Raw genomic sequence first — 72,089 nt, 5'->3', positions numbered from 1 at the left:
GTGTGTCATGTGAATTTGTGTCAAAAATGAGTGGCATATTATGAGTTTAACTTGACTTAGCAACTTGCTCAGTGTGTCATTGTTTGGAAAAGGTTGAAATTAACTGTCTTATGAACATAGATGCTGTTTATGCTGAATATATCACTATTTTATTTAGCAGCTTTAAATTGTGTTTATTTTGTTTTATCAGCAAAAAAAAAACCTTACCTAATTGCTGGGAGGTAAACTGTGAGAAAAATAATTTGTGGCTCTCCGTTCAAAGTAATTTTAATAGTAAGGCACTCTAACAAAAAAGTTTGAATGTCCCTGGTCTAAATGGATTGCTTCGGGTTCTCTCTAATTGGAGCAGTTATTGCTTGTGTCTGGTATTCCCTAGAGTGTGCTGTAATCATTGTCATATGTCCTTACTTTTATCCAATTAGATCTCCCAGACTAAATTTTTAACTGATCTCTCATAAGTTTTGGTCAAAATGGTCCAGTTGCATTATTTACTAGTACCTACTGCTATTACATTTATTTTTGTTACATTTTATTCTTTAAGGACATTGCTTAATTTTTCTCTATATTTTTGTGAATTCTATTTTTTTTCTTTTGTAAATAACATTTACTGTTTGTCAACTGTTTGTCTGTTGTTCACTGATTACCTTTATCTTTTAGATACAAATATATTATTGACTTGGTGTTTCCCTTTTTGCATATTTTATTTGTAGCTCTGTAATATATTGTTTTATATGACACTTCCTGGCTATTTAGACTGTTTATGTTACAAAATAACAAACTATTAGGTTACACAACTAAATTATTTATATTATCTATGCTTGCAGCTACTTATCATGGTGTGGTGATGATCACTACTCTCAGAAGTCTTTTATCAGTTGTACAATATCTGTAATGCAAGCCTCACCACATGTGACAGGAAGGGTAGTAGAGGTAAGGAACACCAATTGCAGATAAAGTATTTCAAGAGGTAGTGCAATGTTAGAGCTTAAAAGAATTCTCCAGGCATGTTCTAAGTAATGTAATATACACATATGCCAGTTGTAATAAAAAGAAAATTTACATTCAGTGCATTGTTTTCCAATAAAAATCAATAAATAATAATAAAAAAAAAATATTAAGGTAGCATGTCCCTCACCCCAAATTCTCAACCAACCCCAATGCAAGACAACCTGAGCTGGTTACACATGGGCAAGACTCAGCTTCCCCCTTTACACACACGACCTCCACATGTTTGTTTTTAAAAGGTATATTGTAGCCCACAGTGGCCAAATTAATCATATTAAAAAAAAAAAATTTGTTCACTACTAAAAACTTATTTAATCGATGTCATTATTTTTATGAAATTAACACTTTCTTTCCCAAAACTTTTCTTTTTTTCATTTGTTTGCATTTAAAAGTAGCATAAGTATTTAACTAAGAAGGATTTAGGGCCCTATTTATTACAATATGCATTTTAGTACAGATGTGATCAATTTTTCAACTTGAAAATTTATATTTTTATGCAAATTTAGTAACAATCTCTTGCCAGTACACAGGCTCCCATAAGAGCCCATCCTGGTGAAGAGCTGGAAGCAGAGTGATAACGTAACATATTCCCTCTGCTTCCTGGTTCAAGTCTTCCACGGCTTATGCGCATGTGTAGCCATCGGAGGAATCCGGAGTATCCCATCAATGGCTCTACCCTCAACCTAATACTAGCATAGCTAGCTTAGCTGTCATGGCGTCAGTGATCCACTGTGCAACTGAGTGACAGCTGCCATACTTGCTTCCTCTAGCAAAAGATTGTTTAACAGTCAATTTATTTATTTTTAAACTACCACTAGTAGTATTATTGGTCCCCTTCTGGGATGAAGATCCACCTGCAGCAGCAGGCCTAATGCTAAGGATTCTTCTGAGGATTCATGGTTGGGGAAGAGTCAGTTAGCTTTATTAAAATGAATGTAGGACTACTTCTGATCATTATTGAGAATAGTGATGATGAAGGTGTTGGTGGTGGAGATTGCAGGTGCTTGGATCTAGCAGAGAGAAGGGAGCTAGCTGACGCTGGACTGCTTGTTGTTACTTTTTTAGCATAAGTTTCTGATTTTGACAAAAACTTTTCATGACTGGTAGAAGGAGGCTTCTCTACAAGTGTAGTATCAGAAAGGTCAGGCTCACACATAGCACTCACGGACACACTTAGACTCTCCTCAGGGATTTGTAACATTTCTGAACACACAGTTTGTTCTACTGTCTTAGTTGGGGTTTTATTTTCAGCACTGATATTATGGTTTTAATTTTTTTGACACCTCTTCTAGACTCAGAGCTAGAAGGTCTTGCATCATCATGTGATGCAGAAGAAGATGCCTGACTGACAGCGGTTGCAGAACCACCACTCAGAAATAAAGAACAAGGGCCTAAGCCTTTCCTTGCCACTGCATGTGGTGTATGGCATTTTGCCAATTTTATGTTTTTCCCCTTTATTAGAGGTGTTTTTTTTCTTTAGCAATGTAAATGTAATTCGGAAAGTACCGTCCTTAGAGGATGGTACTGTGGCCCTCATTCAGACCCGCTCGCATGTGCTATGCGCTCACAAGTGGGTTGATGGTTGTGCATTGCGCACACGCGGCGTGCGCAATGCACATGCGCAAGCCCCGTAGCAATTGAGAAATTCACTCGCTCCAGGGCTTGCTACAAACGGGGTGGCTGTCGATGTTGATCGGGGTGGGGGGGTGGCTGGACAAACGGAGGCGTTCCTGGAGTAACGCCTGCCATTTGTGGGCGGCCCTACTGACATCACCAGTGATGTCACCAGTGATGTCAGTAGTGAGCTTCCGGCTCTATTAGACCCGGAAGCTCACTGGGGCTTGCGGCAGACAAGACCCTACCACAAGGGTCTCATCGCAAGCCCAATGGTTGCGACCATCGCGACCATCACCAGGCCGCTCACAAAAGCTTAGCAAGCGGCCAGGAGGCCAGTTTTAAAAAAGAAAGCGTCCTCCCTCATTCAGATCGAGCGCTCGCTTTTTGCGAGCGGCTCTGAATGATGTCCTGTGTTCGATGGTCCATGTTTTTTAGTTTTTTTGTTTCGCCAAGACCCGGGATGCCTACATGGAATGAAGAGGACGTGTTCCACGCATAGGAAGAGGGGAGTATGGTATTTTTTTTTACAGTTATCGGTGGATTACTACTTGGAGAAGTGGATGTGCATGGCTTCAGGGATACTAGGTGAGTGTGAGTGATTGTGAGTGTGCATGTATGTTTTAATAAACTTGTACTTTCACAGTGGGTGGGCCTGATTCACTACGGAATGCAACTGTGAATGCAGTAGCAATTATGCACGCAGTTCAACTGATATAGTATGCTAATCCATTGTGATCGCAATGCCCTCGCATCACTACACAAGGACGCCCACTTTACTTAGCACCCATCCATAATGTTTAGCAAGACTGCAAAACCATTGGTACAATCTAGTACCATCGCAGCCTCGTGCACACTTGCACAAGCCCTGACCTTACTCAGAGATTGCTAACTTCCACGCACGCTATCAGGCCTCAGGCTGCGTAGGCCATTGCAGTGAATAATTTATGCACGCCCCTGAAACGGCATTGAAATGCACTGGCATGACTGCGTTTGTCCAACCACTCCTTCACACCACCAACAAACAGCACTTCCTTTCAATCACTCTGCGATGGGTTTGCATAGTAACTACAATTGCATTCCCGATCGCAGTGGCCGGTTCACGCACATGCACTGTGATATTTTTGCAGTGGAACTACAGGTACCAGCGGGGTAATGCCCCACATGCTGGAACTTGTGGTTCTCAAAGTACCAGCATGCGTGGGAGGCTTGCTGGAACCTGTAGTTCTACTGCAAAAGACAATATTATCTCATCTATTTTTCACACCACACTACACAATCAACCTGGCACCTCCCGCTCCAGGGGTGCCGGGGATAACCCCGGGCTATCAGCCTAGGCCTGGAGAGGGGGACCCCTTTATTGGGGGGTCCCCAGCTCCCCAGGGATCCCCGGCCTGGGCTGACTAGCGGTCAGGGGTAATACTTTGGCTGGGGGACCCTGACTGTGGCATTATCCCCCCACTAGAAAGAGTCTGTTGCTGGTTATGGATAATACAGGAGACAAATACGTTTTTTGTTTCCTGTATTTCCAAAAGCAGGACCGGCTCGACTGAGCCCAGTGTTGGTTGTTCTAAATACACGGGACCCATACGTCTTTTGTCCCTTGTATTTTGACAACCAGGACTGCCTCTGAAAAGCCAGGTGCTGGTTGTGCTAAATACAGGGAATCCCTAAGTCATTTGTCCCCTGTATTTAAACAACCAGGACCGGCTGTGAAATGCCTGGGGCTGGTTGTGCTTTTGGGGGGGCACGCCATTCTTTTATTTTTTTTACAGTTTATTTTTTTTTACACAGATGCATGGACGGATCTCACTGATCCATCAATGCATCTGTGTCTTGATGATTGCATCACGGGTCTCCCTGATCCATGCATGCAAGAGCTGGCGGCATCATACGCGGGTCCAAACGACATATCGTTCGGGCATAAACATTGAACGATATTCCGTACGAGATTGACAGATCTTACCTGCAGCAGTGGACACTCATGATTTGCACATATTATGCATGATCTGTCGTTCCGATGCGTAGAAAACGGTCAGATCGTACATAATATCGAACCATGTGTGGGCACCTTTAGATTTAAAAAAAAAAAGTTAAACAGTATTGTGGCCTGAATTTTTGAACACTATAGTATTATATTTTTAAAAATAACAAATAAACTGCTCACCGACTGCGATGCACTGCGTAGATAATATTAAGGTGGAAGCTAGTGACCTACTTGACCGTTATTGTAAGACTTTAAAAAAAAGAAAAAGTGAAACACATTATCAAGGTTTTAAGTTTGTAGAACACTATATTATTTTTTTTAAAAATAACAGACAAAATGCCAACTGACTGTGATGCACTGTGCAGATAATATTAAGGCGATGGCCCTTGACCTACTAACCGTTAGACTTATCCACTACACTTATACACCACGCATATCCACTACACGATTTGCTCCATGAGCGATATCGTGTAGTGTGTCCCTGGCAGTGGTGTGCTCAATGTCCTTATCAACAATGAGCACACACACTGAACGATATATTGTTCAGCGCCGGCACCTTCCCTCATCCGCAAACCTGCACAACCTGACAATATCGTCAGCAGGTTGGGGCGGTGAGCGACGTAGTCAACGACCAGCGGAGTGCGCATCGCTGGTCATTGACGGCATATCCACTGGATGATATAATGAACAATTGAATGATAAGATATTGTTATCGTTCAGTCATTCATTATATCGTCTATTGGATACGCTGCATTAGACAGTATCATGGCCTGACGTTTTTTAAACAAAAACAGTGTTTTTTTTTTAAACCACACACAAGTAATTAGTAATATAATAGGATAATGTTCCTGCACTATAAAAAAAACACACAATGTTTTGCTTGCTGCCTATCTAAAAAAACAGCTTGGCCAATATTACTCTAAGGGAGATGTAGGTGCCACTGCCCATCAAAGTCAAACAGCGTCACTGAACTTGAACTGTGCAGCTCCAATGTCTCTCCTAATCACCCCCACCCACCCCTGCTGGTCCTGTGACAAATGATGCCCGACTCACCATGGGACAGACTTAAGCTGGCCATACACCTGCACGATTTCGGGCCGATTGCCCGATTTTTGATGAGTCATAAAATGGATCTTGTGAGAATCGTGTATTATTTTAGTAAGATAAGATCCAATGCACGCTCCCGCAGCTCCTATAATCGGATCTTATGATCAGATGTGCAGCACATCTTCTCCATCGTATCGTGTGTAGATTGTGCCGTTTATTTTGTTCATGCGATCCATCGTGTAGCAATTCAAGTCATTTCAATGACTGTTTCCCCAATGAGCCTGTGAGACACAGGATCGATCTTACGACAGATCCTGTGCTAAGAAAAACACCAAACATGCTGCCGGGACTGCCAGGGAGCTCCGGGGAATCGTAGGGAATTCGTATGATGAATCTGATCTTATGCTGGTCGTGTAGGATCCAAAACACACGAAATCCGACACCGGGAAGATGATATTTAGCCCTGTTTTGTAACCCGAAATTGGCGGGTAGATCCGAGCCGGAGCTACTTCTGGTGGAGGAAATATAATTGCACAAGCTAAGAAACACTACATGCAGCTGGAATAGACAAAACTAAATACAGTGATGCACTATGTGAAGCAGGGTTATCTGGTAACCCACCCTGAATATAGGGGCTGATTCAGAGTTGTACACAAACCTGATGGTCTGTACTGTGCATGTGCAGATTTCCTTCTTTGATCTCGCTCGCATTGCCCTGACGCTGCAGGCTGCGGCATCAGGCAGTGTCTCAGAAAACGGGCATGTCAGCCCCATTTTGTTCTCGGATGCAGCTTTGGATCACAGAAGCCGGCAGCAGCCATCTATTTACACAAGACGCCTCCTGCGGCATTAGCATATGTTAGCATCGCTGCTGCGTCCAAAGACACAGCAAACATACTAATAGCGTAGAACTCTGAATCAGGCCCATAGTTAGTCAGTACTGATAATCTGTAAATCTTCTCCCAATTGTGTGACCATCTGCCTGGACTCACTTGTTTACACTTTCTGAATGGGCCACAGACAGTAGCTGTCCTGTGGTCTGTTATGCCTAATGCTATAGGTGTGCTGAATGATTGAATTGCTGAAGTGTGTATCCCATAGTAGCAGCAGCACATATAAGACCAGACAGGACAGGGGATGGTACTGGAAGTGTATCTGTCTGAAACAAAACACGCTGTCAGTTCCAGTCTGCCCCACAACTTGTCCTGTATAAGCAACAGCAGCAGAGCTCGGCTTCCTCCTGACACTACACTACATCTCCCAGTATTCTCTCTCCTGAAAGCTGATGGGCGGAGGAGCCCTGTGTCCTATAGTTACCTCTGTGTAAGGTGTGTGGCCCCAGAACCCGCACCCTGCTATCATAGCTGGGGAGGGAGGGGAATGGGCACTGCCTTTAAATTTAACCCTATAGCCACATCTGTTCATTTTGCATATAGTATGTATATGTTCATACATATCAGGTTAGTCTGGAACTTCTTACATATTCACTTGAAGTTTGTGATTAGCAGGGAAGACTCAAACAGTGCTAGAATTATACTGATCTATAATTCACCTTATATGGACATATCTTCTAGAGGGACACTTAGCAATACAATTATTATACCCATGTATTTATACTATAATCTCCCTTTTCTCATTGAAGATGTAACATCCCAAATTACCATAAAGCCAATACAAAGTAATAGTATCACTAACTCCCACAATTAATGTAAACGTAATAACTGCGCCTGTTCATTTGAATAGCTAAAAAAAATTAAAATAAAACCCCTAAATTGAAACTAATGGTGACCAACACCAAAACAAATAAAATAAATGAATTTGGTATTGTCTGCTTGCAGCATATAAGGAAGTGGTTCCACCCCAGCCAGCCAATGAAATGGTGTTTCCTGCAGTGGCATCAGGTGCCCACCACTTGGTGAATGCAAAAATGTCAGAAGGTCCTTGAATGCAGCTTGTGGTTCTTGTGTAAACTTTCAGCACAGTTTCAAAAATGAAAATGTAATTACTCAGTCACACAGGATATGATGTTCAATTATAAGGAAAGGCCCCCTTTGTACTATAATGCAGTGATCAAAAGAGGGGGAGTGCTACCTCAAATATAATATCAGTTTCAATAAGGCTTAACCAAAGGGCAGACACACTGTTGCTTGTTGGTGTGGCATATTTTGCATATTTCTGCACTGCACATACCCAGAAAGTAAACAATTGCGCAGTTGCAGAGTGTAATGCATTATGGACACATCAAGCTGTAGTACCAGAGAGGTGGGAAGGGGTTTCTCGCTTAGGCAAAGTTCAGCAATGTTGTGTACAATCAAAATATTATTATTATCCTTTATTTATGTGGCGCCTCAAGTGTTTTGTAGTCACTTACATACTGTACATAAGCAGGAACTTTATAGTAGCCCAGTCTAGATATGATTAGTGAGTGGATGAGGGCAGGGCCGTAACTAGGGTAGTGTGACCTGTGCCATGGCAGGGGGCGCTGTTTTGCCTGTCAATTGATGTTTCAAGATCTGCGCATGCTCAGGGTCTGTACTGTACATGTGCAGATCTCCTTCTGTGATCTTGTCCCAGAAAACGGGCATGTCAGACCCATTTTGTTCTCGGATGCAGCCTTGGCAATGCTCTCTCTGGCACAGGGCACCAAAAAGGCTAGTTATAGCTCTGGACGGGGGTCTTCATTGTCTCTGGGGTGTGAAAGGGATTTATCTCAAAATATCTCCCAGCTCAACCCCTCCGCTTTGCACAAGATCAACATCTGTCATCAACACACAGCTTGAGTGCAGGACTCTCTTACCTCCAAAGGGTGCAAGCAGAAATACCAGTAAACTGCTGGCTTGGGGCTGCTCGCTGGTTGATTGTGGGTCTGCAATCATAATGCTCGAGGCCAGGGCCGTAGCTAGGGTAGCGCAGCCGGTGCCATCGCAAAGGGCACCACAGGTCACGGGACGCTGTTTGATCAGGGGGCCTGTAAAATTTCTGTTTATTATCATTCTTGCTTGTAGCTTCCTCTTATTTCATCCCCAGCATCTCCTGGCCTCTCCTATGTCTTCCCTGGCCCTTCCCCATGAAGCCATGGCCCTTTTTTGGGTGCATTATGTCCCTTTGAAATATGAGGGGGGTGCCAATGCTCTTTCTGGCACAGGGCACCAAAAAGTCTAGTTACGGCTCTGCTCGAGGCAGTGGCAGATCCAGGGGGGGACGATAAGGGCGATCACCCCCCGTACACACAGCCGCAATCCCGAAAGGGGCTTTAGTAAAGGGACAGTAGTGTTAGCTAGTCAGCTCAGCTGGTGCTGCCTGTCATCAGTGCAGCCGCGCGGTGCAAAACCACCGCGATTTGAGTGACAGACTGTTGCCAGCCCCCATGTCCTCCTTCCGGTCGCTCGCTGAGGATTTGTTACAAGCGGGTCTCTCCCCGCCGTGGCAGCCGAAGACCGAGGCTGGATGAGCTCCGGCATCCGGCTACAGCAGAGTGCAGTATGGGAGAGACATCATGACATCTCTCCCATAGTGCAGAGGAGCAGCCGAGTGGGCCGGACGGCAGCAGACGCGGGAGCGGGGCTTAAGATAAGAATTAGGTTTTTGTTTTTTTTTGTGCAAGCATCTGGGGACATTACTCGGGGGGGCACTACTACTGGGGGCATTACTTAGGGGGGCACTTCTACTGGGGGCATTGCTTAGGAGGCAGTGCTACTGGGGACATTACTCAGGGGGCACTACTACTGGGGGCACTACTACTGGGGGCATTGCTTAGGAGGCATTACTCATGGGGCACTACTTAGGAGGCACTACTACTGGAAGCATTACTCAGTGGGCACTACTACTGGGGGCATTAATACTGTGGCACTACTACAGAGGGAGCATTACTACTGGCTGCATTAATACAGGGACATTACTACTGGGGCACTACCACAGGGGGCACTACTTGGGGCATTACTACTGAGGCACTACTACAGGAAGCATTACTATTGGGGGCACTACCACAGGGGACACTACCACAGGGGGCATTACTACTGGGGGCATGACTACTTGGGGCACTACTAATGGGGGCATGGCATGGGGGGAACTGCATAAGGGGCACCACTGCTGGGGGCACTACTACTGGGTGCTCTGCATAAAGGGCACAACTACTGTGGGCTCTGCATAAGGGACACCACAACTGGGGACACCACCACTATTAAGGGCACCACTGCTGGGGGCATTGCATAAGGGGCACTACTATGGGCATTATGTGTATTATGGGCACTACTACTATGGTTATTGTTATAAGGGGCACTAAAAGTGGGCATTGTGTAAAAGGGGCACTACTGTGTGTTATAACATGAATAAGGGACACTACTATGTGGTGTAATGTGAATCAGGGGCACTAGGTGTGGTATAATGTGGATAAGATTGTGCATCTGGTGAGTAATATTTCATGTGGGTGCCTATATGTGTGTTTTTTTTCCTGTGTATTTTTTCAGTATTTGTTGAAAATAGGAGGGGCAGAACTCTAAGTGGGAGGAGTAAATGAGTAGAAAGGGGGAGGAGTCCAAACTAATTCTTAAACCGCCCCCCCTAAAAGTAAAGTCTAGATCCGCCACTGGCTCAAGGCAATTTAACCGAAGGAACAGACCATGCAACTCAACCCATGGCTATCTGCCCCTAAAGATTTTATTTCTCTGTCTTATAATAACATGACCTTCGCAACCGACGTTGCATAAATTTAAACTTCCGATTCAAACAATATTAATAAACACTACACTCAATATATATTATTTAAATAATCTGGTAAAATGTTAATTGATTTAGGTAAGATTGACAGAGTGATTTCTTTTGTCCAGGTCGTCAGATGTAAAATGAAAATGCTGTATATTGAAGTGAGACCATATGTAACAATGGGCTTCATTACCCAAGTAGAACATTTGAAAAAGAGATCAAAGTATTTGTCAGTATTTGACATTTGAACTCTCTTGCATATAGCGAGCTTAATACAAAATGCTTGTCGGATACCAGGCTTCAAAAGTGTGTGTCAAATTATTTCATGAAGCCTATATATCTCCAGCAGAAAGATGATATTTAGTAGAGGTATCTGAGTCGATACTGTATATCTTAAATGAACACGGTTAAGGTCAGATCTGAGACACTGCTTCTGGCATTTTCTTTTTAATAAGTAATCTATTTTATAACTATAATTTTTCATATACCCATACAAGAAATATGCTAGCTAGCAAGAAGACTTTGTTTCAAAACCATTTTAAACGTCACAAAGCATTATTTTCTGAAGCTGTGGCTGTAAAATAAACCTTTAGACTACACAGTTAATAAATACTGTAACTATATTCTATTCAAAGAACAGCTACTTTTTATGTAGTATATATATATTGATAGATGGGCATTCTCATTCACCCCCACCCCCCAAAAAAAAACACAGAAAAAAGCAGCAAATCGCTTCATTAAAATATTGGCAGTTGTGCACGGCATTGCCTCTGTGTATTCTTCCTACACATGTTCGCTTTCTCTCTCACAGTCTCGCTTGTTTTGGGCACCGTTCTCCTCGGACTGTGTTGTTCCTCAGCTCCTTCGACTTTGTCTTTGGTGCTTCGGACTTTTCAGTAGTCTCCTTTTGAGCCCTTGGGCTCTCCTTACATTCGTTGGCTTTCAGGGGCGTGTTGTCCTGTCCCTCCCTTTTTTTTCACTAGGATAGGGCTGTTCTTTTAATTTTATTAGGCTTCCTTTCTACGGTAGTCCCTTGGTTTCTATCACTTCTCTGCCTTTTGGCTAAGATCAAGTGTAGTATATGTTCTTCTCGGTTTAATATCTGATTGCCCCCTATCTGGGGGCCATATATTGAATAGATTTTTAGAACAGGGAGATGGCAGTAGAGTTTGCTCTCTCCACTCCATGTATTGACCTGGTATTGCAGTACTTCCAGGACCAGGTGCCGGGCCGCCAGATCTTTGTGGTTAGGACTTTGGTTCTTCGTGGGACAGACCCCCTTTTTGTACTCTACGAATTTCGTAAATGGGACTGGCCAGATTCCACACGGGACTTAGCCAGTTGGCTCTCTTTCATTTATCCGTCAGTGATGGTGGTCCTTTGTGTTCCGTCTTTGCAGTCAGATTTTTTCACCGGATTGTACTTCTTGGGTGGCTCACCAGAGGTACTTTGTTTGGAGGCAATATGGTCCTCCGCCCATACTTTATTCTGGTTCTGTTCATTTGACACCATCGCTGCTGCAGAAGCGGCTTTTGGCTAAAGGGGTTTTCAGTGCAGCACCGGCGTGTCCCTTCCCATAATGAGGTGAGCTTTGGGAAGTCCCATGGTCTAAGCCTGTGTCCCCTATGGAAGTGTGAAGAAGAAAAGGAGACATGTCTTACCTGTTAAGACTTTTTCTTTGAACAGGCCACCCACCCTGATGCAACAGGCTGGCAGGTTTTTTTACTCTGCTTCCAGTCCTCCTTTCGCGTTTCGGGGTGTTGGACCAGTATGTGCAGGTCAGTTTTCCTTCTCCTCTTCCTCGCTCCTGCTTTGAACTTGCTAACTTAACTGGCCTGCCTAAGGCTGGGGACGGGGTATAGGGGGTAGGAGTTGGGGCTGCTGGGAGAAGAAGTTTAACTAGTTGGTGCCCGGACTCCTCCTGCTCCACCCTATACCTACCCTATGTTTTAGGCCACACTGGTTTCTTTATTTAAAACTGTAATGGACAAATGTGGTCAAAACATCCAGTAAATATGAGGTAGCTTACATATAAATAAGGTTTATATCTCTCACCATCATCAGGATGTCCCAGAGATTACTACCAGTACATTCAGATGGCAAAGCGTGGGCATTCCACCACTGGCTAGCATTTCACTTCCAGCATCTGTCCACTGCGGCATGATGAGCCACCTACATCTGTGTACCATGGAAGATGGTCAGACATTGCGCTACAGCTCCACATCGGCAGCCATGTGCTTTATACGTTAGCTCCATGTGCTGCCATGGTGATATATTTTTTGCCTTCCTAGAGAAATATTATACAGATTAGACCAAATTCATAAAGTAAATTTGATTCAGAACTGTGTGGCCCTCTGTAGACGGTTTCTAGGGCTGGGTTAGGAAGCAAAGTCTTTTATATTATCTTACTATAAACCTCAGTGTATTAGATGTTACTTTGCAATTCCCTATGAATTGTGATGATTGATTTCATTTTAATATTTACAGTATTATGATCTTTTTCTCAGGATTGTGTTTTGGCTTACATGTATGTATTTGTGAACAATGTTCTGAGCTACAATTTAAAATGTAAAGTTTTAAATGAACTTCCTTCAGCTGCCTCGTGTTTCCTTTTATTTTAAATCTGTATATATTGAAGAAACGTTTACGTACAGTACAACAATAAACAAATTTTAACAACTAATGCTGCCCATCCACTAGGCGATTATACCTAGCGATGGAGCGATAACGACGGTCGTTATCGCTCTATCGCTTGGTAATCGCCCGCAAATCGGGCAGTAAAAGGTTAAAAATGACCAGCGATGTGCGCGCCCACTGGTCGTTTTTAACATCAATCAACGTCCGAACATGACGGTCAGCCTGACGACCGCCGTCAGGTTGCCATGTTCGGGGATGATTGATCTGCATACACTGAACGTTCAGTGTATGTAGTTCACCCTGCGGGAGATGACGGCGTCGTAATCGTGCCATTGTCCCCCGCATCGTTAAATGGACGGGCAGCATTAGAGTATTGTTTCTTCTGTGTTTTTTTTAAGTGTGCTGCAAAGCAAAATGTAAGAGTCTATCCGGACAATAATATTCAGAAAGTAATCACAATGGCCAAATGTAAATATGAGTCAGTTTACATATAAATAAGGTTTATATCTCACACCATCATCAGGATGTCCCAGAGATGACTGCCAGCACATTCAGATGGCAAAGTGTGGGCATATGACTCAAGGACAGTGGCGTCCCTCCCCACGGTGACACCCGGTGCGGGGAGGGACGCCATGCGCTCGGCACCTGCCGAAATGGGGGCGTGGCCTTCGGGAGGGGGTGTGTTGGAGGCGTGGCGTCGCATGGCGGGCCTTCGGGAGGGGCGTGGCCTCGCGGCGCGAACCCGGCCCGTGGCCGTGGTTAACAAAATGATACATTAGGTATCAATGGGGTGATGCCCGGCGGGGGGTGCAGGAGGTGCGGGCATGGGCAGTGCCGGCTCCCTCACTGACAGGAGCCGAGTGCTGCACTTAATGCTATAGTGCAGCACCCGGCTCCTGTCACTGAGGGGGATCCTGCACCTTAGTGTCACCCCTCGGCAGGTGAAACCCGGGTGCGGGCCGCACCCCCCGCACCCGCCTTGTGACGCCACTGCTCAAGGAGTAAGCAATCTTGGTAGGCACTGTCCAGGACTACTTTTACTGAAATACCAGGGGGGCCAAAGAGCATCTTACTTAGGTTGTTGTCATGCAGGGTATATGTGATGTTTTCCATGCATATGATATTCAAGACTAAGGTTTTGAAGGCAGTGATGGAGGGTGATTCCTGATGCTTCAAACTTTTGGATATTTCAGTTTTTGGATCAGTAAGGATGTGGGATATTCGTTTCTTTAGTTTGGGTACCTTGATCCTGAGGTGGCCCAAGAGAGTAAAAGTGTTCTTAAAGCTGGCCACACGCATAGCGATTTTTCACCCAATTTGGCCGATTTTGACGAATCGCGCAGATGAATCGTGTAAAAAAAGGCCAAATCGTGCATTTCTACTCATAATCACGATGCCGATGCGCATCCCAGCTCGTCGTACCTCGCATCTTTGCCAATCCAGGACACGATGGGTGCGGATCGTGAGGGGTTTTTTCGCTCACGATGAATTGTACAATTCATCGTACAACGCGAAATTTGACAGACAGGAGCCTGGACACGCCACTCCGCCATCTTGTGCAGCATCGTGGAGAGAAGGAGAAGGAAGCATAATGGGGAGCCTGCACACTGAAGTGTGTTTTGAAGAATTTTGGTGAGTATTTGTACTGTATTAAATGCAATCACACTGACCACCAATGTGTGCCACCCACCTAGCCACCAAAGTATGCCACCCACCTATAAATGCTTGACCCAGCCACCGCCCGCCGGAATGAGGCGGGTGGTGGCTGGGTCATGCATTAAACTCCCACTGCCCAGCAATGTGTGCCACCCATCTATAAATCCGCCGGAATGAGGCAGGCGGTGGCTGGGTCATGCATTAAGCTCCCACTGCCCACCAATGTGTGCCACCCACCTACCCACTAACTGGCCTCCAATGTCAAGGGCCACCTAATAATTAATTAGAAAACACTTCACATTTTTTAAAAGTTCATAAACAAATATATTACAAGAAGATAAACTAATACATTACAACATAAACAATCATATTTAAACAACATAAAATATTTGCAAAGACATGTAAAAAATTACAGTAAATACACTACAGATAAAAAAAACCCATACATTTCAAGTAAAAAAAATACAAAAAAACCATGTCATTACTGTAAAAAAACCAGTACATTTAAAAACACATCATTCCTGTAAAACAAGGGTCTTCAACCTTTTGGCCCTCCAGCTGTTGTGGAACTACACATCCTAGCATGCCCTGCCACAGTTTGGAAATAACAGCCCTGCCACCGTTTGGAAATAACAGCATGCTAAAACTGTTGCAGGGCATCCTGGGATCTGTAGTTCCACAACAGCTGGAGGGCCAAAGGTTGAAGACCCATGCTGTAAAAGAAAGAAAAACATTAAAATCGCCAAAAATAGAAACGTCATTCCTGTAAGAGAAAACACGATTACAATACCATAACAAACATTAAAAACCTGTAAAACAACAATATAAAAACAATAAAAATTTTAAACATAACAACAGAAAATATAACAAAACTATATACACTAATATTTATATGGCCGTTTTTTTTATTCTTCCTAGAAATGTCCATGGATAGTGAGCGTGAGTTCGTGATTGGATTCATAGAAATCCTGCAGTCTAAAGAGTGTCTGTGGTTGATAAGCTGTCAACAATATCATAATAAGTTGCACAAATTGGCAGCTTTACAGCTGTTGTTAGACTACACGAAAAGGTTCATTGCCGATGCTGACCTCAAAATTGTCAGGCATAAAATTCAGAACCTGCGTACAGTGTACATTAAAGAGAAGAAGAAAGTCGATGACTCCAAAAGATCCGGCGCAGGCACCGATGATGTGTATCAACCTTCGCCGTGGTACTACAACCAGATGTCCTTCATAAGCGAGCAGGAGCCACAATGGTAGTCTCTAGTGTTGATGGCTGAGCGAGAGGGAGCAGAGGAGGTTGCAGGTGACTCGACCGTCTGCTGAAGTTTTGGTTAGTAGTGACACAGTACCAAAACCTTTTATTGTTTTTGTAGTTCAATCCCAATTGTCCAATATAGTCAGTTAGTTCACAGATATTCCTCCTGCCATGGCACCGCACCTGGTCCATTGAAATAGGCCATGTACTCCTCCCTCACTTCTTTGGCACGTGCGGTCGATGTTCTAGAAATTGGTGGTGCAGACACAGATGTAAACTGGGCAATGCCCTCCGGAGGTCCTACATCTTCTGGTCTAGCTGGGACTGGTCCTCGTTGAGTAGATTTTATTCGCAGAAAGTTGTGTAGCACACAGCATGCCATCACGACCCAGTCTATCTTCTCCACACGTAGGTTGATGGTGGTGTGGAAAATGCGGAAGCGTTTGCTCAGTATTCCAAACACATTTTCCACAATGCGCCGTGCCCGGGATAGACGGTAGTTGTAGATCCTCTTCTCTCTGGTCAGACCCCTTAGTGCAAATGGCTTCATCACATGTTCATGTAATGCAAAAGCCTCATCTGCACCAAAAACGTAATTTAGGCCGTGCTTTGTCTGGTCCAGTGAGGGCAAGTTAATGTAGCCATATTGATATATGTCTAGAGTTTGTTATACAGGGAGTATAGGGATATTGTGACAGATCTCTGAGATATGATATATCACAATTTATTAGGGAAAGTTGTTTTAGCGTATAAGATTAAATATAGAGATGAATCTTTGTAAAATGTTATGTTTTGATTGTAAAACGGCGGGACTGGCAGGGGTTAATGTGGGAACAGAAGCATGCAGAGCAGGGGCGGAGTAATATAGGTGGGAGTGATTTGGTTTCAGTCAGGAAATGAGGATCCGTTTGCAGAGTGGTAGTTAAGAACTGTTAGCAGCAGCTGACAGTCGGGAGTTCCCCTCACCAGAGGCTGCCACTCATCACTCCACCGGCGCTGTGTGTAGGGAGAGCCTAGCAGCGTCCGGGAGTGTGAGTTTGTGCAGGGCCAAAGTGAGGCTGGATGGGTAGTGACTTGGTCAGAGGTGACCACAGTTCCCAGCGGCTGTTCCAGTAGAAGGCGGCCGGAGGTGAAGAGTACAGTCGCGTCAGAGCCGGGGCCGGTCAGTAAGGGAGACTGCCCATATTGAGATAGCTGACAGCCGTGCCTGAGTCCCAGCTACCGATACCAAGGCAAAGAGAGCCTACATTATACAGGCAGCTGACAGCTAGTCTGGTAGTGAGTAAAGCTAACTAGTGGCAGTGGGAACAGCAGCAGCGCTGTACCTACAGTGACTACTATTACACCAGTAACACACTGGATCTCTTATACAGCATTAATTATTGACCCTAAACGTAAACAGCACAGATAGGAGTTATTCTACCCCAGAAGTCACCTTGAGACTTATACTAACATTATTATTTGGAATCCTAGTCAAACATATAGCAAAATAGGAGGATAAGTACTAGGGAGATAATCCTGAGGAGAGAAGAGCACCTGGAGTACTGATTTATCCTGAGGTTTTGGGCAAGCAGCGACCTTCAAATTATCTACAGTATAAGTACTGATTGATCTCATTAATAATTGGGGACATAGCTCTGGCCTAGGTACAAAGAAAAAGGATTATATTACATCAATAACATCCCCACTTTTGGAGACTTATATATGACATTGTGGCTTAATTGGGGTACTGCTACAAATTCTTTTCATAAAACTCCTTCATTGACTCCTGTCTCGCCCGCCCTTATTGTGCTATTTATGTTACAGAGAAGTGATAAATAGCTAGAGATACATAAACCTCTTTCATTGACTCCTGTTTCGCCCGCCCTTATTGTGGTATTTATGTTAGTTAGAAACTATTGGTAATACAAGAAGTCAGGTTTGAATGTTTCAAAGACATTGAAAACTGACCAATACATGGTGGAAATTGACAAGGATGTCTATATACACAATTGAAAGAGGACTTCATCAATTTGTATGTTCATCAAAGAGACAGTAGTGTTAGAGGAAAGTGTAACTTTGTTATTCGTGAACACAGTAATGTATATTGGTATATATTAGGGGTGTGCACCGGCCACTTTTCGTGTTTTGGTTTTGGATCTGGATCTTTCTTCGTGTTTTGGATCTGGATTGGTTTTGCCAAAACCACCCTTCCGTGTTTTGGGTTCTGGGTTTTGTGTTTTGGATCTGTATTTTTTTTTTAAAAAGCATAAAAACAGCTAAAATCACAGAATTTCTGTGTTTTTCTGCTCCTATGCTATTATTAACCTCAATAACCTTAATTTCCACTCATTTCCAGTCTATTCTGAACACCTCACACCTCACAATAGTGTTTTTATATCCAAAAGGTTGCACCGAGGTAGCTGGATGACTATGCTAAGAGATACGAGTGGGCGGCACAAACACGTGGTCCATCTAGGAGTGACACTGCAGTGGCAGACAGGATGGCAGTTTGAAAAACTAGGCCCCAAACAGTACATAATTCAAAGAAAAAAAAGAGGTGCAAGATGGAATTGTCCTCCCACCCACCCTTATGTTGTATAAACAGGACATGCACACTTTAACAAACCAAACATTTCAGCGCCAGGGTCTGCCACACGACTGTGGCTGAAATGATTGGTTCGTTTGGGCCCCCACAAAACAAGCTGGCAATTAATCTGTCCCTGCACAAACTGGCTCTACGGAGGCAAGATGTCGTCCTCATCCTCCGATTCCTCACCCTCTTCAGTGTTGTGTACATCCTCATCCTCACAGAGTATTAATTCGTCCCCGCTGGAATCCACAACCACAGGTCCCTCTGTACGTTCTGGAGGCTGGTCTCCCTGGAAGAGTTGATAATTCATTTTATGAACATCATCTTCTCCACATTTTGTGGAAGCAACCTCCTACGCCTTTTGCTGACAAGGTTCCCGGCTGCACTAAACACTCTTTCGGAGTACACACTGGAGGGGGGGCAACTCAGGTAAAATAGAGCCAGTTTGTACAGGGACCTCCAAATTGCTTCTTTTTCCGGCCAGTACAGGTACGGACTGTCTGACATGCCTACTTGGATGCTGTCACCGATGTAATCCTTTAACAGACAGACGCACGCTTGTCGCTGCTGCTTTAAGGATGCAGGTGCGGATACAGCCCACACATTTCACAAAGACAGAAAAAAAAAGAAGAATATTTTTATTGTTTGTGGAGCGCACTTTGAGGGTGTCACCACCCTTTAACAGACAGATGCACGCTTGTCGCTGCTGCTTTAAGGATACAGGTGCGGCTACAGCCCACACATTTCACAAAGACAGAAAAAAAAATAAGAATTTTTTTATTGTTTGTGGAGCGCACTTTGAGGGTTACACCACCCTTTAACAGACAGACGCACGCTCGTCGCTGCTGCTTTAAGGATGCAGGTGCGGCTACAGCCCACACATTTCACAAAGACAGAAAAAAAAATAAGAATTTTTTTATTGTTTGTGGAGTGCACTTTGAGGGTTACACCACCCTTTAACAGACAGACGCATGCTTGTCGCTGCTGCTTTGAGGATGCAGGTGGAATCTAGACGGGATTTGGAACCGGGGACACACTACCTCCATCAATTGTCTAAATCCCACTGCACTAATGGCGGATACCGGATCCACGTCTAACACCAACATAGAAGTCAAGGCCTCAGTTATACGTTTTGCTTCAGGATGACTGCTGTCGTACTTCATCCTCATCGCTAGGGACTGTTGGAGGGTCAATTGTTTAGTAAAAGTGGTGGTGTTCCTACTTCCTCTCTGGGATGATGAACAACTCCCAGCAGCAGCAACAGCACTAGGAGGAAGTGGTTCTTGATCTTTGCCTATTTTATTTTTATCAGAGAAAGTTTGGTCCTCCATTTATGTTATATTGATATATACGTGCGGCTAAAGTGCACACAAACACAGAAAATATTTTTTTATTTTTGCTGGAGAGTAGTGCACTTTGTGGGTTACAGCACCCTTTAAGAAATGAGCCAGCCGGCTCTTTACTTATGGGACACAGGCGCACGCTTGGCGCTGCTCCTTTGTTGATGCACGTGCAGCCACAGTGCACACAAGTCACAAACACAGAAAATATATATTTTTTTTGGTTTGGACTGGAGTGTACTTTGGGGGTTACAGCACCCTTTAACGGTCAAGCCAGCCGGCCCTTTACTTATGACACAGGCGCACGCTTGGCACTACTTTGTTGATGCACGTGCGGCTACTGCGCACACAATTCACAAACACAGAAAATATTTTTTTGGGGGGTTTGGACTGGAGTGTACTTTGGGGGTTACAGCACCCTTTAACGGTCAAGCCAGCCGGCCCTTTACTTATGACACAGGCGCACGCTTGGCACTACTTTGTTGATGCACGTGCGGCTACTGCGCACACAATTCACAAACACAGAAAAAATATTATTTTTTTAGCACTTGGGGGGAGCACCCCTGATGGACAGAGCACCCCCTGGACAACACTACAGCACCCCTTTAGGACTGGGACACTGAACAGAACTTTGGAGTGGACACAGCCCCTATGGAGAACTGACTGCACAACACAGTCCACCCAGCCCCTATGGACTTTGAAGTAGTTTACACAGCCCCTATTAACAACAGCAGCACAGCACAACACAGCCAGCCCCTATGGACTTTGAAGTAGTGGACAACAGCAGCACAGCACAGCACAACACAACACAACACAACACTACTCTGCACTACACTACACTACACAGCCCAGCCAGCCCTAACTCCCACCCTCCCTCTTCACTGTCCACAGCCGAGTGAGAAAATGGCGCCGACGCGGGTACCTTATATAGGATCCAAAACCCGCGAGACCCGGAAGGCGGGATGATGACGTTTTGCCTCGATTTCAGATCCGAGTCAGGCGGGAAAAGTCGAGCCTGACTCGGATCGGCCTCAGATCGGGGGGGCTCGGGGGGGTTCAGATTTCAGAAATCCGAACCCGCTCACCCCTAGTATATATGCATGTTCCCTAAATGTATGATGAAAACTATGATGTGTTGTTAATGTGTTTGCTCTCATTCTTTCACATCTGTTAACATAAAATAACAAAAATCTATAATAATAACGTGTGTTTACTTACCTGGAAGAGCATTAAGAAGGTCCCATTTCATCTGTACCTACAGGATTCAAAAGGGAGAAAGAAGTAGGTGTTTTATTGTGATAATTATTGTGTGCACCACATTGCAAAATACACTTAAGTTTAATCAGGCTTACCCAAGCGAGCCTAGGTATTATACACGCATATAATTAAGCTTGGGTGGAGGCACATTTTATTGACCAAGTAAGAAAAGGGGTTACATTAAGGGTTTTGTTGGTGAGTCTCTGGTAGAAAGTCGTCTATTTAAAGGACCCACCATCCGAAGCACAAAAATTCGTAGTTGGTAATCACCACTGCCATGAGAACGATGCTGAAGAAGCCTTTGTAGTTGTAGTAATATGATCCAGTGTTGGCAGGTGGGTTGATGCGGATGTGTTTTCCATCGATGGCTCCTCCACAGTTAGGGAAATTCCAACATTGTTCAAACTCTTCAGCGATGCTCTTTCACTGCTCCATGGTGTTAGGAAACTGTAAAAATAGTAAAAAATGGGTTAAAACATGACTATAATATATTTTTTAATTTGTTTCCTATATAGATTCCCACCCAAGACCCTGATTTGGCCTCCACACCGGACCTTAGTCTACTCAGGAAGAGCGATGTGGATAATACCACCAACTGGCAACACCCATTGTACCCGGACCCACATCCTCTTCCATACCACCCCAAAAAAAAAAAAAACAGGGGAGAAAGGAGAATCACACTGAATGGGACGACATATTTCTCTATCATGCAGAACGCCTCCTTCAAAAACCACCAGATGCTATTGACAACTTTACTACACATATAAATGGCAATATGAGGAAAATGGACGAGGGTACTCAGAAAATTACCTCAGGCTCAATTATGACCTTTTGAGTAGGTCTATGAGCAAAAACCTACACAACTCCACTTATATAGCTGACACAATGCTTTATTCCCCTGCCCCAAACACCTATGTCAGGCCCCCCCAGCCCAGTTGGAGATTACTCCCCCACCCAGCACCCCAAGCTCAAGCACTACCATGTTTAGTGCTCTGCTTGATGCAGCAGATGAATTGCCCCATTATTCACATCTTTAATTTATTTCCTTTTTTTTTCTTGCTTGTACTATAACCAAATTTTATGACTTCGAATAGGTGCTGGCTGTATGGTATAGGGTGGTGATGACGCTGTTTAGACAAGGTAACTACACACATGGCACAAGTACAGATTGTTGGAAGCCGGGGCCACAATCTATAGTTTTGCCATGTGTGTATTGGCCTGTTCAAAATGGCGTCTGACCCACCCTATAACATACAGCAGGCTACCTATTGGGATTGATAAAATTTGGGGATAATGCTGTTTTGTCAAATTTATATTGCAGTCTATATAGCAGACAGTTCAATGCACAGTTTGGTTTGCCTACAGGTCAGCGCACAGTTTGGTTAATGTAGCCTATTATTGGCTGTCTATTAATAAAAAAAGTTTACTAAAAAAACAAAAAACAGCAAAATTGGGAGGAACTAGTGTGCAAGTGTTTTTTTTTGCAACAGTTGCTGCGTATTGTTGTAATGTTTAAAAAAAACCTTTACTACTTTACTATAACATACAGCAGGCTACCTATTGGGATTGATAAAATTTGGGGATAATGCTGTTTTGTCAAATTTATATTGCAGTCTATATAGCAGACAGTTCAATGCACAGTTTGGTTTGCCTACAGGTCAGCGCACAGTTTGGTTAATGTAGCCTATTATTGGCTGTCTATTAATAAAAAAAGTTTACTAAAAAAAAAAAACAGCAAAATTGGGAGGAACTAGTGTGCAAGTGTTTTTTTTTGCAACAGTTGCTGCGTATTGTTGTAATGTTTAAAAAAACCTTTACTACTAGTGTTGTTGACACAAGATGGCTGCTATGCAGCACAGTTTGCTGCCTTATTGGCACAGTTAAAGAGTTAAATTTAAAACAATATATGAAAAAAATAAAAACATGTGTGGTGTGTTTTTCTTCTTACCTTGCAATACTGGTACTTTAACGATAGCTTTGCAGGTCTCCGGAAAGATGACGCCCAAGGACTGAGGTGAGATGAGTGTCCCAAACTTCAGGTCTTCAAATGACCTTCCTGTAGCCAGATACCTCAGGTTAGCCACCAGTCTCTCTTCAGCAGGGATTGCCCTCTGCCACCTTGTGTCCTGTCTCTGGATGTGGGGGGTCACCAGATGCAGCAATTCCAGGAAGGTGGCGTCATCCATGCGCAGGTAGTTGCGATATTCCTCCGGGTTGTTCTCCTTGATCTCCATCAGCAGGGACATGTGAGAGTGGGTATCCCTTTGTGCAGCCACTCCTTAGTCCAACATGCTCTCGTCCTTCTTTGCTGGGCCCTCTTCCTAATCTCCCGGACCCCAGCTTCAGCCAGGGCCGCAACTAGGGGGGGGCTGGAGGTGCACGTGCACCGGGTGAGCCGCTGTACCTGGTGCCAGTGACCTCCAGCCCGGCGCTGCAGAGAGGCTCCAAGCCGGACGTCAGCTGGTAATATTTATTACCTGCGGGCGCCCGGCTCCTTCTCTGCAGCGACGCGGTGGAGCCGGAGCCGGAGGCTGGAGTTCTCTCCCGAACTCCAGCTTCCGGCTCTCCCCACGGGCACTATGGGGGAGACGTCATGACATCTCCCCCATAGTTCCAAGGAGCAGCCGGCGGACCGGACGCGACGCTGGATGCAGGAGCGGGGTTCAAGGTAAGTATTTTTTTTTTTAATAAGCTGCACTACAGGGGCATTATTATGGGGGCAGGGGCATTACCACAGGGGCATTACTATGGGGGCATAGGCAATAAGGGGCATTACTAATAGGGCATGAGCACTACAGGGGCATTACCACAGGGGCATTACTGTGGGGGCATGAGCACTACAGGGCATTACTGTAAGGGCACTACAGGGATATTACTATGGGGGCATGGGCAATACAGGGGCATTACTATGAGAGCATGGGCAATACAGGGGCATTACTATGAGAGCATGGGCACTTCAGGGGCATTACTATGAAAGCATGGGCACTACAGGGGCATTAATATGGGAGCATGGGCACTACAGGGGCATTACTGTATGGTGGGCACTACAGGGGCATTACTATGGGGGTATTAACATATGGGCATTACTATGGGGGCATTACAATATGGGCACTACTGCAGGGGAATTACATGGGGGGCGCCAAATTACTGTCTTGCCCCTGGTGACAAAAATCCTAGTTTCGGCCCTGCTTCAGAGACCAACACTTTATACTGATAGGGATGCATCAGTACAAAATTCAGGAACAGGATAGAATGCAGGTAGGTAGCACACATTTGCAGGCAGAATAAGACAAGCCAAATACAAAGAGCACAGTAGCAATGTACAGGATTCAGCAGGAATACACCTAGCCTCACTAGTAGCAGAGCAGAATGTGCACAGAGTTTAAAGGGCGCCTGCTTTTTATACCCCTTAGTTAGCCCCTCCCATGGTTATGGCTATTTAACGTTCCCACCAATCGTGAAGAGCCTTTGTGTATTTTTTTGCTAAACTCACGATTCATCGTGCCCAATCTCACGATGCGTATGATCTGATAGATCGTGAGATTGTGAAACAGATTGGGTGGTATTTTTCCAAAATCGTGATCACGACGGCCAGGGAGCTCCCGGGAGAGTTCATGTGGAAATTGTACAAGAAATCGGATCGTGAGCACATCGCTATGTGTGTGGGCACCTTTAGGTTCTGGATGATCAGATAATGAGTTAATAGATTGTACTTTTTCCAGAATGTATAATGTGAGGAGAAGCCCACCATAGGTGGGTGAAATTGCCCCTGTAGCCACACTTTCACCAACAACTCTGCTGTTTTTTGTTGTAATTAACGGAATTTCTGCTTTGTGAATCCTGTTTGGCACTTGTCTCTTCTTTCATGATCATTGTAGAGATCCACATTGGAGGACTACGTCTCCACCAAAGGGGAAAAAAGTTTTGATCTCCAACAACGGGAAAGAAAGACCCACCAGATGTGCCTGCCTTACAGCTGAGAACCTGATTCAGACCCGGTCGCTATGAAATATTCGCTCGTAGCTACAAATGGTTCGCATTGTGCGTATGCGTATACAGCGCAGTACGCAAACCACAGTGAAAGATCGGGAAGCATTTGCTTGCCTATCTTTCGGGAAAACGGGTGTTTTTGTGGATTTTGATAACAAGAATCACATTTGCAAAGCGGCCTGTAGCCTGCTCTGCGTTTTTTTAATTGTTAACTGGAACAGACTTCTAGTGTGAAATGGCTCCCTTCATTATTGGTATGCCCTGATCACTTTGCAAAAGCAAGCAATGATAAATGGGCCCCTAATTCTGCAGAAGGTGTATGAAAACATCGGCTGCATTTACAAAGGCAGCACTGTCACATAGCTTGCAGTGCTGGTTTTATCATAGCAACCATGGGTGGGTGATGGTTTCAACTTTTACAATTGCATTTGAAAAATGTAAATATTAAATCTATTTCTATTGTATACATTTCAGATGTGCCACAGGAAAGTTTGGCCAGTGTGCTCCGGAGGGAGCTTGATGTGCTCAGCACATGCGTGCAGATGATGGGCAAAGCAATAAGCCGAATCAGGAGTGCTTTAATGTTTTTTTCTGATTTATTTCATTTTGTTTCTCTAAGTTTGTTAAACAATTTAAAAAAAAGAGTTAGATTCAAAACATGTGTTGTGTTTTTATTATATGTTAGCATATTAGAAATTGGGAAAAAAAAAAAAAACATTGATACATACACTGTAAAAAGAACCAACAACAACACATACATTAGAATACATGGATGGAGGGAGCCTTCCAAACAATCTGCTCCTACCTGTCATTTTAAAAAACACAGCCTATAGTGGCAATCAGGAGCCATATATCATATATATATATATATATATATATATATATAATGTTTATGTAGCAAAGAAAATGGGTGGCACTCTCAGTATACAAATAAACTTAAGAAGAGGGTCCCAGTCCCCCTACTGCATGAACACTGCGTGGGACCCTCTTCTTAAGTTTATCTGTATACTGAGAGTGCCACCCGTTTTCTTTGCTACATTTACAAGTTTCCTATTTGGGAAAACCCAGGAATTTTATAATTTTTTTCTATTGCCGGAGTGCCGAGCAGCGTATAGAGGATATATATGTTTATATATGTATATAAATATATGTATGTTTATTAAATATGTATTCATTTTTTATCAAAAAAGGAATAAAAAACAAAACAAAATTAATTAAGAAGATCAAAGCTGCAATTTACAAATCATTGCATACACATAACAGACAATCAGGAAAAAGAACATTGCTCAGATGAGAACACATGACTTTAGTAAATGACTAGCATATGGTATCGATGGTTCGCGAGCTGACCGATGTGTCCGCTGACTTCCGATGATGACGTGCATTAGTGGGTGTCTTAATACAGGCTGGTGGGCATCTGCATACACAAAGTGATCGCACGCAATGACATAGTGGGCGTGCATATGCCTTGCCGTGCGATCGCCTGCCGTGACGTCGCTTAGTCTAATTTGCATTTGCTGGGGGCGAGCGAACGCATTTAGTGAGCGTGTCTGAATGAGCTCCTGAGTGTATTCAGAAGGGGGTATCCCCTGTCATACTATATCTATGGTTAAGGTGATATTATCTGGAGAAAGATCTATCTGATACGCCCGTTTATCCACCCATAATGTGTGAGTGGAATGTTTAGGGAGCATCCCCACTAAATCTTCACTTACAAACCTTACGTGGTGTCATTTCATTGCTTCCCTATTTTTTAAAACTGTATTACACTAGGATATGTTTTGTTTTTTTCTCTCTTTTATGTGAACTTCACAATTGAGACTGAAGAGGAAGAAACTCTCCCTTAAAGAATTGAAGGGAAGTGTGGTTAATGTATTGAGCGCTATTTTGTGAGCTATTGAATATTATGTATTTGTAGAGGTGAAGAAGTATCTAACTTGGAAAAACTCAAAAACAGAGAAATAACGTATCAACGAAACAGCTCCGAACTGCCATGTCATGAAAAATGACAGGAGCTGATTGGCTGGTACTTTATCTTTGTCCATTTTATCTCCATCCAAGGCTTAGTAAATAGATCCCTAAAAGAGGAATATTTCTTGTGGAATTCATCTAAAGATGCCCAATTAGGTTTTATGCTTGAGGTCTTACGCAACTTTCATCCAGTCTGAACCCAATGTTTAAAAGGAAAAGTAATTTTAGAGGAAATCTGGATTATTCCATAATGGAGTAATGGGAGATTGCTGTGTAGAGTTTAAATTGGGCTTTGGCTATGTCCTATATAGCTAAGCAAAATTTAAGGGAGGGGATATAGGGCCTGATTCAGACCCACTCGCGAGCGGCTGTCCGCTCGCAAGTGGGTCGATGTTCTGCACTGAGCATGCACACGACGGAGGGAGCTCCGTCGTGCGCATGCGCCAGACGCGACGAGCGAAGGACTTTCCTTCGCTCGTTGTGTCTGATCAAAGGGGGCGTGCTGTCGATGTTGATTGACAGCACGCCCCCTTTGGTGGGCGTGCCGGGGGCGTGCCTCCCTGATGGGGGCGTTCCCAAGGGAACGCCTCCCGTCAGAAGCCGGCCCACTGACATCACTAGTGATGTCAGTGGGAGTGATTTTGGCTCTGATAGAGCCAAAATCAATCCGGGCCTTGCGGTTGAAAACCTCAACCGCAGGCTCCGGCTCGCAGTTTCGATGGCCGCGATGGTCACGACCATCGCGGCCATCAAACTGCACGCTCGTATAGGCTGTGGGTGGTGACCCACAGCTATACGAGCGTCCAGGAGGACGCTCCATAGTTATGGAGGACGGCCCTCATTCAGAGCGTGCTCTCTGCTCAGAGCGTACGGCTCTGAATGAGGGCCATAGTTAATATGAGATGGCCTGTGTCTTTTAGATAGACCACAATGGGAGGTGAGTTCAATTTAACAAACTTAGGGCCTGATTCAGACCCGGACGCTATGCTTTTCTCGCTCGCATTGAGCGATTTTTTGCAATCTGCGTATGAGTTGCAATGTGCGTGCGCGAACCAGTCATTGCGATGGGAAAGTGCTCGCCCGTAGCCCGCAGTCGGGCCGCTATTTTGAGTGACAGATAGTGCCGTTTGTGGGTGGTAACAGGGGAAGGTGCTTGAAAACAGGGGTGTGGATGTGCGAACGCAGGTGTGCCCGACCGTCAGAATGGCGTTTAATGGGTGTGCATAATTAGCAAAGTAGCGTCATTACACATGTGACTGGGTTGTATTTTAGCCAGAACTGCTCGCAATGTTGTGGTGGGAAAAGGCTACCACAAGCACTGCGAGCAGTTCTGATGGCTCTCAATGTTCCCGATTAATCCTACAACTGCCGGAGATGACGTGTGTTGCGAGTGGCAAAGGGGCGTCTTTATACAGGTGCAAGCGCATAGTGCGGCCGCTCGCTATTATTTAGTGGGCGGCTTTACACGACGCAGTGCGAGCACATGATTTAAATAGCCGTCCCCTTTTAGCCAGCGAGCAGATGCAAATAGCACCCGGGTCTGAATCAGGCCCTTAGTTTTGATAGCCACCTATGCAATAGTGCTGAGTTGGGTAACTTATGCTGCTATTTGGCTCAGATAGGAGGCCAAATAATGTAACATGATATCTGGGAAACTTCTGTTACTTCTGTTCCTGAGCTCTTTGAGCAGTAGACATAGCAGTTCTAGGGGGTTTAAAAATCCAAATGAATTTACAAAAAGCAGATACAGTAGTAGATCCTTAAAATCTGCATTAGGGAATTGCCTGGTAGAGTCTGAAAAAGCTATTTGGGATCAGAGTAAGTTTTATTTTGTTGATCCTCTCCCCAACCATAAATTTAAATATTTCCTATACATATGGAGGTCATATCTTATTTTAGCAATTAGTGAAGGAAAGTGCTCTTTGTATAGATAATCATAGGAAGAGGTAATAAACTCTCCAAACTGCCAATAATTACAAGTTTACAATTTGGTTGTAACATTGGCTGGGATCCACTCTGTAATGTGTGGCGGGGTGTGAAGCAGCATGGCCTCCGATTTACAAATATTGATTTTATAACCAGATACACTACCATAGATTAGGGATGTGCAGGCTCGGATAGGTTCGAGTTTGCACGTGGAGTTCGGATTTTTCCCTCCAAAAAAACGGAACTCAGAACGAGGCAAAACGTCATCTTACATGGACGAACATCATCATTCCTGGACAAAAGACCAGGAATGATGATGTTCGTCCATGTAAGATGACGTTTTGCCTCGTTCTGAGTTCCGTTTTTTTGGAGGGAAAAATCCGAACTCCACGTGCAAACTCGAACCTATCCGAGCCTGCACATCCCTACCATAGATATCTATTAAATTGTATAATCCAGGTAGAGTGTGGAGGTAGGAGGGGGACAACAGCTTTTCATATGCAAACAATACAATTTTATATTGCTGGTCCTCAATCTCCACTCAACATATAGGTTCTGAGCTTCTAACCAATGTTGCCAGAGTTTCTATTGTCAGGGAAAAGACCAGAGGTAATAAGAGGAAAATGTACCTAGTCCCATTGTAAAATAGGACAGTATCAGATATGGAGCCACTGACCATGCAATAGCCATAGAAGAGCAGTAAGTTTGGTTTGCTCATTATTCTACAGGTTTCCTTTTATTAGGCACAATTTTGGTGCCTGCAACACACTATATGCAGCTACAAAGACTGCAAAGGACTAAACACATAATGGTGACTGTAGCTTGGACTAACTAATCAAGCTCAGCTTAGATTTTCTGCGCTTTCTCTGATAGTTTATGATATCTGATGATGGCATTAGCATAGCAATCCTATGTAAACAGCTTTGCTGGACAGAGATCTTAGTAGACTTGATGGGATGTATGCCCTGACTGATGGTCACTTGCACACAAAGACAGTGGGTCAGAACCCAGAAAATCCCTTTTTTGCCTCTGCGATAAGGAAGCAGTGGAAAAACTCTAAATGGGCAACAGCCATTTCTGTGTCAGCCTCTTATCAGATGTACTGTCCCAGCACGCCTTTCACAATAATTTGGACTTTTACTTCATCTTATTATTGGTAAGAGGATGGTTAAAAGTGAAAAAAATGTGTCCATTCATAAATCCAAATACAGTGTTTGTTTTGGTCATTATATCTGCACACTCAGCACCCAGATCACATACAGTCAGGTGCATAAATATTGGGACATTGACAGAATTTTAATATTTTGGCCTCTATTCACCACCACAATAGCTTTGAAATTAAACAAACAAGATGTGCTTTAACTGCAGACTTTCAGATTTAATTTGAGTGTAATTACATCCAAATCAGGTGAACGGTGTAGCAATTACAACGGTTTCTATATGTGCCTCCCACTTTTTAAGGGGCCAATAGTAATGGGACTATCAAATCAAAAGCTATTTCATGGATAGGTGTGGGCTATTCCCTCGTTATTTCATTATCAATTAAGCAGGTAAAAGGTCTGGAGTTGATTCTAGGTGTGACATTTGCATTTGGAATCAGTTGCTGTCAGCTCTCAATATGAGATCCAAAGAGCTGTCACTATTAGTGAAGCAAGCCATCATTAGGCTGAAAAATCAAAACATACCCATCAGAGAGATAGCAAAAACATTAGGTGTGGCCAAATCAATTGTTTGGAACATTCTTAAAAAGAAAGAACGCACCGGAGAGCTCAGCAACACCAAAAGACCCGGAAGACCACGGAAAACAACTGTGGTGGATGACAGAAGAATTATTTCCCTGGTGAAGACAAACCCCTTCACAACAGTTGGCCAAATGAAGAACACTCTTCAGGAGGTAGGTGTATATGTGTCAGTCAACAATCAAGAGAAGACTTCACAAGAGTGAATATAGAGGGTTCACCACGAGATGTAAACCATTGGTGAGCCAGAAAAACAGGAAGACCAGATTAGAGTTTGTCAAACAACATCTAAAAAAGCCATTACAGTTCTGGAACAACATCCTATGGACAGATGAGACAAAGATCAACTTGTACCAGAGTGATGGGAAGAGAAGAGTATGGAGATGGAAAGAAACTGCTCATGATCCAAAACATACCACCTCATCAGTGAAGCATGGTGGTGGTAGTGTCATGGCGTGGGCATGTATGGCTGCCAATGGAACTGGTTCCCTTGTATTTATTGATGATGTGACTGCTGACAAAAGCAGCAGAATGAATTCTGAAGTGTTTCGGGCAATATTATATGCTCCTATTCAGTCAAATGCTTCAGAACTCATTGGATGGCGCTTCACAGTGCAGATGGACAATGACCCGAAGCATACTGCAAAAGCAACCAAAGAGTTTTTCAAGGCTAAAAAGTGGAATGTTATGCAATGGCCAAGTCAATCCCCTGACCTGAATCCGATTGAGCATGAATTTCACTTGATGAAGACAAAACTGAAGGGAAAATGCCCCAAGAACAAGCATCAACTGAAGACATTTGCAGTAGAGGCCTGGCAGAGCATCACCAGGGATGAAACCCAGCGTCTGGTGATGTCTATGTGTTCCAGACTTCAGGCTGTAATTGCCTGCAAAGGATTTGCAACAAAGTATTAAAAAGTGAAAGTTAGATTTAGGATTGTTTAGTTTGTCCCATTACTTTTGGCCCCTTAAAAAGTGGGAGGCACATATAGAAACCGTTATAATTCCTACACCGTTCACCTGATTTGGATGTAATTAGCGTCATATTAAATCTGAAAGTCTGCAGTTAAAGCACATCTTGTTTGTTTCATTTCAAAGCCATTGTGGTGGTGAATAGAGGCCAAAATATGAAAATTCTGTCAATGTCCCAATATTTATGCACCTGACTGTACATTTTTTAGCACTCATGCAACTGAAAAAAAGTTAAAACTGCAATGTTTCTGACCTATGTAGACCAAACCTGTGTAAGTTTACAATACATTTCAGGTTTCATATAATGTTTTCAACATGTGCTTAAATAAGTTCCAGTTTAAACAATTATATCTGTTTGATAAACAATGCTGGGTTTCTTTATAATATATTTGTATATTATACCTTCTGTATATTTCTAATCAGAACAGGTTCTGAGAGTACTGGGTTTCTATATAAAACAATTGTAGAGTGTAAGTTGAAGCCTATTGGTGAAGCCTTCTCCTCGCCTATTGGCTGACTATAATTATGGGGGAGATGTATCAATCAGTGAAAAAAGTGGACAAGTAGAGAAGTTGCCCACTTTTAAGGCACATCAGTTCCCCCACATACTCCCATCTGTTTGTCCTATTTTGTACCCCCCCCTAATCTGTAAGTCCAATATTCTGTTCCCAATTTGTGTATTTTGTATTGTGCTCTCCCGACCTCACCTATATGATCTGTATTATGTTCTATGTCTCCCCCCGAAAAAAATCTGTATATCTTCTATTGTGCAAGTGCCCTTCCTTTTCCTTCACCTGTTTGTCCTGTAGAGTACACTAACCATTTCTGTTTTTGTATCATGTTCTCATGTTCTCACACCCCATCTGTATGTCCTGTACCGAGCTCAATGTTTTGTATTGTCCATTCTCCTCCACTCAAGTCTGTTTTGTACTGTGCTCTTAGCAGCCTACACACATACATACACACACACATACACACACACGTCGAATCACCTCATGCAGTCCTGTCACCCTCTGCTCAGTGGCTCCCTCCGATCCTCTGCAGTGCTGAAGCAACGTTGTGACATCTTTACTATCATGTCAGAGCAGGGCTGGCGCTTCCATTAGGCAGCTTTATGCAGCTGCCTAAGGGCGCCAGCACCTGAGGAGGCTGCCCACTGAGGCTGCCTTGGAGAAGACTGAAGGATGATCTCTGAAAGATACCTCCTTCTTCTAGAACCTGTGGCATTAGGATCTATTTCGGGTGGTGCCCGGTGAAGGTAGAAACGAATCTCTGAGATCCATTCCATTCCTTCATTAGGTATCTGAAACGACAGTCTGCAGTCTGAAATGACAAGTGCACCCACTCCTCTCACCTACAATTTCCCGGAGGGGACATCTGACTAGACAGCATGCAGAGGTCAGGTGGTCCCGATGTGCTCCACCCCAGGCTCCTTCGGTCCTGCTTCGGGGACAGATACTTCTACTGGGACCGCCACACAGTTCCAAACAGCAGTCACTGGGCTACTCCATCCCTGCAGCTTCTCAGGCAGTGTCAGCACGAGAACCGCAACAGCAGCGGTCTATGCCATATGGTCTCGGGTAAGTGTGACAGCGCCAGTGATGCCAAGCACTTCCTCCCCGGCAGCTGGAGCCTGGCCTCATGGGTGCACTGTTGAGGCTGTGCAATCACTTTGGGGTGCTGTTTGTGGGTATACCTGGTGAGAGTCCTGCTATCACTACTGGTGTCCTGCACTGCACTCTGCTGCTGCCTTATATCCCCCTCACACACCATGACTCTCTCCTCTCATGCCTGCGTCCTCCATCATCTAACTTTCCAATGCATTATTATATATCTATCCCAGGTATAACTGATATCACATCTGTCATAATTATCAGCTGCTCATATGTGTGTGTGTGATGGGGGAGAGTAGGCTGAGGTTTTGCCTAGGGTGCCAACAAACCTTGCACCGGCCCTGCGTCTATGACACTGCCAGGAACTTGTGATCCGGATGCTTGTGGGAATGGCATAGGTGCCAATTAGGCACTGGTCTTCAGCTGGGGTCACTCGCCTTGCACCCTCCTGACTATGCCCCTGGTGTACAACACCCATGCCTAGGATACCTACAGAGGATGAGTGACATGAAGATTAACCAATACTTGTCTACTTCTGGTACACTCCCGAATTTTAGATACCTCTTTCAGGATACGTGGAGGGAGAGCCCACAAAATCACCAACTATTGATTGGCCTTGTGATGAAGGTCAGGGTAGCTGCTGAGGAGGACATTGTACAGTTAAGGAGGCAGAGTGAGAATAGTGTGTAGAAATTGTAAATCACTGTCAAGTATCTTTGCCTGAATTTGCTGGAGACTCCTGAATTTGGGGCTCATGGGAGAGTATAGTAGATGGAAATGTGATGACACAATTCATTATGAAATGCATCATTGTGGCCCAGCGCCCTAATGCCGTGAATCATGGCAATACAGAGCAGCGATTAATGGATCATAGCTTCCAACAGATGGGGAAGATTGGAAAAATGCTGGAAAGATATCCCAAAGCCAGTAAGGAGCATCTCAGACCGGTAAAAAGGCAGATCCTATAAATAGAGCAAGTAAAGTACAATGGAAACACCAAAAAAAAACAAAGATAGACAAGTGGTTAGAACATGAGGTCTGACAGTCCATGAGCTATGGGAGAGTGGGAAGGGGGTTATAGAAGTGCTACCACATACCCCAAACCTGTAGAAGTTTATGGGATGTACTATTAAGATAGGCGCTAATTTTTTTAATACCTGCCAGATCCCAAATGTTATCAATCACTAAACGAAGAGAAAGGGGCCTCAGGACCCTAGACATAGAAAAAAAAAAAACTAGACATAGAAAAAAAATATCATGGCCCCCCTAGATCCCCACCTCACTCCTCACATTCCCCCTTCCCCCTCTGCGACTTACCTATGCTCCGCCGTCGCATCCTCCTGCAGCAGTGGGCTGAGAAGGGCAGGACATCTGCTCTTCTGGTCAGCTCCATCTCTCCTCACTAACTGATGCCTGGAGGAGCCGTGCTGAGCCTGCTGGGACATTCCTGGATCATGGCCACGCCTCCTCCCAGTATCAGTCAGTGAGGAGAGATGGAGGCGGAGCCGACCGGAAGGGCAGATGCGCCTGCTCTATGCAGGAGGATGACACAAACATGGCTGGCCTAGCACCGTAGGTACAGGGGGAGGACTGGGATCCAGAGACGGCCCAGGCCCTATAGCAGCCGCACCCCTTGCACCTACGGTAATTATGCCATTGCTCAGAATACTTCCAGTGGGAAGTGGGTAAACATTTGGCAACGTTAAGAATCTGAACCACAAGTTTATCTACAGTATAGTCCAAAGCAGCAAGTGGTAGTCCCAAAAGAAAAGACCAGCGATCTTTTACAATAGGGAGTCACTACTTTAATAATCAAATCAGCAATCTTGTCTCAATATAATGATATATTGGGGCAGGACCACCAAACATGAAAACTCAGTTCCCCACATCCACGCCAACACCCAGCGGCGATAGACTTTTCCTTTTTTTATCTATTGGTAACTAGATACCACCTATAATATATCTTATAAGCATTATGCTTCACCTGTGTAGATATAAATGCTTTGAAGACATGCTCTGTAATGGTGGACCAGGATTCCTCATCAGGGTGAGGGCTCCCACTGGAGTTCAAATGATGGGATAGGAAGCTGCTTAGAAGATAGGAGATTATAGCGGATAGAAATTATTTATTTAGTCAGGGGTCTGCGGTAGCAAAGAGATTCAAGGGAAGTCAGAGGGCCTGATTCAGCAAGGATCGCTATTCTGCTAGCACGCACAGCAGTTGCTAATATTAGCAGTGAAATGCAAATATTTGCGATCCCAGCTTACCATAAGGACGCCCACTTCCCCTTACACACATTACTTGGGCAACATAGCGAAATAATTGGTAACATCGAGTAACATCGGACCCATATGCACAGTTAAGGCAGGTCAGACCTCACTCAGGAATTGCTAACTTCAGCGTACGCTATGAGGCCTCAGGCTGAGTATGGAATTGCAATGGATAATTTATGCACGCTCCTGCAACGCCTGCATTCGCCCGACCACCCCCTTGTCACCACCCACAATTGGCACTTCCTGTCAATCACTGTGCTCGGGGTCTGCGTTGCCTCTGCATTCGCAGTTCCCATCACAATTGCTAGTTCGCGCACTCGCATTGCGATGCATACGCATGCGCAGTGCGGAGACATCGGCCGAGTGCACGGGTTCCTTTGCGTTCCTTGCTGAATCAGGCTTTGAGTTGGGAGGAGATGCAGAGCAGGCTAGAGAGGTGACAAAGTGTCTCAGCTGAAGGTATCCAAAAGGGTTTGCCTCTGGAAATTCAAATATCGCTTGAATGTCAGCCAATGACATGCATGCACCACCAACCAAAACATCTAATACTGATCTTATACCTCTGCGACTTATATATGAGACGTGGGAAGAGATTCATTTTTCTAACTACTATACAACCAAAGCAGGAGATGATGAGAGATTGCCACCTGAACAAGTCCGCCTTTATAGCGAGAGTGGGGATTAATTTTCTTTATAGAGTGCTCTAGTGACTACTTATGCTGAGTACACACTGAGCGATGCGTACACACTGAACGATGTGTACCTGACGGGCCGACATATCGTACCACGGGTGCACATTAGAACGATGTAATGAACAACTGAACGATCCCTTGTTCCGTCCTTTATTACTTGCAATGGGGCCACAGGCGATATCATCCAGTTGGACATGAAGCACGGCTGACCGGACGATATCGCATGCGACTGCGGGAGCGCTATTGGCCGTAAACGCTGAGCGATGTGGCCGATATGTAGTTTTGAAAACGTCCGGAAACTACATATCGTGCCAACATTGTCTCAGTGTGTACCCAGCCTAAGAAAGACGCTCAAATATTGTATCTTGTTGAACCTGCTAACATTTATCATGTAAAAGTAAAAGGCAGGGGAGGAGGGAAATGAAGAGGTAAGGCTTCCATAGTCCACGAGTACCTTAAACAAATTTTTAAGGAATGTGTGGGGAGATGAGAGAGAGAGAGAGAGAGAGAGAGAGGACAACATCGTCGGCAAACAAAGACATTTTATAATCAGACTAGTCAACTGTTATTCCCTTTATGTTAGGGGAAAGGGCGAATTCGCGCTGCAAGGGGGTCAATAGTCACGATGAAAATCAGGGGTGACACAGGCCAAATAGAACAGATAATAAGGCCTGAATTGCAATGCGAAAGTTGCCACAGCAACTGCGCGCAGCATCCATTCAGAGTCTCCGGGGTCCGGCACCGCCGCACAGCTGCGGTAGTGGGGGGTCCCCAACCTCCCGATTTAACCACCCGCGGGCCACTTTGGCCCACGGGTGGGACAGTAATGTCCCACTGAAATCGGGATGTTGGGGAGGGGTGTGCCCTCTATGGGTGGCGCCGCTGTGCGAACGCTCAGGTCGAACACCCCTAGAGCCGGCCCTGATAGGGGGACTACTACTGAGGGCACTGCAGAGAGGGAACTACTAGGGGGGCTCTATATAAGGGGGACTACTGGGGGCACTGCATGGGGGGGGCACTGTATAAGGGGGACTGCTACTGGGGTCACTGTATAAGGGGCACTGCTGGGGGCACTGTATAAGGGGCACTGTTACTGGGGACATTGCATAAGGGGCACTACTACAGTGGGCATTGCAAGAGGGACACTACTACTGGGGGCATATGGAATGGATAGGAATGTTCCCAGAGTGACAAGAAACGGTAGTGTGTCATGTTGACATGCCCCCATTTTCCAGTGACCACACCCCTTGCGACATGTGACCATGCCCACTTTTTCCAGCACACACCTCAGGTGCATGCACATACTCTGGTGGAGGGGCTCCATTTTTTTTACTTGCCCTGGGCAGGGCCGCAACTAGGGGGGGGCTAGAGGTGCACGTGCACCGGGATGGAATTGCGGGGGGGTGAAAATGCAGACTCTGCCATCTGAAAATGGCCGCCGCCGAAGAGGAGACTAATGCTAGAGGTCCTTACTGGACCTCTAGCGTCTGTCTCTTCCTTGGCGGCGGCAGGGAGAGGATGCTGAGAGCTGCATCTTCTCCCTTCAAACCCCCCTGGCAACGAGCATAAACCCCCCTGGAAACGAGCATGGAACCCCATGGCAATGAGCATGGAACCAGGGACGTCTGAGTAATGCACTACCTTATGGAGGAGCAAGGACAAAATCCAGGTACGGGAAGGGAGGGGGGCGCAAAATTGCTGCCTTGCACCGGGTGACAGATATCCTAGTTTCGGCCCTGCCCTGGGCTCCAAATACATGAGTTACACCACTGGCGGTTTGAAAGAGTACTGCACTTCATGAAGGTGCACAAAGCCCTGATGTCCGGTGGAGGGATCCAAAAGGATCCCTCTTCGCATCCACGGACTCCTGCTCATAGGGAAGGAGCGGGGGTGCGGAATCAAACACCATCTGAAGATGGCAAATCATGTTCCCACAGTCAAGTTCGGAGCTTAATGAATTTAGGTCCCTGTACTAGTGTATGAGGACTGCGAGCCAGATCTGGGCTGAAAGTTAAGCAGGAGATACCAATGATGCATTATCTTTATAATGAATAGCCCCGATACTTAATTTCTATAAACAAGTCCCTGACAGGATTTCTAATCATATAGTTACTCGGAGTCTGTTAAAACACGTGAATAAAAGGGTTGGTTTCCAGACAACAAAACGGGTTGTTCCTGTTTGTTTGGCCCTTGGAGCTGATAATATACTCCCTGCCACAGAAGTAGTGGGAGAACAAGATGGGCCACACAGAGCCAGGAGCAGCAGTGTGGGCTGTGGATGACAGCTAGTGCCAAGTGGTGAAGGAGTTAATATAAAGACTGGAAAGAGTAGCCCAGCCCACATTGTATGAGTCGCTGTAACCCCGGCGGCGGCTGCTGGGCCCAGTCATCTACAGCAGCAGCTCTGCTCTTATCCGTGCAGCAGCAGCCATGAGCGGGGACGGTGCCGAAGAGCAGAGGGACGCGCCTGAGGACGGTGATGTTGGGGTGACCCCCTTTAACCCCTTCCTGCACGAGTTTCACCCCGAAGGGTTCTGGCAGAAATTTCGGGTGAGTTGTAATAGAGATGAGAGGGCGTTATAGGAGGTCACTGTGTGCAAACCATGAGCAGTAGTTCTAGGGGTGCGTGTCACCATTGCATTCACGTAGTACTGGAAGAGGGACACTGCGAGACATGCAGCAGCCTCCTAAAGTTCTGCAGTGGGTGGGAGAAAGCTGCCCTGTGTACGTAGGGAAAGCAGCATTGCTGAGAGGCGCAAAGTATAATATACCTTCATTACTGAGTACAGTGCCTTATTGTCTACTTGTGACATATATATTTAATATGCTTTCATCTAGAGTGATATATATATATAGCTTCCAATCCCCATATGCATACCCTATTTAAGAGACTGAATGATGCATGTTTAATACTATTGCAAGATTGAAGCCTGTTACCCCCATGCACACTTTTGGGGTGCACACTGCCTTTTTAACTTCAATTATAGTGGAGGTCATTTAAGAAGTGTACCTAATGTATCTTCACAATACGTTTTGGTTTGGTACCAGTTTGCCGATCGCACATCAGGATGCGCACCTACCCTCCGCCATCAGCCTAAAAGTGCGTCTCAGTGTGTGGAAAGACTTAAAACCCTCCATAGGTGCATTGCGCGAAACCATGGAAATATTTCTGCATTTAGTCTCATGTATGGTTTAAAATAATCATGATATTTGGGAACATCAAACAGCCTTTATTATATGTGGAAGTTTGTGAAAACCTTCCACTGCCATCTTTAGATGAAGGACTATTAGCAGTACCAAGAGTCTACCTGAATTCATCTGGGGGTCAAGCTTCTAGCTTTGCAGCTCCAACTCTGTGGAACTCTCTTTCCTGCACAGTTCAAGAGGTCTCCACTCTAGATTCCTTCAAAACCATATTTAAGACTCACCTGTTTACTAAAGCATTTCACTAATGTCCCTTCACTAATGTTTCTCGTTTCTATTTAGTTTATTTTGTATTCCGTGTTTTAAATGCATATGTGAAGCACTTTGTCCTATTAGGAGAAAAGTGGTATAGAAATAACATTATTATTATTATTGCATCACTTGGATAGTGTCTCCACCAAAGTAAAACATGGAGGTGCTAAACTGGACTCATTAAAAATACTGGGGGAGAAATGCTTTCATACCCTGAAAATGCAGGTTTGACCACATTTCTCATATGGACTAAGCCCTGGAGTGCAATTCCCTCTGGGACTTAGATGCGGTGGGTAACGCCATCTTCCAAATGGCGTTACCCATAGAAGCCTATAGGCTTCTTTCCGCATAGTGCTGATAGAGGGATCCAATCAGATCCCTCCCAGCACCCCCCGCGGCATGCGTGTCCTTATGCGCAGGACGACACCGGAGGGGCTTCTGAGTCATAGACCCAGAAGTCCCTCCATCTCAAAGGGCTGCTCTTACCGACAGAGTGGTCCTTTGCGGGGATCTTTATGCATACCAGCGTTACCAACGCTGGCATACATGCGATGACTGGTGGAATGCATCACATCGCGAGTGCGATGCGTCATGCATCCTGCCCATTGCATGAGATCCAAAGTCTGGTGCCAAATTGAAGCCTTCTTGTGATGCAGAAATGACATACAGGTTGAGTCTCCCATATCCAAAATGCTCGGGACCAGGGGTATTTTGGATATCGGATTATTCCGTATTTTGGAATATTTGCATACTATAATGAAATATCTTGGGTATAGGACCCACAACTAAACACAGAATGCATTTATGTTCTATATACACCTTATACACACAGCCTGCAGCTCATTTTATACAATATCTTTTATGATTTTGAGCATCAAAAAAAGTTTGTGTACATACATGAAATTCATTTATGTTTCATATACACCTTATACACACAGCCTGAAGGTTATTGTATACTGTATTTTAATGAATTTGTGCTTTAAAACAAGTTTGTGTACATTGAACCATCAGAAAGCAAAGGTTTCACATTCTCAGTCATACTAAAAATATTCCGTAATTCGGAATATTCCGAATTGTACTTATCTTTACATAGGAAAGTGACAAATTTAAAATGAGCTCTCATCCAATTATCTCTCTTTAATAATATAGCCCCACAAATGCAAATCCCATTTCTGCACAGTTATACACATGAGGTGCCCCAATGCTCCTTCCACACTTTTTGCAAAAAACACAATCATTCTGCTCAAGTCCACCTCTTTGCCTCAGCAAACTTGTTTTCCCCTGCAAGCACCTGCCAGCTTTCTCTGTAAGCCCATGTGTGGTACACATTTATCACTTTAATACACTTTTAAGTTCAGCTATATATGTGTTCTATATACATTACAGTAAATACTCTTGTATATTTGTAAACATCTTGTGGACATTTTTACTAATCACAGTCACAAGATTTCACACTGAGAACTACAGTCTTGCAGAGCTGATCTATGCTTAGTCTTGTTTTCAGTAGTCTGTTATAATAGGCCTCTCTGTTGTGCAGTCATGAGTTTCAGAGCTGTGTTTAGTCCCTGGGTCATGACCTATTTGTGTTACATATAACTAACCAGACTGTCTTTATTCTAGTTAAATTGATAAAAGGTCGTAATGTAAGACCCCCCCCCCTACATTTAGTGTGTGTGTTTATATATGTGTGTGTGTGTTTATATATATATATATATATATGTGTGTGTGTGTATATATATATATATATATATATATATTATTTTTTTTACATTACTGGCCTGTGTACTGCTCACCTTAGACATGGCCTCTATCCCAGAGCTTTATGAAGAAGACAGCAGTGTTTGAGAGTCTGTGCAAGAGGCCTAACTGGTCATTAGTAACCAGGGAAACATGAGCATTCTGGCTTCTAACGTCTCTGTTTATACAACTGGCATTATATATAGTATTTATGACAAACCAGAGCTGTTTACATAGAGTGGAGTTTGTGTGTGTATATGTGTGTGATTGTGAAAGATGTATATATCTATCACAATCTTACAAAATAAGAGGTGTAACTCAGACTCCTAAGTCTCTATTTACTAAGCAGTGTTAGGAGACAGAGTGAAAAGTGATAAGTCTGTGATAAGGTGTCAGCCAATCAGCTCCCAACTGTAATTTTTCAAACACAGCCTGTGAGATGGCAGTTGGGAGCTGATTGGCTGGCACTTTATCACTTTTCACTCTGTCTCCTAACACTGCTTAGTAAATAGACCCCTTAAATCGTATACCCTCAGCAAAGGGTTTTAATGTACGTCAACGTTTCGGGGTATTCCACCCCTTCCTCCATATGTTGTCCCGAGGAAGGGGTGGAATACTCCGAAACGTTGACTCACATTAAAACCCTTTGCTGAGGATATATGATTTAAGTCTCCCGAGTGCTGCCTCTTATTTTGGAAGGTATGTGTTGGGGGTGTTGACCCCAGCGGAGGGCACCAAAGCCAGCTAATCATGCTTATTTGGAGTACAGGATTTGAGATAGATATATATATATATATATATATATATATCTATCTCTATCTATCATGCACACATGGTATATACAAGTACAGCCTAATATGAAGTCAATTTATTTAACCTCCCGATTGACAAACATTTTCCCCAAAAACTGGTCAGTAATTGTAATTTTCTTAAGTTTAATGAAGTTTAAAATGTGTTTTAAAAATATATTTCAATATTTTATTAAAAAAAAAATAAATCTAGGGAATGTTTTGAAACCCCCCTCTCGTGTCCATAGACCCCCATTGTAAATTCATTCCCCACTCCCCAGTTGAAATAGCCCACGTATTGGCAATAGATTGTGTTATCACCCCTAACCCCCCTACTGGTGGTAGCCAGTGACTACCACCAGTAGGGGGGTTAGGGGTGATAACCACCCACAGTGCCAAAGGGCCTCCACTGTATTAGAGCCCCCCATGAGTCACTGCATATTTAACTGGTATTTTTTTAATATATCCCTCCCATCTCCCACCCGGCCAAAAAACCTTTTTGCCCCCCCCTCCAGTTCCAAAAGTTGACCCCTCCCTTTCCCCCTGTGGCATAGCTGTGCCCCTTCACCTTGTTGCAGGGAGGACCGATCATCACGCTCCCCTGCACAGTCATCAGCATATTTGTGCTCTGAGGGGAACTATGTTCCCCTCCTTGCACTTTTGGTTAAGGTGCTTGCATCCTGGAGTGCTGTTCGCTAGTGATGTGGACCACAACGTCACTTCCAGGGGGCTGGAGCAGAAGGCGGACATTCGTTCTGCACGTGTGCCGAACGGATTACCTCCATTACTGGCAGGGAACACAGCGGGATGGCAGTGTCTGGTGAAGTGCAGCTAGCTGCGGTGGCGTCCCATGCATTAGTGCCAGGTAAGTGGTTAAATTGCTTCTAAATTTGAGTATATTTACATTACTTCTACACTTACATATTTTATATTTACTGATATGAATCATTTTATTATGGGTTTTAATTTAATCACGTGAAGAAGCAGACATCCATCTTATTCTATGACCTTATATTGTGTAGCACTTTCTCTGCAGATACGAAAACTTGCTAGCAGATATATGTTGGATTTGTGCCCTTAAATAGAACTGTGTGTGTGAGTTTTATATAATATTTACATTTCAGTTTGAATTGTAGTACAGAGAGTGCAGAGTTGGGCTGGCAGAATTATGAGGCAGCCTGAGAGAAGGGGTAGGGTGTGCGGGCAAACTGGAGGAGGGGGGGGTGTTGGTGTTGTGTGAACTGAAGCGTGGACATCAGGTAATTAGAAGACCATTGTGCACCCCACCATCTGGCATCTCGCTTACTGTTTGCCAGGCACCTGGTAGGAGAGGGTAAGGCTGTGAGGCTGCATTACTTGCCTCCAGTGCAGGGTGGGTTGAGGTCGAGGGGGTGGTTGGCAGGGGAGGCTCCAAACACTAAGCTGCACTGTGTCTCCACCAGTAAGTCCCGCTAATGTTTCTACATCAGTGCAGTGTGACATTCGGCCGCATCACAGTGTCAGGTGACAGGGAAATTTTGCCGGGTGGACTATCCAAAAAATAGAGAGAACACTGTATGTTTGTGCTTCTAATATTAATAATGTTATGAAGAGTGTACTGAGTTAAAGATCTTTATTGATTTTTAAGTCCGGTTTTAAAGAGTTTCTGAGAGTGAAAGCCATCTGTGTACATTAATAGAAATTCCTTAAGATGACCCTGAGTTACTATATAGGCTGCATTTTAAAGTAGTAATATTCTATTGATTTTGTGAAAAAAACAAAAACCATATTTTATAAACCTGTGGTCATATAATCTGTATTTAAAACTTTTATTTTGGTTTAAAGTATGGTAGCCACCAAGATGGAAGTTCAAAGGCATAAGGAACTCTGGAAGGAGCGATGTTGAGATTTGGGTCAGATGTATGAAAGGTCAGATCTAGAGTTTACAAGTAAAACATGTGTTTTTTAGCCTTGTGTAAACTGCATTATGCACTCTACAGACCTTTTGGTTACCATCATAACGGTCTCTGGTACATACTGTCATTTTCAATATAGTGATCATTGATTTCTATTCCAAGCATTCTTTGAAGTGGGATAAACAGAGAGCGCAGTTTGATCACAGGCAGGAATCTGTTTTTTTCCTGCATATTTGTATACAAGTACTTCTATACATATTTCTGCATACTTACTCTGTTCTGCGACAAGTCAGTCTGAATAATACTTATCAACCAATACGCAAACAGTGAAAAAATTAATCTGATAACATTAAATGTGATCTTCACACCTTTTAATCATGTCCTACTGTAAAATGTGGTAAAGCTGTAAAGTTATAACCACTCATCATATAGTAGTCCTAGGCTTCTTGATAGATAAGTAAATGTAATAGATTGGGAAACTCTAGAGAATGCATGCAAGATTGCTTTATTAGGGAGTGGTTGTTCTGTCTTTCAGACTGACTGTATATAAAGCTAGGTATACACTTATACGATCATACTTCCGATTCGATTTTCCTTTCGATTACATTTGCGGTTGGAAGTCCCGTTCATGAGTACACAGCTGGAAAATCTAATTTGCGATCCAGGGAACTCATCTGTCTAAAATATCTACTGAAACACACAGGCGGTTCTGCTGCTGGAGGAGTATTGGCAGGAGCATCACACTTCACTTTTTGCCCGATATTATACCTTCAAATTTACTGAAAATTAAACTGCACATAAAACCGGTTCTTCAGATGTGACCAGTTTTCTTCTGATGAAACATGGTAGAAGGGTTGTACCGAATGAGCCGGTCGGGAAGTGAAAGAACGGCCCGACAATTGTATAGGTGTGTACCTAGCTTAACTACCTACATTAGTGGGGCCTTGCATTATTTGTTGAATTTTACATTTCCTCAAATAAAGTAGGAAGTGTTTAGGATGTTTGTTTCTTATTATATCATAACTCAACCCCATTTACTATTATTATAGATTTAGGCAGTAAAATAAATGAGGTTAGGGCTTATATTCACACTGGCAGTTGTAGCGCTGCATTCATCAGCTCTGCAAACTCTGGAGGTCATTATCTAATGCCAAATGGACAAGGCCAGAATCCACTTTATCCCACCTTGTGTCGCAATTTGTGCAAGTATACAGAGGTTTCCGCTAAAGCTCATAGATTTACCAAGTAAGATGGCAACATCTGCTGAGTAGTATAAGTTTGCTTTGGATAAAGGGAGAAGATGGGAGAGTGAAGAAGATTATTAAAATACATTAAAGACAATCTGATTTTTTTTTTTTTAAATAAAATGAGTAAAAGCATCATAACTACCAACCCACCTACTACTTTAGGCCATATGCAAACAGACCTTTTTAATTCCACCCCTGTTCCAGTCTTTGATAGAATAAAGGAGTGATAACCACACAGAAATAATCAGTATTTTTGTATATATGATGCCCACAGCAGTCCCTACACTTAACCTTCAGGCTTATGACACATTCATGTAAACCAATGGTTCCCAAACTGTGTGCCGTGGCACTCTGGGGTTCAGCGGGGCATTTACAGGGGTGCCACAGGCTGGTGATCCAAGACCAAATCAAGTTATTTATGGTCATTGTGATTGGCAGCCACCAGCTCTGGTTTTGCCTATCATAAAGTATGTGGATTAACAGAAGTGCAACCTTGTCCACAATCACATAACTGATCATGAGGGTGATAGATGAGCACAATTTACTTAATTTAATATTTTTTGCTGAGTTTCTCAATAAGAAGTTTTTGGCTTAGGGGTGCCGTGAAAAATATGCAGATACCCTAGGATGCCGTGATTCAAGAAAGTTTGAGAACCACTGATGTAAGAGGAGGTTCCTTGGGAATGGCATTAACAGACACACTGCCTGTTCCTAACCGGATAGATAACTGAGGTGGGAGTGCAGCCAATGGGTACGCCAATGGACAAGACAAAAAATGTCACAATTTTCCTGTATTAACTGATTGAACGCCACCCAAAATGTAATTAAATTCATCCATATTACTGCAACTAGGAATGAGGAGGGGGAAAAGAGAAGCAGATATTTCAGTTGATGTTTGGGGATATAATACTAGTTCAATGTTACATGGTAAGACACAAAGTTTCTATATTCAAGGACATTACAACATCATAGATCCAATGTAATAGAATAGGTGTTCCACCAATTGAACCACCCTAAAAAAAAAAAATTACACAGAAAACAACAACTTTTGATTAGCAGATCCACTTTACTGGCCATTCTGGGTTATTCATGTATTAGGAACGCATATAATTTAAACTGCTATTGAGTCCGAAGGTCAACTTAAGTCCTGTTTTTGTTTTTTAACCTCAGGTCTAGATCTCATTTATCCTGTGTTTAAAAAACATGGTGTTTTTATGTACTTGGGCCTATTGTTTTAGTCTCTAGATACAAGTATTTAATTTATAGCAGTGATATTTGCCATATATTAATTTGTACATCTACTACCAAGGATTTCTTAGGTGAATACATGTATTTCTACGAAAGTCTTTCTGTGGTCCATATGCCTCCGCCATGGTAGATGTATTTTTGCCCATTTATTAGTGCTTCCTCATAGTAAATAAACGTTTACTTGACTCTTTAACATGTCCAGTTAGGAATTGGTAACATCATGAGGTGAAGGTTTCATTTATGATGCAGCCATATGTATGCTTGCTTAATGTCATTAGGGTCCAGCAGTACCTGCTGACCACACGGGAGTCATGTTCAGTTTGACCTCGCATGTGGGTGACCAAATTAGATGAGCTCCCACAGTCAGTCATCTGGAAAACCTTTAAATCTATTAGTTTGGTGGAATGAAGGCTGCACCTGAGATCCTCTTTCAATGTAATTTTCCGACATAGCTGATAATGTTTTTCTCCAGTCTTTTTATTGCGACTTGTTTTCAGCTCACAGCGTTGTGATATTAGGCAAGTTGCTTGATATGGGATCTCTGAATATTTTAAGAAAACTGATAATCTTTTTGTGCAAGTGCGTTTCTCATAGACTAGCTGTCTGTTCTTGTAATCTATGGCTTGTATAGTTTTGGCTGCAGGCCTAGAAAACCAATTAACAGCATGTTTACATTGATCTTTGAGTAGGACTTCCTGTGCAATAGGCCCGATCCTCTTGCCCATGTCCGCTCTGTTCAGTGTCATAATACAGTTGTTTACCCCTTCATGGCCAGAAGGATCTCATATCTTGGTATTTCATATCTTGCTACAAATAACTTTCAATTGCATTTTACAGAGAAAGTCAAAATGATAAATAATGCAGTTGTCCAAGGTTCATGTGACTCCCAATAATAAGGGAGCCCCTGAGTACACCAAATCGGTGTATGTTTTGTAAGATATGAAGAAGATTTATGGCTTACTTTGAGGTTTTTAATGTATATTATTATACAGTGTATGTATTGTTTGTGCCTGGGAACAAATTAATGGGAACATGGAAAAGTAGAATCAGACTTCATTGTGAAACCCGTTAGGCTACATTCTTTGTCTTTATGGTTTTGATCTATCTAAAGGTGCCCATCCACTAGACTATTAAGTTGAACGATAACGATCGTTCAATAGTTTACAAAAATGTCTAAAACGACCAGCGATGCGCATGCCCGCTGGTCATTTAGACATCTATCATCGTGCAAACATGCTGGACAACCTGACAATATCGTCAAGTTCAGCATGTTTGCAGATGATTGATGACCCTGCACTGAACAACTGCTCGTTCAGTGCAGGCTCATCAGACTGTCAAATGACTGCACGATTACAATGTCATAATCGTGCAGTCGTTTTTAGATCTGCAAGTGGATGGGCACCTTTAAGATTTGATTATCAAAATAAAAAAACAAGCATATTACTGTTTTATATCTGGCTGATCTAAATCTTGTTGCTATGTGCAGGCCAAGGGTTAAAAGTGCAACTGGAAAAATATTTTTTATTTGCATACTGTAATTTGTACATTTCATTTACAGTTCTATGTACTGGGTCCAATCCTATTCCCCTTGCGGTTTCTACTGGCTGCCATTTTCCTCTTTCTCATGTGGCCAATTGCTGCACTTCGAGTGGCTGGGATGACTGAGGAAGAGCTCCGCCGACCAATAAGATACAGACGCACGTAAGTGCAAAGCCAGTCACTGTGGAGATAGTGGAAGTATATAAATGTATTCGTCATCATTATACAGTGCAACACATTCATTTCTTCCATTTCATTACCCATTCCATGTGTCTTTCCCTTATGCACACAGCTTTCTCCATCACCTGATTTACCTTCTGAGCCGCACTATGTTCTTCATGTGTGGCTTCCACTGGATCACCATCCGTGGCCGCCGCGCCTCCAGCTCTGAGGCCCCACTTCTGGTTGTCGCCCCTCACTCCACCTTCTTTGACCCCATTGTTACTGTCGTTTGTGACCTCCCATCAGTTGTGTCCCGAGTGGAGAATCTCAACATACCTGTGATCGGAGGTGAGATTAATTATCCCTTTCTGAAGGCCCCATACTCTTCTGGTGAACATAATGTAGTATACAAAGGTTTAGGCATGTCTGTTTTCAAGTAATCATTGAGTATATACATCGGTAAAGATTTAAACAATACTTTTCACAATAAAAGTTGCAGACAGATGTGTTCTTATTTGCTGAATTATCCAAAAAGCAGGCCAAAAAGTTAAATACTGTAGCAGTTGAATTCAAGACAGCAGGCCCTGTCTGATGGGGACGCTAATCCTGAAAAGGAGAGCTAGAAACAATGCTTCTAACAGAGGTGCTGATTGGACAATTGTAGGGTTGAGAAAAGTCTGTGATTCCTGTTGATTTGCTATGTTGAACAGCCACAGGGGCCCATCGTTGAGTGTAGGAGCACAGAAATGTATAAGAATATAAAAAATGTTGCTTGCGTAATCCAGTATGCCTGAGAAAAACATCCCTCTGAGTGGGGTAATTGGACATTAAAATCCGAAAGATGTATAACTTTGTACCCTGTAGAAGTCTTCAAACATAGAATTTCACCAGGAGTGCCTTAAGGTTTGCACACAACTGCATGACTTCTGTCTTTTTCACAGCCAGTTGTTGTTCAAACAGAGTTTTACTGCAGCTTTGTCCTCTCTCTCCCTCAGCACTGCTTCGATTCAATCAGTCTATTATGGTGTCCCGACATGACCCAACATCACGGAAAAAAGTGGTGGAGGAGGTGAAGAGACGAGCAACCTCAAATGGGGAGTGGCCTCAGGTGGAGTTCCTGATGATTCCTATACACAACTAGATATTATCATAGACTTTGTGTAGGCCGCTGTTGCCAATTGTCTTTCCTCTTTGTTTTATCTTTTGTCCATTAATTCCTGATTTACTCCAACTTTTTGTTTTCTTTGATCTGTAGGTTTTGTTTTTCCCGGAGGGCACAAATGGTAATGGGAAAGTATTGTTGAAGTTTAAACCGGGTAAGTAGAGCCTTTAGGGGCAGCAGCTGGCACATGGGGAATCTATTTCCCTGCTGGCCTGGTGATCATTGCCTTATGTTGTAGGTGCCTTTGTGGCAGGAGTGCCTGTGCAGCCAGTGTTGATGAGATATCCCAATAAACTGGTGAGTTCCGTCAGTGCCTCTGAATATTATTATTTTTTTTTTTCTCAAATAATGATTACTCTTTCATTAGTTGCCTTCCTCATTTCTCATTCATGTGAAAGCCTATAGTGACATTTATTTGACATGCCATACAATGCAAGGACATGGACTGAACATCTTTCATAACCTCAAGCACATGCATTTCTATTGTAACTAGTTCTAATCCATGTCCTTTATCTGCAGCCAGCAACAATTTGGACATGGAAAGGGAATGGGGTGTAAGTAATTTGGTCCTCTGCTTGTTTTTTTTCTTTTAAATAGTTTGGTCTTCCCTGTATTTTTGGCATTTATGTATCCTTGTATTTCTGTGTAGTTGTAACAACTCAAGGGAGGAGTAGTCTGAATCATTGTTTCTCTGCTCTAGTTTGTTTCATGCAATTATAGTTTGATTTATGCTTCCTATATAGGGATCTCATATGGTTAGCCAGGTTTATAGCTTTAACCCAATTGGTCAGGTATCCAGCACAACTGCTTTACAATAGGAATTAGCCTGTGTGTGTATTAGATAGATATCTATCTATCTATCTATCTATCTATCTATCTATCTATCAATAAGCACATATGTTCACTAATTATTGTTTTCTTAGATGGTTTCCATGTTAGGGTTTTAGTTATGTGTTAAGTATAATAGGTTGTTTTCTTCTTCAGTTTAAATTTTAACTCTGATATATTTTTTTTCATTTTGTTTCAGATTAAAGGTCCTCTGGCTCACGATGTCTCAGTTTTACATCAACCTGGAGATAGAGGTACGAATCTGCAATTTCCTGTTTGTCTCTGTGCAATGACTGACCAAAAACTGGAGTAAAAGTCATAGTCTAATAAAACATAAACTATTTTAGCATAATTTAAAGTAATAGAAGTTCAACTATATGCCAGTGAGGCAACATAGATACGACTTAGCGTAACTGCAGAAGGTTATTTCTATATATAACTTTTATTAAGTTTAAAGAAAACAAACTGAAAACTGCGTATAATATTATATTGTTTTTTTCCCCCTTTCTGTAGTAGAACATTGTTAAAACATTTTTTGTATGCGAATCAACTTTGTTTTTATAGAAATTGTATTGCTTTTTATTACACTTACATGCATTCTTATTGCAAAAAAAATTAGATCTCTTTACTTAACTTTGGTCCTCAAAGAAATTTGTATAGAACAATTCTATGGCGTCTTTTCTTATTGCAGTTTTTGCCAGTTTATCATCCGACTCCTGAAGAGAAATTGGATCCTGTATTATATGCCAACAAAGTGCAGACGATAATGGCAGAGTAAGTCAGAGGGTTTAAAAGGCTGGAGAGAGGAGCAATGGCTGAGAGAGTGACAGAATGACTGCACGATGGGTACAATGGAATTCGCCTGTTTCTAATCTCTTTAGAGCACTTGGGAAACCAGCAACAGAGTTTGAGCTGATGGGAGATACGCCAGTAACACCTGTAGGACACCTGAAAGTTCCACTGGACCCAAAAATTTGGGAGCTGGGAAAAATCCTGCGGAAGGCTGGGTGAGTGAAATTTGCGTAGTCTGGATAACAACAGCTAATAGTAAGCACTCCTATATTGGACTAGATGTCTTAAGGAATGTGCACACACAATACTAATGGGTTTATGTAGAATTGGAGGCAAACACAATTTGCGGCTTCTACAAGGAAATGGCAATATTCTTTAAACTGTGAATGCACACCAAAAGTTATTTTGTATCCTTAACTATGCCAACTGAGATGCATTTTGCATTACGACCCCTTGCACTTAGAGATGAGGAAAGAAGGTTCGCATAATGTTCCCACTTCTGATAACAAGATTCATATGTGCCTTTTGGAGACATATCACTTGCAGGTGCTCGGCTCCTGGCACAAAGTGCAAATTGTTGATTATGATCAGTGGCCACTTCTCATTGGTTGAATGCGTCTTAATACCTCCCACATGTGCTAATCCATTTGCAGTATTCTGTGGCTACTGTAATCTATTAATAGTGATATTTCTATTTCCTCCACTAGGGGGCACAGGGATGACACTGTGTATAGCCTGGAGAGGAGAGTCTGGGCACCAAATAGTTAATGAAATTACCCACAAGCCCAGGCTCCTCTAATCTATACACCACCCCCAGCCAGTGGTTATCAGTTTTGAGTTTGGTGCCGGCTGGAGCTGAACACTAGTTTATAGGTTGGGCTGCTTTAGGTGGTCCCCCGCAGTTTTTTAATTTTTTATTTCGTTTTACAGTAATTTTTACTGAGTGGGCAGTGTAAGGTGTCCTAGCGCCAGTGGCCGCAGCACTGGTGACTGGTTCAGTCACTTCGGCTGCGGACTCCTACACACCGGAACCGCAGCCGGCGCTCACTGGGGACAAGGTAAGACTGTTCCCTGCATGCAGTATACAGGACCCTGTGTCAGACACAGCACCTCCTGCAGGGACTCGCAGTCTGGGAGCCATGCAGGAAGTTGGACGCATTCTTCGCTGGGCGGAACATAATCTTCCAGCACTGTCCGCGGTCTTCATCCTGGAAATTCAGAATTGGGAAGCGGACTTCCTAAGTCATCAGAACGTTCATGCAGGCGAGTTGGCACTGCATCCAGACGTCTTCAAGCTACTGATCCGCCGTTGGGACATCGACATAATGGCATCTTGTCACAATCATCAGATGCCGAGATACTGCTCCCGCACCAGGGAACCGGAAGCTATCCTGGTGGATGCTCTAACAGTTCCTTGACCTTCCCTCTGATTTATGGCTTTTCTCCGATTTCAATGATACCTCAGGTTCTCATCAAGTTCAAGCTATAGGGAGGCACTTTGATCCTGGTGGCACCAGATTGGCCTCAGCGTGTGTGTTACGCAGATCTTCTGAGCCTCTCCGTCGATGTCCCACTGCATCTTCCCCTGCGGCCAGACATTTTATCCAAGGTTCTATGTCTCGCTTTGACTGGGTGGCTCTTGAGACATCCATCTTAAGAGCAAAAGGATTTTACAGGAGGGTCGTAAAGACCATGCTGCAGGCTAAAAGGCCTTCTTCGATACGTGTTTATCACAGAGTTTGGAGTACCTATATCTTTGTTGTTCGACTAGGTCTTTCTGCCTTTCCCGTATCCTTTCTTTTCTGCAGACAAGTCTGGATTTGGACCTCCAGGTTTCGACCTTATCTGTTCTCTTCCAGAGACAGATAGCTCTGCTTCCAAAGGGAGAACTTTTTTCCCGGCAGTCCTCCATGTTCAGCCACCATTCGTGTCTCCTGTGGCTCCCTGGGACTTGTCTTTAGTTCTCTGAGCTCTCCATTCGGCTCCATTTGAGCCATTGCAGACGGTGGAATTGCGCTGGCTCACGTGGAAAACTGTTTTTCTGCTAACCGTTGCGTCTGCCCTGGAGGGTGTCTGATTTGAGCGCCCTATCATGTCGCTCCCTGTTCTTTGTATTCTATTCAGAAAGGACTGTGCTGCAGACTCGCATGGGCTACCTTCCAAAGGTGGTATCCTGCTTCCACATTAATCAGGAGATTGTGGTACCTGCGTTCCAGATTGCGGATTATTCTCAGCCAGACACTTCCTTGGATGTGGCATTGGATCTGGCTTTACATCAAACGGACCAGGGAGATTTGCTAGTCAGATTCTGTTTATCTCATATGACGTTCATAAGAGGGGCTGGCTGGCTACTAAGCAGACCTTGGCCCGCTGGCTCCGCTCTACCATTCGCCAGACTTACTCCTTGGCGAGCCTTTCTACACCTGCCGTGGTGACTGCCCATTCCACCCGGTCAGTTGGGACTTCTTGAGCAGCACGCTGTGGGGCTCCTGCTGAACATCTGTTAGGCTGCCACGTAGTCGTCTGCTCATACGTTTATCAGGTTTTGTGCATTCGCGTCCTCGGACACCTCCTCTGTGTTCTGAGTTCACTGCAGCCATGGAGCGTCCTCGTCCATAGGTGACAGCTTTGGGACATCCAGCGTTATCCCTGTGCCCCCTAGTGGAGGAAGAAGAAAAGAAGACTTGTTCTTACCTGTCTTTCTTCGACTCCATAGAGGGCACAGGATGCCCACCCTGACGCACCTGCCTGTCGGAGGGTATTTCCTTGGTGACCGGTCCGCTTGTACTTTCCATGGTGTATGGGTCTGTATGTATTCCAGCTTTTTTCTCCTCCTCTGCCTTGCTCTTGCCGTGAGCTTGCAAACTAAACTGATGGCCTCTGGCTGGTGGTGGGGTATAGAGGAGAGGAGCTTGGGCTTGTGGGTATTTTCATTAACTATTTGGTGCCCAGACTCCTTTCTCCAGGTTATACCCCATTGTCATCCCTGTGCCCCGAATGGAGTTGAAGAAAAAGACTTAACGGGTAAGAGCATAAGTATTCTTTTTTTCTGCAGCAATAAAGCATATTTCCATTTCATCTTGTAAGGGGAAGGTGACAGATTTGTGTATTGTTTTGGATTCACAGGCGCATATACTAATGTACGCTCCCAGGAGTGAAGCAGGCGCATATACTAATGTACGCTCCCAGGAGTGAAGCAGGCGCATATACTAATGTACGCTCCCAGGAGTGAAGCAGGCGCATATACTAATGTACGCTCCCAGGAGTGAAGCAGGCTCATGTGCACTTTGCAAAGCTGGACATGCTTTTTTCGTGTACGGCCATCTCTGTTAACTAACCAATATGCACTTTGTTTTCTAGATCACAGGTTCTCACACTCTGTCCTCAGGACCCCAAACAGTGCATGTTTTCCAGGTCTCACAGAATTACAAGTGAAATAATTGTCTCCACCTAGGAATATTTTAAAATGTGTCAGTGGGTAATGAATACACCTGTGCACCTGCTGGGTGACCTGTGTGGGGTCCTGAGGAACGAGTTTGAGAAGCACAGTTCTAGATGCTTTGAGCACTTGCAATTTAAAAGACAAATTCTGTACAACCCGACTTGATCGCAGAAGTGGGTTCATGTACAAAGCCTGGCTTTGAAAGACTAAAAAGTACAAATTTTGATTGCCAGTTAGGCTGTTTTTGACCGAATTGTCTGTACATTGCAGCATATTTGGACATAAATCGATCTCTTAACATCTATTCAGAACCACTCAGCTGCTTGTTAATTTTACTAGAAAATGTTGATGATCATGTCGCCCTGTATGTGGTTATCAACCAACTTTACTAGTTGTATATAATTGGCTCATTCCATTCGAGCGAGCTTTATATGGGAAAAGTTGGACATAACTCCGTGTGTCTAAGTTAAGCAGACATTTCTTCTTATGTATAGGCAATTTCAGTGAAGATCAGGTTAGACATTTTAATCACTGGATATCTTACTAGGGCAGGCCATTAAGTGGCACACCTATAAGGAGGATGCATGGTAAATGTATTATGACTGATTGGTACAGTGTCTCTCCTCTAGAATTGGATGACTGTGGACAGATCAGGATCGTGGATCCTTTATTACCATCTACTTCAAATAGTATCAGTATTTATTTTTATTTGTACATAAAGCCTCTTGCATGTATTTAATGCTGGAAATAGGCTCAATTTGGTTGAATTACATTATATCAGCAGTTCTTGAATTACAATTAACGTGCTCCCATCATCCACAGGTTCTCATTTGACAGTGTGCAGGGATTGATTGATCTCTGTCTGGAGGGGGTGTGTTCTCGAGTGGGATTGGATGAGCTGGCGGAGAAGCTGGGTCTCACACAGAGCGATGTCATTTCTCGAGTGTTCAGCTACTTCCACAAGGTGGGGAGACTGGTGCTATTACTGTGCACTACATAGGGTAGTGGCAGACTGTTGTTGCATTTTCTGTGGTGTATGAGAGGCTAATTAGAAGTACTATAAGCTTGTGTCATACCTCTGTGTATTTGAAAATATTCTAACTGATGTGCCCTAAATGTTGTGATTTACTACTTCTATGGGGGAGAATTCAATTGTTTTTTGTGCTACAAGTAATCTAGGCACCGATGGGTGTGAATGCCGAAGGCGTCCATTACTTATTGCGCATGTTTTGCCCAAGTGCAACGGGATTTGCTGCATAAAGTGGCTAAACCCGTGCAAACTAATGGGCGTAATAAATTTGGGCGCCCAAAAGGAGGATGTGAGCATAAATATTGGGCACATGCGGCATTCGCATCCAACTGCACAAACAATTAAATAGCTCCTGTCACTTTAGATGGGAGCTGCTGGAGCGAGTAGACAATAGAATTGCTCCCTATGTGACAAAATCATTGAATTGGAGAAAAAAGGAAGACTGCATGTTGTGTCCTATTATTAAAGACCTGAAAAGTGTTGCTTTAAAAAAGACATGTCAAACACAAATTACACTAATGGTTGAATTGGGTGTGTGGGGGAAGATCTGAGCAGCTGTGCACCCGCCACTGGAAGACATTCTCTAAAGGTGGGTACACACCTGACAGATATATCAGCAGATCGAGTGATCTGTAGATGATGGTCGTTCATACACACTGAATGGCCATCATCTGCTTGTGCCCTAGGGTCCCGGTGGGCAGGCCGGGGGCGTGTCCCGTTCCCCTCCTTGCGGCTACCGACCGCCTGTACACACCTGCCAATGGACAGATATGTCTGCAGACATATCTGTCCATTGGCTGTGCAGCGCAGCCAATGCGATATGTCGGTGAACGACGACGTTCACTGACCTATCGCGGGTACACACTGGTCGACGTGCAGCAGATATATTGGCCAATGTATCTGTCAGTGTGTACTCAGCATTAGGGAATAACATGTTTTATTATCCCTTTTGTTGTGTCATCGATTAAAATAGAACCTAGAGACAAGCTTGGGTGCACCATTTAAAGAAAAAAAAAGTCTCTGTAAAGGTCCAGACTAAAATTGTCCTGACAAATAAAAACAGATTCTCACAGTGCCATCTTTATTGATGCTAGCTTATTTGATTGAAAAGAGATGAATTTTAGTCGTTAAGTTTTTGAAACCAGTTGTTTTGCCCTATGTGTTGGTAGATATTCATTATTTATTTATTTATTTTCATGCTTATTATAAGAAGTGTATTGTATTTATGTTACTTTGTGTGAGTACAAACCATTCAATGAGAAAACAAGTTTTTTGTCACAATAATTTATTGTTCAATTTATACAGTTGTTGTGTATGGGGGAACCCTAAAAGTTGCAAAGCTGTCTGTAGTTTAATATCTTTACTTTGCATAACATTGTGTTTATCCTCAGGATGCCAGTGGGATGATTGATTTTCGAGAGGTCTCGCTAGTTTTAGCAGCTCAAGATGCCACACGCTCTGCAGAGGAGTTGGCAAAACTTGCTTTTGATGTGAGTGAGTGACATTCTCTGGGCACCTTTTAAAAATTCTTTGTTTTTTAAATCTGTCACTTTCAGTACCAGTTTAATCCTGCCAGTGTCCAGTTACAGTCTCCTACATTTTACTAATGCTCTCCTCCTTTCCCATCTAGCTCTTCTCTACCTGTGATGCTGACGGCTGCTTTCTACTCTCTGCTGATGGGTTTTCATCCATCCTGCGCTCACTTGTGGGTTCACCTCCTGCAGAAAGTGGCAAAATATACACAGAGCTGTGTTCTCATGAGTCTTGTGGCCTTACCCAAGGTGAGAAAGCAAACCACAGATGACTAAGCCTGTCCTAGATTGATATGAATGTGATGGACGTCTAATGAAGGCACGCACCTAAATGGCCAAACCAGATCCAACCATTTTGCATTACGTGCATCAAAGTTGGCTTTTTGGACACACAGGGGTATCCAATTAGCCGCAATAATTGCAGTTTTTTCACCTAGGTCCGCAAGTTTATCGCGGCACCGTGTGTTTTCGGGAGAACTATCCTATTGTTTCGACCGAAATAATAGGATAGGGTGAATAAAATAAAAAAAAAATTGCGAAAATCGGGGATAATACGTGAAAAATCCCTGTTTTTCGACGATCGTGGGGGTCATTTAGCGCTCGAACAATGTTCAGAGCTAATTGGATACCGCTCACAGTTCTATAATGGACCAAGTGCCCAATATCGGTGCAATTAACTTGGCATATGTGACACTCTTTATATATAAGGAAAATAATTAAGATTGTTATATTGCTGTTTATTAAGGCGTATTATACAGTGCTAGAGTATTTGATGTCATTTCATTGTTTTTAATAAATTGGTCTATACTAGACTCCGTTTTGTATAATAATTTACAAGGTAAAATGATGACTGGATACCAGTTACAAATCCGTTAGATAGTTTATAGAGCATGATGAAACTAGATATTCAACTGTCATGTTTCTAGTAGCAAAGAAAGCAAATGCTTGTTTGGCTATATCAGTGGTTCTCAAGCTCGGTCCCCAAACAGGTCACATCTGCAGGTCACCCAGCAGGTGCACAGGTGTGTAATCATCACTTTCTGACACATTTTAAAAGATCCACAGTAGGAGCTAATTATTTCACTTGTGATTTTGTGTGGAGACCTGGAAGACATGCACTGTTTGGGGAGCGAGTTTTTTATATATATATATATATATATATATATATATAATATATATGTGTGTGTGTATATATATAATTGTAATGATGTATTTCTATAAAATATTTTTCTCTTACTGAATACCTCATTTACTTTTTTGTCATCAATAGATGGATTTCTGAGATTTGCTATCCGCCACCCTTGTTATCGTCACCTCTTCCTGTTTTATCTGCGCCCTCCAGCATCTGGACGTAGAAAGCCGTTACGTGTTCAACAGAATGGGGGCTGTGCCGGGAAGTACACGCCTGGGGACCGGCTTAAGTCAGATTGACACATTGAGGGTGGGGGGGTTTTATTGGGGCTTGGGGAGGAGGGGAGGGTCACTCCAAAGGTTTCTTGGCAAAGGTGAGTTTTTATGGCTAGCATAGGTTGTTATATGGGTGCCCAGCTGCTCTTTCCCTGAAGTGGCAGAATACTGTACAGTATTTTACCTGATGCATTATGGGGTGGATGAAGTAGGGTGCACGTTAGAGGGATTCCCTTTAATGATGGTGGGCCAAGAAGCTAGGTGCAATAGATATAATGGAAATTGTAGGCAGCATAATTCTGCATGTCTGTGATGAAGGAGCAAGGATTCCTGAGTTTCAGGAAGAGACATTATTTGAGAGACATGTACTGAAAGGGGGTGGGATGAATTTGATAAATATGGCGAAGGAGCAATATTCTGCATGTTTGTAGCCTGGATAGGTGCAGGTGCAGATTGGGGGGTGCCGTTCATACCCCAAATATCTCAGCTCTCAGGGACACAGCCTCCCTTCCCCCAGAGAATTTTAAATTTTTACCTTTATTTGGACATTTTAATTGTTATGGTCCCCATGTATTACTGCTCTTGTCATGGTTCTGAATGATATTATAATTATTTTTCATAAATATCACAGTGTATTGTGGTTTGTTTGTATGTAGCATGCTGAATTACTTTTGTTTCTAAAATCTTCAGTACATTGGGGGGGAGTGGCTTAGCGGCACTGATAAACAGAAGCAACATTGAATGCTTCTCTCCAATAAAACAGACACCTACTAAAAGATATCGCACTGCAAGAGGAGGATGGTGGCACTCCCTGATGATCAAGAAATGGTCAAAGTGAGATATGCCCTGCACAAAGGTATGAGTAAATATACAGTTAGCCATTCTCTGCTTAGTACAACCCTGTAGGGCTTACAAGCAAAATAAAGGCCAGAAAACTGAAAAGGTGGAATACACCTCTGCACCAGTCATTACATCGTCCCATCTGCCGTGTGATGAACGACTATCGTTTTTTATATAGTGCGTACCCAGATTTTGCTTTATTTCAAGAACACGTCCGATATATACAAGAAAAGTATCGCAGGCGATCTATTTAAGTCCCAACCAGTGTGACTACATAAAAGCTACACTAATGAATAATTTTTACAGGTTCTTTAGATGGTTCTCCTGAATTCATTGTTGGTTATTCCAGGGTTGTGGCTCTCAAGTCAAAATAGTTGGATGACCTCTGGCTACAAACACATAAATTAGATTGTAAAGGGAAAATATTCCCTACTTTTGAAGAGGACTTATTTCAGTACAGTGTTTATTATACCTTGTTTGCTTTGTCAATGGTAAATTAAATTATGTTCCTATACTGGAGTGTAACCAGCATGTGAGACAAGGTACTAACTAAAATAAGTGTGAGAAACTAGTTTTTCCACATAATATTGCAATTGGCACACTGAAGTGTATTTACCAGAAATGCAGTGACTTACTGCAGACCGTTCTATATTTGCTTTCATTACTGAACTTACACTTGATCGATTGACCCGAATTGCTGAATGGTTGCTGAACTTTTACACTGTTGGTAAATAATTAACCCTATTATATTTTCTGAGAAACACATATTGAGGGTTACGGTAGACCTGATTTATAAGCTTTCTACACTACCATATTGATGTGAATTTCATTAAACAGACTATCAACAATTCAAAAGCTTTCTAAAAATGTTTGATTTTTATTTTTTTTTAATCCGTATACAACGAACAAGTAGCTGTATACTATTAGGGATAAGTGAAAAACTGGCACAATGAAAAACTTTTCATTGTGTGAGACTCTTAATGACTATACATCAAAAACGACAGTGCCGTCCTCTTCTGACATGATTATACCATCATTCTATCTGGTGTGTATGGACCCTGTAGATTTGGGAAGTGCCTTAGTTGTATACAGTGGGGCAGATTACCAGGTAACAGCAGTATGGTAGTTAAGCCTCTGTGGTATGGAGTGGTTAACTACATTCAGCAATATCTAGAGCTGTAACTAGACTTTTTGGTGCCCTGGGCTAGAAAGAGCATTTTTCAAATAGGAACATAAGATGTGTGCCCGAAAAAGGGGCTTGGCCTTATGGGGAAGGGCCATGACAAATCGCTACTTGTAGTGTATATGCAGCAAATATCGGTGGAAGGGAGATCCATGTATGTAACCTGCATCGGCAGCTGAACTCACTGGCACAGGTACTCGCCTGGGTCAGGAATCTGTTGCTGTGTTCAGGGCTGCCATCAGAAATTGTGGGGCAGATATCTGCATGTGTAACGTGTCTGACTGCCATGTTCAAGGTGATAGGTTTGAGTTCCGTGTATAACAGTATTTTGAAATGTGTGTGTTAAATAAAAACGGATATGCTTGAAGGTTCTTGTGGAAATGGTAAGATGGAGGGGGAGTCGGTCAGGGAGGAGATAGGGACAGCCAGGAGATTGCGGAGATAAAAGAAGAGGAAGCAACAAGTGAGTGATTATAAACAAAAAATTGACAGGCCCAAACAGTGCCCCGTCCCCTGCGGTGCCCTGTGCCATGGCACATGTCGCACCACCCTAATTACGGCCCTGGTAATATCTGAGTCGTGTAGATTAGCTCTTCACACAATTCCCTGTGTTGTAGCTCTTCTGCTACTCATTTTGCCATGGAAAAATAACCTTGTGTACTTGCATGTTTTTTTTGTACATATGTGGAAGCTCTAGAGACTATGAATATTTTGACAAACACTGATAAATCAATGGGGTGGTAGCACCTCTAATGCGATCAGTGGTTGGGGTAACACTTTTATTAATCTTTTGACAACTGAAAGAAATATGAAGTCCTTTCTAGGATGTACTGCTCTTCTCCCTTGTGTATCTGGCCACAGGCAGGGAGTACTAAATTTTCCCTATGTAGAATATTAGCAAAAATATTTGCTGATCCTCAAAATCTCTTGCAGAAATTTTTGCCGTCTTTTATTTCTAGATCTCTTTTCTAGTTGTCTCCTTCACTGCTGCTGAGGGGCTCTGCAGGTATGCTTAACTGCTCGTGGCTGCGGGGACCGTGGGCAGTTGTAAAGGAGGGGTGTAGGGTTGGTAATAATGTTGTGCTTAGGGGCGGCTTGACCCCTAAATTTGCTTTTGAATATCATAGCAGTTTCTCATTAGATGATTACAGGTACATTTTGGGGAAAATTACTTTTTGTTTCCTTTCTCTCTGTCTGGTGTTGGTTGCGAGCTTACTGGTCGAAAAGAAGAGTGAACTTAACAACTGGTACATCTGTCTCTAACACAGTATTTACTGTCTTGTAATAAGCTTTGCTTAGATTGTTCTTGGGTACAGTACTTCATTGAGTCATGACTTGGTTGGGAGCTGGTTGTACTTGTAGTTTGGCTGACATGCTGCTTTTCAGCTTTTAGTTCTTATTGGTGAACTGAAACCATTTCCGTTTTCATGTTGTAACTGCCTCTGTCCTGTATAACTCTGCGTAATATGAGTATCTGCTTTGTGATCTTTACAATATTATCAATTCTCTCTGACATTTGAATTCCCTGAATAAGTGTTGTTGTTTTTCCTATCTTCAATCTCATTTTGGATGTAACATTTGTTCTGAGATTGCTGTATTTGTCTAAAAGTGCTTTGGTAAATATGGTTCCACCAGGTAGATCAGCACTATACTATCTCTGATTTGTTTTTGTTTATTTGCTTCATCTGTCTGTACGGATACTTTTGGCTTATAGCATCTGTCCTACAAGCACATTTTTCTCTTTGTCTTCTTCCTTTGCATGTGCTTCTTGTAGAGGAATTCTATTCACAGGGTGTAATTATATCAGTATCTATCTAATGTTGGGCATACTCCTGGAAGATAAAATGTCTGTCAGACCAACAGATATTTTATGTGACTGCCTGACACCCATCAGATATCCTGGCCATACAAGATGAGAGATATGTCACAGTATATTGGCCACAATTTTTGTCTTCCTCCCCTGGGGAGCAGACATTTCCCCATTCCTCTCCTGTGAAAGAACAGAGGAAACGTCCGTCAGTTGGGTGCAGCAGTGCATGTACTGCCTTATGCGAACGACTTGCAACTCCAAAAATGTTTCATCGGATGGACATGCTGCACGATTCGGCAAGCCTGACTGATCGCTATTTTGTAATGGGTCTCTCAAATACACCGTACAATAATCTTGGTGATCCGCCAATATCAGGCAGATTGCCCAGATAAATGTATAATGTATGCCCATCATAAAACAGATTATTTCCATCTGATTTGTTTATTTGTATAGTTTCCTTCAAAGGATGTCCTGAAATGATCCTTATGTGATTTTGCACTTGAATCATATTGTACTTCATTAGACTTCAGACTTGTGAAGACTTGTACCTAGTTTGTTTGCATGTAGATTAGTTGTTTCCCTTCTAAGACAGCTGTGGCCTATAAAGAATAGAAACATCAGCATTTTTAGTGAAAGGATTCATTTACATTAAATAGGAGTGAAGAACATGTATTTCAACATATCCAAAATGATTTAATTATATATTTTATTTTTTTTTACAATATTTGTAAAAATAGAAAAAAATGTTTTTTCCAAACATAACATTGGATTGCCACAATCGGAACATTGGGAACATCGCGTCTTTCCTTTTTCCCAGTGGCTTTGAGGCACCAGGTACACTCTGGGGGGGGGGGGGGGGGTAATTTAACTTTTCCCCTGCGGCTGCTAATCTTTGCACCCGCTGCGTGGGGGTCATGCTGTGCAATGATCAGCAGCACAGTAGACATTGGGGAGGGTGCAGGGAAGCAGAGGGACCGGACGGTTCTCTTCCTGCAGCCGCCCACACTGTCTATCTGACTGGTTGCATTGTTGGCGACCAGATCAGATAACGCACAGCCTGGTGTGGTCGCAAAGGATGCGACCATGTCAGGCAAGTAGGTAATCACGTTATCTAATGGAATATAGAAAGCCAGGTTCAGCAAGTTTCTGTTTGTTCTGACGCTATCTCTTTATCAAGGCTTCCTAAGACAAGTATAACCAGCTTTCTATAAATACTCCAGTGAGTAAGAGGTTGGTCCACATGAATTTTAATCCTAACCCTGAAGGGTACAGTAATTAAGAACATATTATTTTTGATGCAACAATGGCTATCAAAATTGAAAGATGAAACACAGACCATCACCTAAAGAATATGAAAATACAAACTAAAAACAGTGACAGTGTTAAAAATAGTCCATATATCCTATACAAAGATTACATAAAAACATATTGCGTATGAATGTACAAATTTGTCTAATTCTTATAAAATGATAATACTTTTTATTGTAATGAAAATATTCACCTGTTTATATCAAATCCAAGCAATCTCACCAACAAATCAAACCTGTGCAATGAATAAAACATTACTTGTGTATGTTTAATAGTTTATTTTTAATTTTCTGTTCTTTGACAGTGTTCTTGATTACATTTTATGTTGTTTTTTTGGGGTTTTTTTGTGAACCACTGTGGGATCAAAAAAAATTATTGAATTATTTTTTTTCTTTAATCATCACCTTTAGTAATTAGGGCTTTTAAGACATGGGCACACTGTTTTAATTAATGGGTGCATTTATATAAACTTATTATACTTGTTTTGTAACACCTTTTACATTAAGTGTCCCATAATGGCAGAATAAACAAAGAAATTTGCTGAATTCATGGTGTGCTGGTTCTTTATTCATAAGCAAACATAAGGAGTTTTGACTGAATTTAATTTATTTTTTAAATAGATCAGCAATCGACCAGGAGTTATTACAAGCTCTGAAGCAAATGAGTGTATGTAGATAAAAAGGGCATCACATGATGAAGTATTTGTTCCCCAACTACAATAACAGATTCTCCTCCTTATTGAGGATTTGCAGATTTGGCTCATTAGGGCTGTCTTTTATGCTTTTTATACTGAACTTTCCCACCTTCTGTAGTGCTCTCAGTGTATTATTGGTTATTTAAAAAACAAACAAAAAAACATATTCGGTTTAGACCACCTTTAGTAACAGCCAGTGATGTGCGGTGAGATCAATGGCTGGAGAGGCATTGGCTGTTTAACCCCCCTCTCCCCCTCCCCCCTGTATATATAATAAAAACAAAAAAAACAGCGTATGGTTGACCTTATTTAACAGTAACCAGCATCAGGCTGAACCAGCCAGTGGGATAATGCCATAGCATGGAGGTACACTCAGTGTGGAGTCCCCCTGCAATCACATTAGCCACCCCCAAGCTAGTCTGCCCAGTGCTGGAATTCCTTAGAAAGTGGGGATCTGAAAAAAGCTGAAACTTGGGTTCCCACCTTCCGAGCAAAATATCCAGCAGCTGGTGGCGGTGGGTACGGGGTTCATTGTATTATAATGTTCTTTACAGGTGGCCTGCAGGTCCCAGCAATTGGATGTTCTGTGTCTAGACAAAGGTCAGGAGGACCGAAACGTCGACTAGCCTATCGATTGAAAATTATGTGAGCTTCAATAAAAATGTTCTAATTTTTTCTGCATTGAGAGTGCCCATCTCTGTGCATGTTTTATATATATATATATATATATATATATATATATATATATATATATATTTTTTTTTACAAGACTTGATTGTTTAAGTAAAAGTATATTATACAGCTTCTTCACCTAAGGAGGGGTGGCCTTTATGCTCTTTTACATAGCGGCCGCCACCTCGCCAGGGCTTCCAGAGTGTTCTATATTCAGGAGCTCTTGCATGCTCCTTCCCCGCCGGCAGACTGCCAGCTGCTGCCTCGCTCTGGCTTCTATAAGCCATCCTGAGGGGACGGGGCATTGATGCGGCGAGCCATGATTGGCTCACGGCGGCTATCTTGGTTTTCATTACCCATTTTTTAAATGGGTAATGGCTGACAGACACTGGATCCTTCAGGATCCAGGTCTGCAGCCACAATCTAAGCCAAGTCCGCCACTGCCAATGACCACTGCACCTGCCGTCGATGCCTGATATCGCCGATGCCCCATTACCTGCAACATCACAGCTGATGCCCGCAATGCCCCCACCGACTTTGCCCAATACAGATGCCGCCGCCAGTGTTGCCAGGCAGCATTGGTAGTGCCCGCTACTGCCGCCCTCACAGCATCAATGCCCACTACCATCGTCGCTGCCGCTAGTGCTGGATCTGATGCTGCCCAGTGCCCAATCACATCTCCTTCAGTGACAGTGGCGTGCTTTGATGTGGGCTGAAAGCACATCTCTGTCACTGAGGCATTTCTATAGGTGCCGCATCTCCTGCTATTTTTCAATGGGCTCTTACTGCCCGTGACTTGGCCCCATCCCCTGCTTCCTACCCTTACTATACTCAGCAGGAGGATGTTAAATGATTAGAATAATATTATGCATATACTTTTGACACAGAATGTGTCATAAGTATCTTCTTTGTATTTTAATAAAGAATGTATGTTAAGGAATGTGAATTTTTATATATTTGTGAATGTGATAGTGTATTATTGTTTTGCTAAATTACACATTGCATTTTACTTTTCTTCTTCCGCGTCCATAGGGTCCACAGAATTTACCTTGGGGGTATGTGGTTGGAGTGATCCAGGCACCAAACAGTTAACAAGCTCTCAGCTCCCAGGATGCACTGGGTACTCCTCCATATATACCCCGCCCCTGTCTACAGGCCGCTAGTTTTTTGTTTGGTGCACAGGAGGCACCTTGCTGGCGAACAAGTTTTTTTTTTATATTTATGAGTAAGCGGCACTAGGTGTCCAGATGGATGGCCGTGCTGCTGCTCTGTCATCCCCCGCCGGCGCCGCAACACCCGTGAGGGAACTGGTGATTTCGGAGGGCGTCAGAAGCGAGCCCAGGACTGCAGCCGGGAGCATCGGGGACCCAGGTAAGGTGGGAACCACGTGGCAGACCTTGCCTCTGGCGGTTGAGACCTGCCGGAGGACGCCATAGTGAAAAGCCAGGTAAACTGCCTCCCTCACTGGACCACCGGGACTTGAGGATCCTGACAGCCGGGGGTAAAGTAAATGGCGTCGGCCATGTCAGTGTGCCGGGTGGATCTATACAGCAGAGGGAAGGTACGCTCTCCCCGGTGGCCCCTCCCCCGACCCAGATTCGAGGGTTTCCCGCTTGTAGGGTGCTCCACCCAGCCTCCCTGTATATGAGTCGGCCAGAGACCACTTTCAGGTGCTCTCGGTGGCTGTGTTCTCAGGAGGTTCGGTTTGTCTCCCTGTATGCCTCTCACTAGGTGAACAGACTATACAGAGCTTGATATCCTACTTGGCCTGAGGCTGTTTTAGTTGATTAAAAGAGATTAAAAAAAAAATATATATATATTATTTTTTATTTTACACACACAGTATCATCTGCATTGCATGTGACTCGTAAAAGCTCATATGTTATACTGCCTTTTGGTTCCTGAATAACTGTCAGTTATATATCACTGCTGTTTCTCCTCATAAGCCCTCTTCTACAGGTATGTGGGTTATTTTGGGTGTGAAACATTGCCACATTGTTTAAGTACTTTGCATAGCATTAGTGATATTGTCATGTCCAAAGAAACCGAGAAGCAGGTGGCTGAAGCCCCTGTTCTGGTGTCATGTATGGCCTGTAAAGCGGGGTTATCCCCTCAGCATTTCATACAACATGGATTATGTGGTCACTGTTTTAAGGAGTCACCACATCAGTCAAACCTACAAGCTTCTGGGCAGGAACTACCTTGGGCTTCCTTTTCCCAGATCATGGCGCAGGTTGTAGACCGGTTGGCGGCCCTAGGCTGGCTCAGACTATGGGGTACCCTCAGCAACTACAGCCTACTATGTTTATGCCCCCTATGCATCCGTCCTGGATGGATGTTTATGCCCACTCAGGTCACAGTATGGCTTCGTCCTCTGCTGCCTTTCAGCAACCACTGCAAGCAGCTAGGACGGTACAGCCTAAAACCAGAAGGCGGTCGGCCTCATCCAATCATTCTGTCCAGCCTGCTGACTCTGGAGCATCTTCTGATGAGTGTGGAGGTATACAGGACTCCTCTCAGGAGAGGAGGATCATTTTCCAACAGCGGATGTCCCCTCCTTGATTAGGGTGGTCAAAGCTGTGCTAAACCTAGAAAATGAGCCAGTGCAAAGAAAGGCTCCAGTATTTTAAGCGTCAGAAAGTTGTGAAAGCTGAATTTCCCAAATCTGAGAACCTCTCGGAACTTGTGGGGGAAGCATGGAGTTCTCTGGATAGGCAATTCCATATTACAAAGAAGGTTGCTGCCTTATAACCTTTCCCACCAGACGAGTACGCCAAATGGGAAGTTCTACCTTCAGTAGACGCGCATGTGGCACATCTGGTCAGGACCGTCACATTGCCCATACCTGCTGCATCCTCTCTTTGGGGTTCCACAGAGAAGAGACTTGAAGCCTGACTCAAGGCGGTCTTTACGCTATCAGGAGCTGTTACTCACCTGGCCATGGCTACGGCCTGGGTGTCTAAAGCCATTGAAGAATAGATGAAGGCACTGAAGCGATTCTTCCAGAAAACAGATGACTATTATCTCCTATGTAAGGAGACAGCTTCCTATTTGGGAGAGGCAGCGTTGGATGCGGGTATACTATACTCTAATGGTGCATACACACGATCAGATTTTTTCCTTCAGATATGAACGATAACGATTTAAAAATCGTTCAGTCGTTCATATCTGAAGGAAAATCGTTCATATCTGACATGCCTGAACGATGGACGATCAACGATGCGCGTTCCCGTTTGTCAGATAACGATATCTGACATCTGATGGGTTTGCAGTCAGACTTGGACGATTCCATTCATTTTAATGCAGTTAAAAATCGTTCAAATCGTTCAAAACTTTGGTAAAATCGTTCAGTCGTTCATCTGACAAATCTGACATGTCTGACAAATCTGACCGTGTGTACGCTCCATTAGGCAGTGTTGACTAACCTTGACACTCCAGCTGTTATGGAACTACATAACCCAGCATGCACTGCTACAGTTTTGCTATTAGGGCATGCTGGGATATATAGTTCCACAACAGCTGGAGTGTCAAGGTTAGCCAACACTGCTCTAAGGCATCAGCTGTCTCAATCGTGGCTCGCAGAGCCCTTTGGTTAAGGGACTGGAAGCAGATGCAGATCCAAAAATGCCCTGGAATCCCTTCCGTTTACGGGAGGCATTCTGTTTGGTACTGAACTGGATAAGATTGTTGCTACGGTGGCAGCCTCTAGAAAGGCTGGTGTACCCTCAGCATCGACTTCTAAGATCTATGACCTCTGCTCTTAATAGAGATGTAGCACAAGTGAGAGTGCACCCCTCACTCAATTTTTCTTTTGCTTTTTGAGACTATAATAATCACTAAACCAGCGCTTCCCTATATAAAATCTATATATTGAAAGGAGAAGTGTATCCTTCAGTCTTTTCACCGATGGGTTCTAATGTCCGAAACTTACATAAGGGTTCTCACCCGTGCTGGTGTGGGACTCAATTATTCTGCGCGGTGATTGGCTGGGGAGACGCCGCCATGCAGGGATTGGCCAGGGAGACTCCACCATGCAGGGATTGGCAGGTGAGACGGCGCTGCGCATCGATTAGCTACTGCAGTACACCCAGCGCGTCCTGCGGGACCCGATCAGTTTTTAAAACTGGGTCCCCAGGTTGCTGTAGCGCATAAAAACGCACTATAGCGCGTATTTTGCAAACCCTGTCTATAATTCCACAATCCTAACCACCTGGGATTACAGGAGCTGTAGGCTATGCATAAGATCATATATATTTAAATCTTGTGTGCTCACTTCGGCAGCATGTAAACTATTTTTGTAAGCCGGGTTTCAATGTGCAGTGTACAATAGATTAGGTGGCTCTATAGACTAGAGTCCTATTCTGCAGCTTACAATGTGATAGTCACAATTCCCTAAGACAATATTTTGTGTAGTTCTGTCCCAGTCAGTTAATATCTAAGGCGACCCTTTTCAAGGGGCCTATTGTTTAGAACTGCAGGAATTCGCTCCAGTGGCGCACTTGGTCAGCGCCCGGTACTTATAAGACACTAAGGTCTGTATACAATTAGACGTGAAAAGTCGGAACAGTCAGACTTTCCGCCTACATCGCCAGTTTCAGACGCAAAAACTTTGTGGCCGTGCCCCCCCTTTTCGCCTATTCAATTCCAAACCACGCGAAAGCGGCAAAGGCGGAAAGTACTGTCAGAAGTGGGGAAATCAGTCTGTACCCCAAAAAAAGATGCACTAACATGGGGAATCAATGTAGATGTGTACTAATAGCCCTAATAAAAGTGTTTGGGGTACTTAAGCAGTTTAAATGCTTCTTATTAGCGTCTTTGCAAAAGTGGTGACGAATGGCATAAAGCTGTATTTTCTGGTGAAAATAAGTAGACTGTAAAGTGAAGTTTGAAAAAACATTAAAAACGCACCTACGACATGCACCTGCAATCCTGAAAACTCCTGACCCATCCTTGTAGACCCCCAAGAAGTCTATTTCGATAGTTTTTATGCTTGTCCTCCCACTTTTTACTTTTTCGCCCCCAAAACGAAAGTACTTTTTTGGGGTGTTCGGAGATTTGTCCTTTGGGGGGGCTGTCCCAAGGGTTCTGGGTGGTTTCCTTTGCACCCCAAAATAAAGATTTTGCACTTCTTTTCACCTGCTATTCATAGGCAAATCTTTTTCGCCTATTAGATTGCATTGAGTTTCCGCTTAGGAGAAATCATCCTGGAATTGATTATGGAGATACTTTGAAAACATGCGGAAAGTCCAAATCCACGGAAACTTTTCACCAAATGGCACTTTTCGCTTGTAATTGAATACGGCCCTAAGAATACAATATTCTAAGTACTATATAAGCATGCTGATCTCCTGGTGCAGGAGTCTGACAGTAAACTTAAGGTGCCTACATACGATGTGCTCACGATGCGATATTGTGTCTGATTTCCTTTGAACTCTCCCCGGCAGGCCAGCTAAAAAGTGTCCAATCTGATTTAAGATCTATCGTACACAAAATCGTGCAAGAGATTGGCAAATCATTCTGCCACACCTGCATGTCTCTGGATGGCAGGACAGAGTGGGCGGTCTAATGTAGGTCGAATGCATTAAGGGTGTGTTTGCACTTGCAGATTGGAGCAAAGTCGTATAAAAGGCTGAGAAATATATTTTTTTATCGCTAACCACAAAGATAGAAGTTTATCACAAATATTTACAAACAAATGTCGCTGGGGCAGCTGAGTGAGACCCCTCAACTCTACTGACTGGCTGCCGTATGAGGAGTCTTGCCACGGTGAACAAGCCTCTGTAAGGTGAAATGCGCGTCTAAATGGGCAGTTCCGGTCTGTGCATGGACCTGACCATGTGAGACTGCAATTTTTTTCAATTTGTTTAGAGTGAATCAGCGAGTGAATGAACACTACCAGTGAATGAACATTTTCGAGTTTTAAGTATTAAAATAAGCATTCATTTTCTCAGATAGTCATAACAAGTCTAATTTTATGCTTTGAAGCCTTCTGGTGTTAGATGGAGTCTAGTTGGATCCGGAAGTCCTATGACTAGGTTGCAAATGGATTTTGGTTCCTGGGGAGTCTGAGCTGCTTTGCTCTGAAAATACTAAGGTAATGTAGTGCATAATTTGTACTAAAAACTAATAAAATAACAATGTACAGTGTTAATATATCAAACTATATGGGTAAAGGCTTTTAATGGGTTAAAATTTGATAGTCTGAGGTGAAAAACTCCATGGATAGCCATGAGGGGGTGTTCATTTACTGGATACCATTATAATTTTTTTTAACAAATTTGTTAATTTATTGGGTTTTTCCAGATTATTATTGTTTATTCTTTAAAATCAAGGTTCATTTAGGTAAACTTATACTAAATGGAAAAACATAACTAAATACCATAGGAGGGAGCAGAGTTTTTGTGAGTCTGTTGTAGATATTCAGTTGTTTCTGCCGAGAGGCACGAGTGCGTGATTTCTGCTCGCACCCTCCTGAGGTGGCAAGCAGAAATCCGCAAGAAGTCCCTCGTTTGGACTCGCTAAGCAGGTCTTTAGATAAGTTTAGCCGCTTTACGTTGCTGAACCCGGTCTATTTAGTCGCGACATGCGCAAAAGACTGAAACAATTGAATACCGCCTGTCAGTTTAGACAGGTGATCGGGTGCACAAAAGCAATTGAATTTCCCACAGAATTCAGGTGAGAACTGATGAAGAGAATGTAGATGGACACATGGTCAAAACTTTATATATTAATGACTATATTATTGTAGAATATGAGGGAGAGTTTTATCCAGGAATAGTGATAGATAAAATGCATAACCAAGTTGAAGTAAGCACTGTGACCATGTCTGGTCTGAATTCTTGGAAATGGCCTAAGAAAAAGGACCAAATAGGGTACGACAGTAACACGGTCAGGAAAAAACAATTGCTCAAAGTATAACTGGTTCAAAAGGATATGGAGTATACTGTACAGTGTTATAGAAATACTTACATTTAGGCAAAAAAGGCTTAATATCATCAAATTATGTTTTTCTTCAATTATTAATCTATTTGTAGCATCTTGTACTTCGATTTAACATACCATAAGTA

The 72,089-nt window shown here is 43.3% G+C and overlaps 1 protein-coding gene and 1 non-coding gene across 3 annotated transcripts; both read left to right on the top strand.

Annotated features, from left to right (window-relative positions):
- Positions 1–11,396: 11,396 nt before the first annotated feature.
- On the top strand, positions 11,397–11,587 carry LOC148526513 (U2 spliceosomal RNA). The gene has a single exon (XR_015878243.1). It is a non-coding gene; the product is annotated as a U2 spliceosomal RNA (small nuclear RNA).
- A 26,882-nt stretch (positions 11,588–38,469) lies between these two features.
- Positions 38,470–59,140, top strand: LPCAT4 (lysophosphatidylcholine acyltransferase 4). Of its 2 annotated transcripts, none has more exons than XM_088469911.1 (14): positions 38,470–38,800; positions 48,180–48,322; positions 48,453–48,670; positions 49,318–49,430; positions 49,578–49,638; positions 49,723–49,781; positions 50,004–50,038; positions 50,512–50,566; positions 51,004–51,086; positions 51,194–51,319; positions 55,369–55,510; positions 56,968–57,066; positions 57,207–57,357; positions 58,379–59,140. In XM_088469911.1, exons 1-14 carry the CDS (start codon positions 38,681–38,683, stop codon positions 58,537–58,539), a joined length of 1,566 nt encoding a protein of 521 aa, XP_088326037.1. In that variant the 5' UTR covers positions 38,470–38,680; the 3' UTR covers positions 58,540–59,140. The 2 variants fall into 2 exon arrangements, with proteins under 2 accessions (XP_088326037.1, XP_088326038.1); XM_088469912.1 differs by lacking the exon at positions 38,470–38,800 and adding an exon at positions 44,079–44,139.
- Positions 59,141–72,089: the final 12,949 nt, after the last annotated feature.

Source organism: Taudactylus pleione, unplaced genomic scaffold, assembly GCF_031769625.1.
Source record: "Taudactylus pleione unplaced genomic scaffold, aTauple2 ptg000095l, whole genome shotgun sequence".
In the NCBI taxonomy this organism is placed as follows: domain Eukaryota; kingdom Metazoa; phylum Chordata; class Amphibia; order Anura; family Myobatrachidae; genus Taudactylus; species Taudactylus pleione.
Note: the sequence above shows the minus strand (reverse complement) of the source record. Positions and strands in the feature narration are given on the sequence as shown.

Bases quoted from the DNA above. Each gene is read 5' to 3' on its own strand.
- LPCAT4 (XM_088469911.1), top strand. From the start codon at position 38,681: ATGAGCGGGGACGGTGCCGAAGAGCAGAGGGACGCGCCTGAGGACGGT. The intron at 49,639-49,722 runs GTAAGTAGAGCC...CTTATGTTGTAG, and splicing joins ATTGTTGAAGTTTAAACCGG to GTGCCTTTGTGGCAGGAGTG. The intron at 57,067-57,206 runs GTGAGTGAGTGA...TTTCCCATCTAG, and splicing joins TGGCAAAACTTGCTTTTGAT to CTCTTCTCTACCTGTGATGC.